Source organism: Pelophylax lessonae (assembly GCF_965119305.1).
Source record: "Pelophylax lessonae genome assembly, chromosome: 12".
Classification (NCBI taxonomy): Eukaryota; Metazoa; Chordata; class Amphibia; order Anura; family Ranidae; genus Pelophylax; species Pelophylax lessonae.
Window position 1 is genome coordinate 3,990,528 of NC_138779.1, and position 72,089 is coordinate 4,062,616.

Sequence of the window (72,089 nt, forward strand, 5' to 3'; positions counted from 1 at the left end):
CCAAGATGACCACTGCCTTACTAAAGAAGCTGAGGGTAAAGGTGATGGACGGGCCAAGCATGTCTCCAGACCTAAACCTTATTGAGCATCTGTGGGGCATCCTCAAACGGAAGGTGGAGGAGCGCAAGGTCTCTAACATCCACCAGCTCTGTGATGTCATCATGGAGGAGGGGAAGAGGACTCCAGTGACAACCTGTGAAGCTCTGGTGAACTCCATGCCCAAGAGGGTTAAGGCAGTGCTGGAAAATAATGGTGGCCACACAAAATATTGACACTTTGGGCCCAATTTGGACATTGTCACTTAGGGGTGTACTCACTTTTGTTGCCAGCGGTTTAGAAATTAATGGCTGTGTGTTGAGTTATTTTGAGGGGACAGTAAATTTACACTGTTATACAAGCTGTACACTCACTACTTTACATTGTAGCAAATTCTCATTTCTTCAGTGTTGTCACATGAAAAGATAGAATAAAATATTTACAAAAATGTGAGGGGTGTACTTACTTTTGTGAGATACTGTATACACCGGATAACTATATACTGTACCATGGTGTATACAGGGACACCCCACCAAGTCTTGTCTTCCACCTTGCCTTCCCTAGCTCCGCCCCCTTCCCTCTGCTTTAAATGTGGACCCCCTTTTACTGCAAGCCCCCCCCCCCCTCATGTTACCGCTTCCTGCGTCAGACCTTCCCATGCAGAGTGTGACGGGGGGGGGGGGCTATGGGGTTACACGGACATTGGAGGGAGGTAAGAAGTAGGGTGCTAGAAGGGAGAACTGTGGCTTCCACTCAGCACCCCTCACATTACACCCCATTATACCCAGCGCCCCTCACATTACACCCCATTACACTCAGCGCCCCTCACATTACACCCCATTATACTCAGCACTCCTCACATTACACCCCATTACACTCAGCACCCCTCACATTACACCCCATTACACTCAGCGCCCCTCACATTACACCCCATTACACTCAGCACTCCTCACATTACACCCCATTACACTCAGCACCCCTCACATTACACCCCATTATACTCAGCACTCCTCACATTACACCCCATTACACTCAGCACCCCTCACATTACATCCCATTATACTCAGCACCCTTCACATTACACCCCATTACACTCAGAACCCCTCACATTACACCCCATTATACACAGCACCCCTCACATTACGCCCCATTACACTCAGCACCCCTCACATTACACCCCATTACACTCAGCACCCCTCACATTACATCCCATTATACTCAGCACCCCTCACATTACACCCCATTATACTCAGCACCCCTCACATTACACCCCATTATACTCAGCACCCCTCACATTACACCCCATTACACTCAGCACCCCTCACATTACATCCCATTATACTCAGCACCCCTCAAATTACACCCCATTATACTCAGCACCCCTCACATTACACCCCATTATACTCAGCACCCCTCACATTACACCCCATTACACTCAGCACCCCTCACATTACACCCCATTATACTCAGCACCCCTCACATTACACCCCATTACACTCAGCACTCCCTTACATTACACCCCATTACACTCAGCGCCCCTCACATTACACCCCATTACACTCAGCGCCCCTCACATTACACCCCATTATACTCAGCACTCCTCACATTACACCCCATTACACTCAGCACCCCTCACATTACACCCCATTACACTCAGCGCCCCTCACATTACACCCCATTACACTCAGCGCCCCTCACATTACACCCCATTATACTCAGCACTCCTCACATTACACCCCATTACACTCAGCACCCCTCACATTACACCCCATTATACTCAGCACTCCTCACATTACACCCCATTACACTCAGCACCCCTCACATTACATCCCATTATACTCAGCACCCCTCACATTACACCCCATTACACTCAGCACCCCTCACATTACATCCCATTATACTCAGCACCCCTCACATTACACCCCATTATACTCAGCACCCCTCACATTACACCCCATTATACTCAGCACCCCTCACATTACACCCCATTACACTCAGCACCCCTCACATTACACTCCATTATACTCAGCACCCCTCACATTACACCCCATTATACTCAGCACCCTTCACATTACATCCCATTATACTCAGCACCCCTCACATTACACCCCATTATACTCAGCGCCCCTCACATTACACCCCATTATACGCAGCACCCCTCACATTACACCCCATTATACGCAGCACCCCTCACATTACACCCTATTATACTCAGCGCTACTCACATTAAACCCCATTATACTCAGCACCCCTCAAATTACACCCCATTATACTCAGCATCCCTCACATTACACCCCAATATACTCAGCACCCCTCACATTACACCCCATTATTCTCAGCACTCCATTACACTCAACACCCCATTACACTCAGCACCCCTCGTATTACACTTCATTACACTAAGCACCCCTCGTATTATACCTCATTGCACTCAGCACCCCTCATATTACACCCCAAAACACTTCACACATCAATATACTCAGCACCCCTCATATTATACCTCAATACGCTTCACACCCCAATATACTCAGCACCCCTCATATTATACCCCAATACACTTCACACCCCAGTATACTCAGCACCTAATTACACTCAGCAACCCAATACACTCAGTACCCCTCACATTACACCCTGATACACTAACTACACCCCAATAAACTCAGCGTCGTATTACACTCAGCACCCCAATATACTCAGCACCCCTCGTTACACCCCAGTACACAAATTACACCCTAATAAACTCAGCACCCATCTAAACTGAGTACCCCTCATACCCAATACACTAATTACACCGCATTATACTCAGCACCCCTCTTAATAGAAATCCAATATACTCAGCCCCCCTCATTACACCCCAGTACACAAATTACACCCCAATAAACCCAGCACCCCATTACACTCAGCACTCCTCATATTACACCCCAATACACCAACTACAACCCAATAAATGCAGCACCTCATTACACTCAGCACCTCAATATACTCAGAACCCCTCATATTACACCCCAATACACTAATTACACCCCAATAAACTCAGCACCCCTTATACCCAATACACTAGTTACACCCTAATAAACGTAGCACCCCTCATAGTACACTACAATATACTCAGCACCCCTCAAATTACACCCCAATATATTTTACACCCCTTATATTACACCCCAATACACCAACTACACCCCAACAAACTCAGCACCCTTTGTATTACACCCCAATATACTCAGCACCCCTCATATTACACCCTAATATATTCTACACCCCTTATATTACACCCCAATACACCAACTACACCCCAACAAACTCAGCACCCCTCATATTACACCTCAATACACTAATTACACCCCAAAATACTCAGCACCCCTTAATACACCCTAATATATTCAGCACCCTTCATATTACACCCTAATGCACCGAGTACACCCCAATAAACTCAGCACCTCATTATACTCAGCACCCCAATATACTCAGCACCCCTCATATTACACCCCAATATGTGAAAGGAGCCTTACACAGTTGTCATGGATACAAGAGTCCCCTAATAGAAGATTTTCCCACTATTCCTGGACTGGTGACAACCCAACTACACCCCATTACACTCAGCACCCCAAACATTACACCCTGATACACCATAATACACGCCGTTACACTCAGCACCCTTCACATTACACCCCGATACACCATAATACACCCCATTACACTCAGCACCCTTCACATTGCACCCCGATACACCATAATACACCCCATTACACCACATGACTCTCAGCACACCTCACATTACACCAAGTACACCCCAATAAATTCAGTAGCTCATTACATTCAGCACCTCTCCTATTACACCCTAATATGTGAAAGGAGCCTTACACAGTTGTCATGGAAACAAGTTTCCCCCAATATAAGATTTCCCCACTATTCCTGGTCTGCTGACAACCCAACTACACCCCATTACACTCAGCACCCTTCACATTACACCCCAATACACCATAATACACCCCAATACACTCAGCACCCTACACATTACACCCCAATACACCATAATACACCCCATTACATTCAGCACCCTTATATACCATAATACATCCCGATGCACCATAAAACACCCCATTACACCATCATAATACACCCCAATACACCATAATACACCCCATTACACCATCATAATACAACCCAATACACCCTGATACACCTTAATACACCCTGATGCTCCATAATACACCCCATAACACTCAGCACCCTTCACATTACACCCCAATACACCATAATACACCCCATTACACTCAGCACCCTTCACATTACACCCCAATACACCCTGATACACCATAATACACCCCAATACACCATAATACACCCCATTACACTCAGCACCCTTCACATTACACCCCAATACACCATAATACACCCCAATACACCATAATACACCCCGATACACTCAGCACCCTTCAAATTACACCCCGATACACCATAAAACACCTGATTACACTCAGCACCCTGATATACCATAATACACCCCGATAAACTCAGCACCTTGATATAACATAATACACCCCATTACACCATAATACACCCCAATGCACTCAGCACCCTGATATACCATAATACACACCGATGCACTATAAAACACCCCATTACACCATAATACACCCCATTACACCATCATAATACACCCCATTACACCATAATACACCCCATTACACCATAATACACCCCGATACACCCCAGTACACTCAGCACCCTAAACATTACACCCCGATACACCATAATACACCCCATTACACCATAATACACCCCCATTACACCATAATACACCCCGATACACCCTCATAATACACCCCAATACACCATAATACACCCGATACACTCAGCCCCCCCCCCCAGAATGGTGAGGGCGGTAAAAGAAAAATATTGGCTTAGTATTGGCTGGTAGCTTGGTGGGGAGGCGGGCAATTGCAATCTTGTAGCCAATCATAACCGCAATCACAGCTCCACGGGTCTCACTTCCTGGTACAGATCCACGCCCCCGAGCACGTTCTGCGCTCGGCTTCTGTGACTGGCTGGTCTCCATGGTAACCTGACCCTTTCTGTGCTCCGCCCTCTGCCTGCACCGCAAGGCCGCGGTTCTGCCCTGCGCTCTCCTCGGCTTTGGGGCCCCGCTGCGGATCCTCCGGGAACAACGCTTGGCTGTTCTTCACAACCCCACAGACCATCCCCGCACTCGGCGGCAAATCCCGCTAATCCGTCACCATGGCAACCAGTGACAAAGCCTGCACGGAGGCCTGTCCCCTGAGGTGGTGAGTGGCCCTCATGTGAGTGGTGATGATTGTGTATCGCCGTGTATATCGCTGTGTATGGTCAGTCAGTGTTACACACAGGCCCCGCTATAGGAGGTCTCAGGGAAGATATATTTCTCCTCATAAGTGCATAAGTGTCCCCTGGAGGAGATTTCCCTTCACTTCCTGCCCTGAAGATACAACAGGATGTGGAAAGCTGTGAGGTAAATTCCTGATTTTTTTCCTTTCACACCGCTGGCGGTAAGAATAGGCCGGTAATCTGTGTTTTTATTCCCTCCCCCCTCCCCCAGACATGGCCCACAATGACGGGACATACTAAAAGGAACGACAGAATGGAACGCCCATAGAGAATAATGGTAAAACATATTCATTATTGTCTATGGGCATTCAATTTTGTTCCATTATTCTCTGTGGGCATTCAATTTTGTTCCATTATTCTCTATGGGCATTCCTTTCTGTCATTCCTTTTAGTATGTCCCCCGAAAATGCTCTTCCTTCTGGAGATTTGTCACCTTTCCCACCAATCATCTTCTCACCTTAGCAGTCTCTTGTAACGAGGGATGAGATTTGGATTCGGGTTCTCCTGAAATTTGCACTTTCACACCCTTCCTCTGAAGATACAAATATCCCCATGCCTCACTACATTAACCATGTGCCTGCCCCTCCTGTAGGCCCAGGATTGGCATGGTGGATGAAGTGGAGGGTGATCAGTTCTCAGATCTCCTCTCTGGTGAATAAATCCAGAAGAGATGAGCATTTCATCACTTCCAGGTTCAGTGCCATCATTCCCAGGTCACTGTGGTCAGGGAAGAAGCTGGTTGATCCCGATCTGTACTTAATCAGCTTCACTGGGGTCCATAGGTGATGTTGTAGGTTTAATAGACCTTTAATATCTCCTTAAAGAGGACCTGTAATTTATATTACGCTGTCACAAAGGGAGGTATTGGCCACACAGTGGAGTGAGAGCAATGACTCTGGAGCCGTTATTCCCGGTTTTCTCTAAACTAATGACCTGTAGGAGCTTTTATAGCGTTGTCTTTGCACCATGTTGGGTAGTGAGTTTAGTTACCATTTCATGGGGACACAGTTTTTTTTTTTTTCAAATATTTTATTTTAGAAAAGGAACAACAGCTGAGAGACAATCTGTAAAACATTATGCACACGTACCCAAAGCAGGATTTACATAATATAGAAACTTAAACCATAACATCACGTTGAACAAAAAAGACGGACCTGGCCTAGGCAAAGAATCCAGCCCCAGAATCGGGTAAAGTGCGAACACCTCTGCCCAAAGTCACGGATAACCAGGCCCCATGTAAACAGGTAGAGGAGCTGGAACGTATAGGAGGGAAAGACTTTTCCCGACCGTTGCTCCCAAATTTTTTCACAGAAAGAGAAAAGGGGAATTGAAAGCAGAGCCCTAGACAGGGCGACAAACAAGAACAACAAGAAGGGATGATGGAAAGGATGGGACAGGAGGGGGGAGGGGGGGGGGGAAGAGCCAGATGGGGCAGATCCCCGCATGGACAGACCCACGGGCACATCCGGTGTAGTAATCAGCCACACATCAGAGACTTGCCCTTATCGGATAATACAAAGACATTCCAGTAACCCCAAATCCTATCGTATCGTTCCTTGCGATGCTGCCTCGTGAGGGTGAGGTTCTCCATTCTGTTAATGTCTTCCATCCTGCGCATACAGTCCCCAATAGACGGTACTCTAGTTGTCTTCCAGAGCACTGGGATGCAAGCCCTCGCAGCGCTCAAAACGTGAGGGACAATTGACTTTTTACATCGTGAGATAGGTACTGAGGAAACCTGGAGCAAGAAGAACTCCGGGGTATTCGGGATTTCCTGGTCCGATAATTCCCCCAAAAGGGCCCGGACGTCACACCAGAAGGGTCGTATCCGAGGACAGGACCAGAAGACATGGAGTATCGTACCCACGTCACCCTGACACCTCCAACAGCGGTTCGTCGTGCCGGGGAAGAACTTGCTAAAAAGAGAAGGAACCCTATACCATCGGGTGAGGATTTTATAGTTCAACTCCTGCAATTTGGCGCAGGTTGGAGTCTTCAAGGCCAGGGTGTATACTTTCATCCGCTGCGCTGGTGTGAGATGCAGCTGAAGGTCTCTTTCCCATTTACCCAACCCGGGCAGGACATAGTCCTCCCCCGGAGTAATCAGTAAACTGTAGGACTTGGACAGCGTGCCCGGCAGGTTCCCAGTTCCCACGCAATAATCCTCAAACGGGGTGAGGTCTCTGGAAAAAGACGAAGGGTCCGGCAAAGAGTGAAGGTAGTGGTGTATCTGAGCAGCGTGCCAGAACCCCAACATATAGGGGCCACTAGCCGACAGTGTTCCCTTTAAGGTGCGCGCGTGCGCGGACGCGCAGTGGAAATTACGTCCCGCGCAAGCACCTAGTTAGACGGCGCAGCCGCAGACGGAGCGGCCAGGGAGCAGAGCGTGCACCCCGAGAGCACGCCCATCGTGTGACAATAGCGAATGAAAATTCGCTATTGTCATACGGGTCCTCCTCCTGGCCAATCAGGGAGCGGGTCCTCCCGCTTCCTGATTGGCCGAAAGGCCAACTTCATGCCATTGGCCGAGGAGGAGGCGCCGGGACTCGGGAGGATGGAGACGCGGGAAGCTGGAAGCCGGGGACTGAAGACAGAGTGCCGTGACCGTCCGTGAGGTAAGTGCACGGGGTCGCGGGGGGGCATTGCTGTGGCACTCTGCAATTTATTGGGGGCATTGCTGTGGCACTCTGCAATGTATTGGGGGCAATGCTGTGGCACTCTGCATTTTATTGGGGGCATTGCTGTGGCACTCTGCAATGTATTGGGGGCATTGCTGTGGCACTCTGCAGTTTATTGGGGGCATTGCTGTGGCACTCTGCAGTTTATTGGGGGCATTGCTGTGGCACTCTGCAATTTATTGGGGGCATTGCTGTGGCACTCTGCAGTTTATTGGGGGCATTGCTGTGGCACTCTGCAATGTATTGGGGGCAATGCTGTGGCACTCTGCAATTTATTGGGGGCATTGCTGTGGCACTCTGCAGTTTATTGGGGGCAATGCTGTGGCACTCTGCAGTTTATTGGGGGCATTGCTGTGGCACTCTGCAATTTATTGGGGGCATTGCTGTGGCACTCTGCAGTTTATTGGGGGCAATGCTGTGGCACTCTGCATTTTATTGGGGGCAATGCTGTGGCACTCTGCATTTTATTGGGGGCATTGCTGTGGCACTCTGCAATTTATTGGGGGCAATGCTGTGGCACTCTGCAATTTATTGGGGGCATTGCTGTGGCACTCTGCAATTTATTGGGGGCATTGCTGTGGCACTCTGCATTTTATTGGGGGCATTGCTGTGGCACTCTGCAATTTATTGGGGGCATTGCTGTGGCACTCTGCAGTTTATTGGGGGCATTGCTGTGGCACTCTGCATTTTATTGGGGGCATTGCTGTGACACTCTGCAATTTATTGGGGGCATTGCTGTGGCACTCTGCAGTTTATTGGGGGCATTGCTGTGGCACTCTGCAGTTTATTGGGGGCATTGCTGTGACACTCTGCAATTTATTGGGGGCATTGCTGTGGCACTCTGCAGTTTATTGGGGGCATTGCTGTGGCACTCTGCAATGTATTGGGGGCATTGCTGTGGCACTCTGCAATGTATTGGGGGCATTGCTGTGGCACTCTGCAGTTTATTGGGGGCATTGCTGTGACACTCTGCAATTTATTGGGGGCATTGCTGTGACACTCTGCAATTTATTGGGGGCATTGCTGTGACACTCTGCAATTTATTGGGGGCATTGCTGTGACACTCTGCAATTTATTGGGGGCATTGCTGTGGCACTCTGCAGTTTATTGGGGGCATTGCTGTGGCACTCTGCAGTTGATTGGGGCAAGCTGGTCACTCTGCATTGACGTCCCCCCCCCCCCCCCCATTGCTCAATCTAAAGGTTTGCGCTCAGAAATTTTTTTATTTGCTCAGCACAGTAAAAAATTAGAGGGAACATTGCTAGCCGACATCAATTCCTCTATCGTCGGCCATCGAGACCCCTTGAGGAAGTGGGTGGCTTGGGAGACGCCCCGGGACATTAGTCCACGGAACGCTGCCTCCTTCAGTCCCGGAGTGAACTCCGGATTACCCAGAACTGGGTATAGCGGGGATGTCTGCGTGGAAATAGAGGGGTGGGACAGGGCGCGACTAGTTATCGCAATCGTTACCCCTATCGTGGGGTGTTCCCGAAGGCCACGTGGCAGGTCCCCCGCAACCCACGGCAGCCCCTCCAAGGAAGCGACGGACTGCCCCCTCTCCAATTGTACCCACAATTTTCCCGCACTGTGCCTCCTCCAGTCAATCAGTCGGCCCAGATGAACCGCTTGATGGTATTTGGCTACATCAGGGAGAGCAAGGCCCCCCGAATGTTTCGGTAGAGTCAGCTGGGCCCGAGACAGCCTGGGCCTCCCATGAGCCCAGATAAATTTAAAAAAAATGCTGTGGGTTTGAGTAAAGAAGGAGGTCGGGATCTTCACAGGCAATGCCTGCAACAGGTACAAGATCCTAGGGAGGATCGACATCTTGACCAAATTGCACCGACCGAACCAGGAGTGTAGGCCGGTATTCCAATTCTGTAGCAGGCCTCGAATACGGGCCAGGAGGGGAGGGAAATTCAATTCGTATATCTTCGACAAGTCCGCGGGGATCTGGGTCCCGAGGTACGTCAGGGCACCCTGAGTCCATTTGAAGGGTAGCGTGGAAGACAAGTGCGCCAAGAGGGGGGCCGGGACGCCCACTCCCAGAGCCTCGGACTTATGAAAGTTCACTTTCATATTAGAGCACAGGCCGTATTGTTCCAGTTCTTTCATCAGGTTGGGTGCCGAGATTGCCGGGTTCGAGATAGTGAAGAGCATATCGTCGGCATATGCCGACACCTTACACTCCAACTCCCCAATCCTAATCCCCGAGATGTCGGGGTTGGCCCGCACCCTGCCCAGAAGCGGTTCCAGAGATAGTGCAAATAGCAGTGGGGAGAGGGGGCAGCCCTGCCGGGTGCCGTTGGAAATGCAAAATGTGTCAGAGAGAACCCCATTACATTTCACTTGGGCCGACGGGCAGGAGTAGATATGCCCTATCCAGGACATTAACGTGTCCCCGAAGCCCATCGCCCGCAACGTGGAAAGCATGAACCGCCAGTTAATGCGGTCAAATGCCTTCTCCGCATCTGTATTGAGTAGCACGCAGGGTGTGCTCGTCGACCGGGCCACATGGATAATGTTCAGGACCTTTAGAGGTATTGTCCCTCGCCTCCCGACAGGGAATGAATCCCACCTGATCCAAGTGGACCAAGTCCGGCATATGGTGGCTGAGGCGATTGGCTAGGATCTTAGTAAACACCTTCAGGTCTATGTTCAGTAGGGATATAGGCCTGTAGCTGCCGCAGCCAGTAGGATCCTTACCTTCCTTGGGGAGGACCGAGATATGAGCCCGAAGCGTGTCCAGGGGGAAAGACGATTCCCCCTTACCCAACGAATTGAGCCAGGTCACCCAATGAGGCCCAAGCACGTCCAGGTAGGTGGAATAATAAGGCAATGTAAAGCCGTCAGGACCCGGTGCCTTCCCCGCCTGCAGAGCTCCCACCGCCGCCTGGAGTTCCAATATGGTAATGGGGGCCTCCAACTCCTCCCTGGCCCCAACCCCCAGGGACGGGAGTTCCACTGAAGCCAGGTAGTCCCCCACAGCAGGCGAAGCTCCCCCGGGGTCCGGGAGATTGTAAAGGGACGCATAGAAGTTCTGGAATTCACCCGCGATCCGTTCGGGCAAGGTAGCCGAGCCCCCCAATGGGGTCGTGATACGGGGAACATAGGTCGCCAATCTTTGCGCCTTGACCGAAGCCGCCAGTAGTCTTCCGCACTTGTTCCCCTCCATGTAAAATGCATGGCGGGCCCTCTGGAGGTCCGCCTTAGCCTTGGAGAACATAAGGTCCTGCACCTGACGACGGAGCGCAAACAGCTCCCGTTCGTCTGATTTGTCCAAATGTTTCTTTCCAATTTGTGGATGTCTTCCAGAAGGCGCTGTAGCTGTTGAGACCTCTGCTTCTTGAGCCGAGCCCCATGCTTCATGAACACTCCACGGATGACCGCTTTATGGGCCTCCCAGATGATCCCCCGATCGCAGTCATCCGCGGTGTTATTGCGGAAGAACTCAGTGAGTTCTTTTAGGACGTCCGCCCGAACCTCCTCGTTGTTGAGGAGGGAGTCACTCAGACGCCAGAACCTCGTCCGTCCCCGCGTCCCCTCCGATAGTCTATAGACCAGCGAAATCGGGGCGTGGTCAGAAAAGGTCATTGAGTCAATCGTGGATTTCAGCACTGCATGAAGCTGCCCGTGCGGGATCAGAAAGTAGTCGATTCTCGAATATAGTCTATGAGGCGGCGAGAAAAAAAGAGTAGTCCCGCTCCCCATTGTGCTGCATCCTCCACACGTCTATGAGTTGTGCTTCGTGCAAAGCACGAAGAATCCGCTTCCGGGCAGCGTGGGTCACCGAAGAGCTGCCGGAAGAAGTATCCAGCACCGGGGACAACGGGACGTTGAAATCGCCGCCCAAAATCAGCTGTCCCCTCTGAAAAGAGGCCAGTCGTTTCAGGACGCGGGCGACGAACACATCCTGTCCATCGTTCGGCGCATAGATGCTTGCTAGCGTCACCACAGTCTCTCCAATAGTACCTCTGAGAAACACGTAGCGGCCATTGGGGTCCAGCATGGAATCCTGGCACTTCCAGGGCACCCTGGCAGCCACAAGAATGGACACCCCCCTAGACTTGGCAGCAGAGTGTGTGGAGTGATAGGAATTGGGGTAGAATCTATTAGTTAGTCTCTGAATGCGATCTGAACGAAAATGCGTCTCCTGGAGAAACGCGACATCAGCCCGCCGGCGATGCAGATCGTTAAGAAGAACCTTGCGTTTCTCCGGGACGTTAAGCCCCTTGGCATTAAGGGAGACCACTGTGAGCTCGTCCATGGCGGGGGGGAGAGGGAAGGAGAGAGCAACAATACAACAACAAAGGGGGAGGGGGTCAGGGGAAAGAAGGAGCCAACAGTAGGAAAGACGGCAGGAGAGAAGGCAGGAGAGAGAGGAAAAAGGAAACAGACAAGGAAAAGAGGCAGGGTAACACCTCCCTGCGTCAACTACAGGCAGCTAAGCCACCAGGCACGTAGAGTCCCGTAAGGGCACTCCAGTGCAGGCCTACGTGGGGAAGTGGGTAGAGCAGGCACAGCTCGAGCCGCCGTCTCCGGCCCCCACCCAGCCCAATATCAGGGGAGGACAACGTAAGGAATGAGACAGAGGCAGCAAGACATCCAGGGGGACAGTATGGAAAACATTGGTAGAACCCCCCAAGGTAGGAGGTCCAAGGGGACCAGGAGGGAGAAAGCAAAGAAGAGCACACATACATCTGGAGATGGCCCCGAGGCAAGGAGCCCCGGTGGGCCACTCCAGGCTGGCAGACATCACGAACCGTAACAAATAAATTTAACTCAACCTTCAAGTGCAACATGTAACAGCATCCCCGGAGGGGGGGATCCGAGCGACCATTACCCTGAGCCCAAAGGTATGCCAATCCAACTCCCCCGCAGGAGAGGGGGGGTGTCCCCGCAAGGGGGGCTACCCCCCTATCTCTGCCCCGTCTGCCACCCCCCACAGCCTATACCGTGAGGTCACTCAGATCCCCCCCCCCAAAACAGTAAGGCACAAATTCCCCATCCAGAGGTCCGTATTAGTCCCTGAAGAGCAACAGTAACCCCCCCCACAATCCACAGAAGGACAGAAAACCCCACTCCTGGTGATGTCCATCAACTCACCCCATCCACCGCCCCTACCACCCGCCCAACCAATCGGGAGCAATAGTCCGCATCCCCCTTCATCGTCCATGTCCACAAGCCCTGAATATGGTGCCGCAAAATGCGGCTGCCAGGCGGATCCCGGTCTCCATCCCCACACGCAGCTCCCCCGCCCGCCTCTCCCCTCATGTCCAGCAAGATCATTATCCACAGCGGATGCAGGGGATCCGGGTCCCCTCGGGGGTCTCTCAACCGGGGCCCCTGGCCGCGGGTCCCGTAGAAGCAGGAGGGTAGGGGCGGGCATAAAAAAAAAAAAAAAAAGCCCCAGTCCAGGCAAAGGGAACCGAGATCCACAGGGTCCCCAGCCTAACCCGCCGTCCACATGTCCCAGGGCATGGAGGGTCCCACTAGTCCAAGGCAATGGACATTGCAAAGGGGGCGGGGGGGGGGGTCGCAGCACGCCGCACGCATAGCAAGAACACCGATCAGTCCACAGTGTCACACATATCGCGGGAAACCCAGGCATACCGGGCAGCGTCAACACGTGGGGAGAACGGGGGGGGCAGAGACAGGGTCGGGGGGGCCAATTGTCCAGAGAACTCACGGTACCTCGGATGATGCAGTTCAGTCCTCTCTGGGAGCCTCCGAAGCACTCGATCGCTGCCGTTGCCGCTGGCGCTGCGGTCTAGGAGCAAGAGGAGCGTCTCCGCCGGCGCCCCGGCGGTCCGTGGGGCGCGGGAGGAGCACTAGCCAGTCCGGGACCTGTACCGGCTGCACCCCCAAGTAGGCAAAAAGGGCAGGCAAGTCCGAAGGGGATCGGAGAGTAAAAGAGGAGTTGTTTTTCCTGACAGTGAGCGCTAGAGGGTATCCCCAGCGATAGGTGGCACCCTCCCTGCGAGTCAAATCCAGGACAGGGCGAAGCAGCGCCCTGCGGTATAATGTGTCCCTGGAGAGGTCCGGCAGAATCCGGATCTGCGCCCCATCAAAGTCCACAGTGCGTGCCTCCCAGGCTTTCCGTATAACCATCTCCCGGTGCGAGTAGCGGTGGAAGCGGCACACCACATCTCGAGGGCGGTCCGGGGACCGAGGACCCAGGGCCCTATGGATCCGATCGAACTCCAAGTTCGGGGGGATAGAGTCACCCAGAAGGGCACCCAGGATCGCAGTTACGGAGGCCGCCAAGTCTTCCAATCCTGTAGCCTCCGGGAGTCCTTTGAGGCGGACATTGTTCCTCCGACTGCGGTCCTCCATATCCTCCATGTGGAGCTGCATGGCCATGGTGGTGTCCCTGTGTTCCGCCTGAGACCGCTCCACAGCCAGCAGTCGGGCATCCATAGCGGACAGCGCTGCCTCACCGGAGGACACCCTGTCCGCAACCTGCTTCACCTCCTTCCGGACCTGCTGCACCTCCCGCCGGTGCGCGGCCTCCAGGCGGCCGACTATAGTTTCAATGTCCCGGGTGCTAGGCAGAGAGCGCAGGATACTCCTCAGTTCCTCATCCATGCCCACCGATGGAGTAACGCCGGTCGGTAATGGGCGGAAGGCTGCCGGAGTAGTCAGTCCCGTGTCTGTAGAGGACGCAGGAGAGGTCGCCCCGTCGTTCCCGCCAGAAGGCCCGGGGCTCTCCACCGCCGCCATATTGCCCGCGGGGGAGGAGGGCCGGGACGCCACAAAGAAACGTTGAATTTCTCCCAAGGGACGCGAGTTAGTCGATGTCCCCACACTTCCAGGGGCTCCTTTAGTCTTCCTCTTCCTGGATGTCCGCATATCTCACGGCCAAGACTGAAATTCGTCGGGCTGGGGATGAAAGGCACGGAGCACAGCAAAAAGACGTCCTCAGCCGGCCATGTCCAGACCACGCCCCCTGGACACAGTTTTAAGGGTTGACATAATTGTGTGTGTGTGTGTGTGGGGGGTGGACGCTTTGTTTTTACAAGCATAAAATACAGATTTCTCTACCGTCCATCGACAGACGCAGCCTCATCTCCATGAGCTGAGTGGATTATGCTGCCACCTGCAGGAGTAGTCTAGGCAGTACGTTAGTACAACACTTTTAACATATACATGCCCATGGGGCTGTCCCTCCAGGCATAACCCCCACTGCCACAGCCCAGCACATCAGTTTGTTTCTGCCTAGAGAAGGAGTAGGACCTAGGTTTCCTGCTGGGACTCTGGTACCAGTTTTTTTATTCTTTTCAGAATATTTTCTTTTTATTGCTCTTTACTCACTTGCTAGCTAGTGTTCAGGGAAGACATTTTCCTGGTGGTTTGCAAGCAATGCCGGCTGGGGCTTTGCACTGGATAATCTAGATCCTTTTGGTTCCCCCAGTCTGGCCTACGAGGGGGAGCAGGTTATAGTCCCGACCTAGGCCTAGCCACGACGGTGCCCCTTTTCAGGATGGGGTCGAGCCTGTGAGCAGATGCCTCGCCGGGACACTACGACCGGGAATGAGTCGCAGCGTACCCCTCGGCTGGCAGCACCCCTATTTCGGGTGGGAGGCAGTCTGCCCGGAGCGGAGCCCACCTGGTCCATGGTACGGTAAATAAATGGGCCCCCCTTTCCCCTGCTGGCCTTGGGGGGGATTTGGGCCTTCTCCTGGGGATAATGGGATTTGTGCCTCCCAAAAGATCTCCCTGGCCTGCCCGGTGCCCAGTCTGTGTGTCTGGAGCACCTGGTGCCCTGGGGAGGGGGGGGGGGGGGGGGGAGTGACATGGTACCTTGAGCTTGCTGATCGCTGTTGTGGTTCCTGAGACCTTCATGTGTCGGTCCCTAGCCGCATGGTTTGCCACGGGCGCCGCCATCTTAAGTGTGGGCAATGCAAATGTTTCTCCATAGACTTGTATGGGGCAGCCATCTTCCTTGTAGCTTCCTATTGATATGTATGGGCATCCATCTTTGTGTAGCCCTTGTGCTATGATGAGCAGTGTGACTTTCCTCAGGCAACATCACTTCCTGTGCATTCATTTCCTGCTTCTGGCCGAGGTCACTTCATGTCTTTCTCTCTATGCTGCTGGAAGAATCAGGAGGACGGTTTGTTTGAGGTGGTACAGTACCTGAGGTCCCTGCAGACATATCCTTGCACTTTCTGCTATCAGTTTGGTTTAAACGGGTTACCTGCAGACCGCTGCGGTCGGTGGTGAATACCGCGGTCGGAACTCTTAAAGCGACAGTACTTCGTTTCTTTGCAAATTGCAATATGAAGTCCCAAATTGTGCAATCACCCTCAGACCCACTCTGTGCGACTCCCGGACAGTCCGGATCACAGTCGCTGGCCGCGATTTCAGCAGCCCTGGAAAGCCTGGCGACTAAAGTTGATTTAGTTATGAAAAAGGTTGATAGCCGAAAATGGCCGCTGCCTTCTCCATCTATGGAGGTGTCCTCTGATTCAGAGGCTGATGGGGTCACCCCGGATGCCCCCCTACCTGAGGGGTCACTGTCCTCACAGTCAGATGGTGAAGAGGACCTGTCTCTTCAGCTGCAACGCAAGAGCGCGCCTTAGTGGAAGCCCTGATTATTTCAGTATGGGATACTTTAAAATAGGCTGATGAGCCTACACTGGCCGTGATGCTGTTGGCTTTTGGCTCTCAGAAGTCTCCAAAAGCTGGAGGTAGTGCGTTACAGCTTTAAACGCCGGTACCCTTTTGCTGAAAAGGTCTCCAGCTGTTGGACGGTGCCACCTAAAGTGGAGCATCCTGTTTCCAGATTAAACAAATCTACCCTTGTGCCTGTGGAGGATTCCCCAGTTTTTATGGATCCAGTGGACAGGTGGGTGAAATCCCTTTCTCGCTATCTTCACGTGCTGGCGGGTTCCATTTTGAAACCGGTTTTTGTGTCTGTGTTAGTCTCACAGACGGTGACGGAATGGATTAGGGGTTTGTGGAAGTCTTTGGGCCCCAAGACTGTTCCTATGGAACTGTTGGACCAGGTGATCCAGGCTCTGGTGTTCCTGAGTGATGTGTTTATGGATGCAGGTCCCCTGGTGGCCAGGGTTTCGGCTGTGGGCATTGTTTTAGGACGCATGGTTTGGTTGAAGAGCTTGTCGGCTGACCAAGCTTCTAAGAAAGCCTTAGCTGATCTCCCCTTTCTGGGAGACCGGTTGTTTGGCGACTCATTGGATGAGTTGATCAAGGGCCTGACTGGCGGGAAGAGTACTCTTCTTTCTTAATCCTCCAAGGGTAAGACACCCCATGCTAAGCGGGGTCCCTCCTTTTCTGCTCATAAACGTTTTTTTCGTGCCTGGGCGCAAGAAAAAGGTAAGCCGTTCAGAACTTCTGGAGGAACTAAGAAGCCTTGGGGGCAAGCTCAAGTCCGGTAAATCCGGTGCTGCAGACAAGTCCTCTTCAGCAAGAAGGGGCACCCTCACCCGTCCCAGGGGTGGGGGGACGTCTGTGCCTCTTTCAGGAACCTTGGACTTCCTTTATTCAGGATGATTGGGTTTGCGAACTGATTTGCTCCGGGTACAATATCGTATTCTGGTCCCGACCAGGGGACGGGTTCTTTCAGTTGAATCTTCACCTGTCTCCGAAGCGTTTGAAGGATTTGCGGGAGGCTGTGCGGTACCTCCTGGCTTAAGAGGTGATTGTGCTGGTTCCTCTGCAGGAACGCTCTCAAGGTTTCTATTCAAACCTGTTCACAGTGAACAAGGAGGAGGGCAAAGTGCGTCCAATCCTGGACCTCAAGGCTCTGAACCGCTTTGTTCGGGTGCAGAAGTTTTGAATGGAGTCCATTCGGTTGGTGGTGGCATTTTTGAATCAGGGGAATTTTATGTCTTCCATCGATCTCAAAGATGCGTATCTCCACGTCCCCATATTCGAAGGGACACCAGCTATTCCTCCGCTTTACGGTGGCAGAAGAGCACTTTCAATTTGTGGTATTACCCTTTGGTCTAGCCTTGGCTCTCAGAGTTTTTACCAAGGCCCTAGCTCCTGTACTGGCCGAGTTACGTTGACGAGGTATCTCCATTGTGGGATATATGGATGATCTCCTTTTGCGAGCAGTCTCCCATTCGGATCTTGTGGACAACGTCTCATCACCATTCAGACCCTTCAGGAATTCGGGTGGACGATCATTTTTCACAAATCTGCCCTGACGCCGTACGTGCGGGTCACTTATCTGGGTGGAGCCTCAACTCTGCTCTGGCGAGGGTCTTCCTTCCCTTGGACAAGCTTCAGGTTGCAAAGGGTGGTCCAGTTGCTGATGGAGACTGATCAGTCCTCATTGCGGGCTTGCATGAGGGCCCTGGGTCTGATGGTCTCGATCTTTGAAGGGGTCCTATTGCTCATTCTCACTCGAGACAGTTGCAGAAAGAGATTCTGACAAAATGGAACAGAGAACCTCGGTCCTTGGACCTGAAGATTTGGTTGAGCCATCTCACGAAGTTGGCTCTCTCTTGGTGGCTCCAGTCACCTGTCCTGTGCCAAGGCAAGTCCTTCCTGCCAGTGTTTTGAACGGTGGTCACCACGGACGCCAGCCTGTCAGGCTGGGGGGGGGGGGGAGTGCTGGGGAAGCTCTGTGCCCAGGAAACTTGGACGACGGGAGAGTCTTCCTTTCCGATCAATATTTTGGAGCTGAGAGCGATCAAGCTCTGCCTGCTTCACTGAATGAATCGGCTACGTAGCTCTCCGGTTCCGGTTCAGTCGGACAATGCCACGGCCGTGGCTTACATCAATCACCAAGGGGGCACCAGGAGTGCCCTGGCGGCCAAGGAGGTGGCCGAGATTCTGGTGTGGGCAGAACACAGTTTTTTCCGGCTCTCTCCACAGTCCACATCCCAGGTGTGGTGAATTGACAGGCGGATTACCCGAGTCGTCAGGTGTTGGATCAAGGAGAATGGTCCCTTCATCCGGAGGTGTTTTGTCTCCTGTGTGCCTGGTGGGGGACTCCGGAGGTGGATCTGTTTGCGTCTCATCTCAACATGAAAGTTCAGAGGTTTGTGGCCAGGTCTCAGGAACCTCTGGCCGATGCCACATATGCTCTGGTTGCTCCTTGGAGTCAGTAATGCCTGATCTATGCCTTCCCTCCGCTTGTTCTCCTGCCGAGGTTTCTTCGCCTGGTGGCGATGGAGGGCAATCCGGTCATTCTGGTGGCACCAGACTTGCCTCGGTGGTCCTGGTACACAGAACTGGTTAAAAATGATTGTGGATCCTCCATGGCGTCTCCCTCTGTGGGAAGATCTACTATCTCAAGGACCGATCTTGCATCCTGCTTTACTGTCGCTGGCTTTAACGGCTTGGCTGTGGAAAGCAAGGTGTTGAGGGATAGAGGTCTCTCCGATTCGGTGTTACCTACCCTTTTGAAGGCTAGGAAGTCGACATCTAGGAAGATTTATCATCGTACATGGAAATCGTACATTCCATGGTGTGAATTGCTGCAGCTGCACCCTCGCTTGTTCTCTATAGCTAGGGTTTTGCCCATTTTGCAAAAAGGGGTTGAGCAGCGCCTTCATTGGGCACTATCAAGGGCCAGGTGTCGGCCTTGGCTATTTACTTCCAACGTTCGTTGGCTGCTAATAGTTTAATTTGCACTTTCATTCAGGGGGTGCGTCATCTGGCTCCTCCGCAAGATCCCCGTTACCGCCGTGGGATCTTAACCTGGTTTTGTCTGTTCTTCAAAAGCCTCCTTTTGAGAATATTAGGGAGATTTCTCTGCTTTCTTTGTCGCAGCAGGTTGCCTTCCTAGTGGCTATCACTTCTGCTTGCAGAGTTTCTGAGTTGGGAGCGCTGTCCTGTCATTCGCCTTATTTGGTGGTCCACAGGGATAAAGTGATCCTCCGACCTAATCTGTCCTTTCTTCCTAAGGTGGTGTCTGATTTTCACCTGAATGAAGACATTGTGTTGCCTTCCTTATGTCCTAAGTCTAAACATCCCAAAGAAGTTGCCTTTAACTCTCTGGGTGTCGTTCGGGCTATAAGAGTTTATCTGACGGTTAGTGAGTCCTTCAGGAAGTCCGACTCTCTCTTTGTCCTTACGGACGGTCCTCGCAAAGGTTTGGCTGCATCTGCTGCGACCATTTTGAGATGGATCAGGCAGATGGTTGTTCAGACTTATTCCCTGTGAAGGCGCCTTCTACTAGAGCGCTGAGTGCCTCTTGGGCTTTTCGCCATCAGGCCTCTGTTGTACAAGTTTGTAAGGCAGTGACTTGATTGTCTGTGCACACCTTTAGCAAATTTTACAAGGTGGATTTGTTGGCATCTTCGGATGCCTCTTTGGGCAGCAAGGTTTTGCAGGCTGCTGTTTCAAAAGAGAATGCTTTTTTGTTATTCTCTTTGGGGTCTTTTACCTGGGTGAGCTCCTGTTGTTTGGTTGAGCTCCATGTTGCCCGGTTGGCTAGGTTTAGCCTCTTGGAGTTGACGTTGCTGTCTGGTTGCGTTTTTCTCACCCCTCATGCCTATACTGCTTTTGGACGCCCCACTCGCGTCTGGACGATAGAGAAAATAAGATTTTTGTAAGATCTCACTGAAAATTCTTTTTCTCTGATGTCCATCAACAGACGCAGCACCCGCCCCTCTGTATGGGGATGGTTCTTTTGTCTTCACTGCTTGCAACCAAACTGATGTGCTGGGCTGTGGCAATGGGGGTTATGCCTTGAGGGACAGCCCCGTGGGCATGTATATGTTAAAAGTTTTGTACTAACGTACTGCCTAGACTACTCCTGCAGGTGGCAGCATAATCCACTCAGTCCATAGAGATGAGGCTGCGTCTGTCAATGGACATCAGAGAAAAAGATTTTACGGTAAGATTTTCCAAAAATCGTATTTTTATCATGCGTGTGTAAATGTAGTTTTGTTTAAAGCCCATCTCTGGGGAAACCAAAACCCAAATGAGCATTTAACCCTCGTATAATGGAGCAGCCCCACTTCAAGGGTTACATGGTCATTTTGGCGTAGGGAAACAGAAAAAAGCTAATTTGCTTATCCGATCTTCTGATCCCTCAAAAACCGGCACTCTCCTCTACTCCCCTACATTCTGGCAGTGGACTGTTTCTTGTCCAATCAAGGGCTATGGGCTCTGCATTGGTCTTGATGGTCTCAGAGAACCTGTGACCACTCTTTATAAAAAGATCCTCCTAACTGACCCAATCTACATGTTCCAATTCCCACTAGGGGCAACCCGTCCATAACCCCTTATATTCCCATCCTAATATTGTCCAACCAATGCAGTCCAGATAATTCTTCATTATCCATCTACAGAGAAACCCGCATAGATCAAATGACCACACCAATGAGGATGGAGGAGGATCAGAGTCACATGACTGAGAGGTTATTAAGTCTCACCCTGGAGATAATCTACCTGCTGACCAAAGAGGTGAGGAAGATTCTTGGAGTTCACATGACATCACTCTTATCTCTAGTAATAAAACACAGACCTGACCAGAGAGGTGAGGAGGATTCTGGGAGGTCACATGACATCACTCTTATCTCTATTATTAAAACACAGATCTGACTGGAGAGGTGGGAAGGGTTCTGGGAGGTCACATGACATCTCTCTTGTCTAGTCTGGTCAATAGACCTTGTTCTTATTGTAGACATGTAGATGATGTCAGATGATTGATATCGGTTTATCTTTCTCCTGATCTGTAGGATTGTGTTGTAGTAAAGAAGTCTAGTGGAGAGCCAATCTCAGGGGGATGGAGCAGGACCCAAATCCCCACCATGGTGCCTCCCCCTTCTTCTCCGATACCTGAGAGGAACAAAGGGCAGAAGATCCTGGAACTGACCACCATGATGGTCCATCTGCTGACAGGGGAGGTGAGCGGTGCTGGGAATTCTGGGACATTATCCAGTAACAGACAAGGGATGTGTCTGGATGGTGACTGTATCATTGTGTGTGTCAGGTTCCTATAAGGTGTCAGGATTTCAATGTCTATTTCTCCATGGAGGAGTGGGAGTATTTAGAAGGACACAAGGATCTCTATAAGGAAGTCATGATGGAGATTCAGCCGCCCCTCACATCACCGGGTAAGAGGAGACTTTATTGTAAAGGAGAGAGCAGTACGGAGGCTCCACCTAGATCCCCCATCATCTGAAAAAAACACATAGAAACAATGTATTCAGTCAGTGTGTGTGTTTCCTACAGATGGATCCAGTAATGGGAACCCACCAGAGAGATGTCCCCGTCCTCTGTATTCCCGGGATTCCACACAGGAAGGTCACACCATCCCCCACCATCATCAGGTAGATGAGGAACAATCACTGATAGTGTCATTAGGATCTGTACATTATCTGCATTGTTACAATTGATGTCATATTTATTATATATTCAGAGTGGAAACCTGAGAGATTCTAAAGTTGAGGTTAAAGAAGAGATAAAAGAGGAGGATGATGAGGATGAGGTGACGGAGGAGTCAGAGTTTCTAAGGGAACACATAGATCTGTGCCAGGACACCATGGAGGAGTCATCCAGCTACAGAAACCCACCAGAGAGATGTCCCCACCATCTGTATTCCTGGGATTCCTCACAGGAAGGTCACACCATCCCTCAATGTTACAAGGTTGGTGGATTGGAGCATCTAGAACATGGACTTCTGGAGAGGATGTGTTTTTTTTTTTTTTTTACATAATATCACAATATCAAAGCTTATAACCTACAGATGATATTCTCTCTCATTTTCTTGGTTTAGATTGGAGATCCAATCGATATAGAATTTGAGGTTAAAGCAGAAGAAGAAGAGACGTTTGTGAGGGATGATCAGCAGTCTACGGAGGAGGATGGAATAACGGGGACATTTATAGAGGAGGACACGCCTACAGAGATCAGCACAGGTGGGTCATTACCACTAAATACATACATGACATAAATACATGTAATCCAGCACTGGTTACTGAATACCAATATTATGAGTCCTGACCCTTACACTGTATAATTTATATTGTACATTACACACTCCTGACCCCGGCACTATATGCTCTATGTTGTACATTACATACTCCTGACCCCGGCACTATATACTCTAGGCTGTACATTACATACTCCTGACCCCGGCACTATATACTCTATGTCAGAGGTATTGTATTAAAATTCAAGGAGGTCCAGTCACTAAAATTTTCTTCTGGCCGAGGTCCGAATCTCTAGTCTGTGCCATGAGATTGTACGCTTCTACTTTCCTTTTTTGGCGCTTTTCTTATTGTTTTCTACACACACTCTGGTAATACTCTGTAAATGTCCCCAATCATGTCCCCCCTTACATCAAGTGCCCCTACCAGAGTGATTCCTTACATTGGATCCCCCCATAAAAACAGTTGCCACTGTGCGGGTACCCCCTTATATCAGGTATTCCCATCAGAGTGCCCACTTACATTAGGTGCCATCATCAGAGAGCCCCCTTACGTCATTTGTCCCCATCAAATCAGGTTTGTCAATTGGAGTGCTCCTTTACATCAGGTATCCCCATCACAATGCCACGTTACATCAGGTGTCCCCATCACAATGCCACGTTACATCAGGTGTCCCGTCAGAATACCCCCTTAACATATGTGCCCATCAGCATGCCCCTTATTTTATGTTAAGGGGCACTCTGATAGGTACATTTTATGTTAACTGGCATGCTGATGGACACATATTGCTGTGCCCATCAGTGTGCCCCTTAACATAAAATAAGGGGCAGCAAACAATGGCTGCATTTAAGATTGAGATAAGATAAAAAAAAGCACTATAGCAAGCTGACAATTAGCATTCTGATCCTTTTCAATGCCTCCTGCAGCCTTCAACCACACACAGCAGACATAGCAGACACCAGATGTAGGCTTTAGACAGCGTTCTCCCATCAATCAGCAGCAGTGATCACTGCTTACTTCCTCCTTCACAGTGGTCACTGCTCCTACAACGCTCCCCACTCGTTTTTCTTATACTGTGAATAGTGACATATTTACACACTCCAGCTTGTTCTGCCACATTCCCTGCTTCCTCCTACTACGACCTCACTACTCAGTGCCTCTTTCCTATGCCACATGACATTTTCCCTACCTTACACAGACAGGAGGCACAGTAGCTCTGAATGGAGGACGGAAGCTGCAAGCTGATTGGTTGCTTGGACCGCCCTTTATCTTAGCAACCAATCGCAGGCTTGTTTACCTCAGTCAGCTTCCGCCCTCCCTCCAGAACTATCCCGCCTCCCACTGTCGGCTCTGCAAAGATGAAAAGAGTGACGGCTGAGAAAAGAACAGGCTCTTAAATGGAACGACCGCTGCTGTCCGGGTGGGAGAGTGATTGGGGCCGGACCTGGACCGCGGGCCGCCATTTAGTGATGCCTGCTCTATGTTGTAAATTACAGACTTTTGCTCTCTCCCCTCTACCCACTGCTACAGTATCTCACAAAAGTGAGTACACCCCTCACATTTCTGTAAATATTTTATTATATCTTTTCATGTGACAACACTGAAGAAATGACACTTTGCTACAATGTAAAGTAGTGAGTGTACAGCTTGTATAACAGTGTAAATTTGATGTCCACTCAAAATAACTCAACACACAGCCAATAATGTCTAAACCGCTGGCAACAAAAGTGAGTACACCCCTAAGTGACAATGTCCAAATTGGGCCCAAAGTGTCAATATTTTGTGTGGCCACCATTATTTTCCAGCACTGCCTTAACCCTCTTGGGTATGGAGTTCACCAGAGCTTTACAGGTTGTCACTGGAGTCCTCTTCCACTCCTCCATGATGACATCACAGAGCCGGTGGATGTTAGAGACCTTGTGCTCCTCCACCTTCCGTTTGAGGATGTCCCACAGATGCTCAATAGGGTTTAGGTCTGGAGACATTCTTGGCCAGTCCATCACCTTTACCCTCAGCTTCTTTAGCAAGGCAGCGGTCGTCTTGGAAGTGTGTTTGGGGTCGTTATCATGTTGGAATACTGCCCTGCAGCCCAGTCTCCGAAGGGAGGGGATCATGCTCTGCTTCAGTATGTCACAGTACATGTTGGCATTCATGGTTGCCTCAATGAACTGTAGATCCCCAGTGCCGGCAGCACTCATGCAGCCCCAGACTATGACACTCCCACCACCATGCTTGACTGTAGGAAGACACACTTGTCTTTATACTCCTCACCTGGTTGCCGCCACACACGCTTCACACCATCTGAACCAAATAAGTTTATCTTGGTCTCATGAGACCACAGGACATGGTTCCAGTAATCCATGTCCTTGGTCTGCTTGTCTTCAGCAAACTGCTTGGCTTTCTTGTGCATCATCTTTAGAAGAGGCTTCCTTCTGGGATGACAGCCATGCAGACCAATTTGATGCAGTGTGCGGCGTATGGTCTGAGCACTGACAGACTGACCCCCCACCCCTTCAACCTCTGCAGCAATGCTGGCAGCAGTCATACGTCTATTTCCCAAAGACAACCTCTGGATATGACGCTGAGCAAGTGCACTCAACTTCTTTGATCAACCATGGCGAGGCCTGTTCTGAGTGGAATCTCTCCTGTTAAACCGCTGTATGTGTAAAAAAGAAAAAATACTGCGCTACCCTATTTAATCTGATTAACCAGCTCAATGTATGTGTTGATCACTGGTATAAATATTAAATAAATATTTTATATTAAATATTCTTATTGGTGTTGTTAAAATTATATAGTGAATAAATATATATATATATATATATATATATATATATATATATATATATAGTGAGTGGAAAAAAAGATGAGTATGGATCACTCCAATAAACTCAAATACATAAAATGCAATGTGAACCCATACAAAATATGTGCAAACAACAATATTATACAATTGTAGCAAAATATCAGATGCAATTTATAATAAATAGTGACAGTCCATAAAGCGGGAAATTGTATCATACTTACCGTAATTTCCCTTTCCTGGTGCCAATCCATGGCAGCATACCAATGATAGAGCTCCGCCTCGACTCCTCCCTCAGGACTAGTGCATAGCATAAAAGACAAGAAGGTCCCTTCCCCCAGCATTCTCCTGTAATTTAGAATACCGAGGGTGGGAGCGTATGCTGCCATGGATTGGCACCAGGAAAGGGAAATTACGGTAAGTATAATACAATTTCCCGCTTTCCTGGTGCCTCCATGGCAGCATACCAATGATAAATAAATAGCTGACACGGGTGGGATAATACACACACAAAAAATAAATTTTATTCAGACAGAGGACATGGCCAAGCTTAGTGCCTTCCTTCCAAAGTTTACAGTTGTAAGGGATCCTGGATCAATTCTGTAATGCCTGATGAAAGTATGGCAAGAAGACCAGGATGCTGCCCTGCATACCGTCTCCAAGGAGACATTGGCCCTAGCTGCCCAAGATGCTGCTACAGCCCTCGGTGGAATGAGCTTTCACCTGTTCTGGAGGCACCAACTTCTTGGAAATGTACGTTTTTTTGATTAGCTTCACTATCCAGGAGGCTAGAGTTCTGCTAGTGGCATCTTTCCCTCTATTTTTCCCGTGAGGGATGATGAATAGTCTTTCCGATATCCTAAAAGATTCGGTGGCAGCCAAGTAGGCTTTCAGCAAGTAGGCTTTCAGTGCCTTCAGCACTCAATGTCTAATTCGTGGCAAGTATCGGAATCCATATCAGTAAAAACTGGCAATGCCCAGGGTTCTCTTAGGAAAGCTGATGACACCACTTTGGGGACAAAGCCATGAATCGGACGGAGTTCCACCCTATCCGGGAAAAAGGAAATGTGTTCCTCACCAATTCCTAGTGAGTGGAGTTCTGAAATTCTCTTTCCAGATGTTATGGCTAAGAGGAAGACCGTTTTTAATGTAAGATTCCAAAGTGAAATTTGCTCTACTGGGGCAAACGGCTGATCTGAGAGGACCTCCAAAACGAATGAAAGATCCCATTTTGGAAAGGAGCGCCTGGCCGGAGGGCGGATTTTTAATACTCCTCTCAGAAAGGTCACTACTAAGGGGTCTTCTGCCCATCTTCTATTGGATGCGGCCGATATTGCTGCTACCTGAACCTTTAGGGAGCTCAGACTAAGACCCATATCTAGACCCGTCTGTAAAAAACTGAGGACGTCAATCGTAGAAGGAGAGATCGGGTTGAACCTTTTTCCAGAAGCAAAGGTTTGAAACTTGTTCCAGATTTTATTGTATACTGTGTTTGTGGAAGGCTTTCTCGCTCCTAGAAGGGTAGCGATGACCTCTGCGGAGCATCCTAGGTTTTTAAACCTCCGCCTTTCAGCTTCCAAACCCGAAGGTCCAGCTCGTGGGGATTCGGGTGAAACATCCTGCCTTGGGATAACAGGTGAGGAAAGGAGGGGATTCTCGTTGGCGGTTCCAGGCTGAGATACATGGCTAGAGGGAACCATGGTCTCTTCGGCCAATAGGGTAGTATTGCCAAGACTTGGACTTCTTCCTTCAGAAGTCTTGAGAGAAAACTCGCAATCAGTGGGCGAGGTGGAAAGGCATAAGCCGTCTTGAAAACCCATGGGCATACCAGAGCGTCCACTGCTTCGGCCGATGGGTGAGGAAAGCGGGAGAAGAAACGGGTCAACTTGTTGTTGCTCGGAGAGGCAAACAAATCTACCTGAGGATAGTCCCAGAGTTTGACTATCTGCTGGAAGATGTGGGGGTGTAGAGACCACTCGTTGCTGTCCGTGAAGTTCCTGGACAGCATATCTGCTTCCATATTCAAAGTGCCTGGAAGATACACAGCTTTCAGGCCGAGGAGATTCTTCTCTGCCCATAAGAGTATTGGTTCCACTTCCCTGAGAAGGGATCTGCTGTGTGTGCCCCCTTTTGTCTCTGAAGATAAGACACTGCTGCTCTGTTGTCCAGACGCAGTAACACTCTCTGACCCTTGATGATGGAAGTCAAGGTTAACAATGCTTGAAAAGCCGCTCTGATTTCTAGGATATTCGACACAATCCCGTTGGTAGGGAAAGGCCACCTTCCCTGTACCCTTGTCTCCACGCAATGGGCTCCCCAGCCCTGTCCGCTGGCATCGGACGTAATTGTGATCCATGAGGAAGAGCCGAGGTGATGCGATTTGGAAAGATTTGTTGCATCTGTCCACCAGTGTAGGCTTCTAATTGTTGACGCTGACAGACTGATCTTTTGGGAAAGATGTAGTCTCTTCCACTGTGCCAGAAAGGCTACTTGGAAATGCTTCAGATGTCAATGAGACCAGGGGACTAAAGGGAATGCAGGCCGACATAGTGCCTATTAGACTCATGCATTGAGATGCTGTCAGGAAAGAACACCGCCGAACTCGGATCATTTTCTGAATAATGGCTTCCCTCTTCTGAGGAGGCAACAAAACTGAACTTTGTTTCGTGTTGAATAAGGCACCCAGATAAATCATCTCTTGAGTAGGCATTAACTGGCTCTTCTGTAGGTTTATCAACCATCCCATTTCCGTTAATTCCTGCATTAACATTTCCTTGTGAACTATGAGCTGGTTTGGGTTGGAGGCCAGAAGCAAGATATCGTCTAAATAGTGGTAGACTCTTAGACCTCTTTCTCGAAGTGGAGCCAAGGATGAGATCAGTATCTTTGTGAAAACTCACGGAAAGGTGGACAAGCCGAAGGGAAGGGCTTGGAATTGGAGGTGCAATTGTCCCACTGCAACTCTCAGGTATTTTTGGAAAGAGGGGAGAATTGGGACATGCAAATACGCATCCTGCAGATCTATAGAGATCATCCAGTCCCCTGACTGGATGGCATGGATAATCGTTTGCAGGGACTTAATTTTGAACTTTGAAAAGAATGTGTCGATTTAGCTTCTTTAGGTCTATAACAGGTCTCCAACCTCCTGTTTTCTTTGGGACCAGAAAAAGGGTAGAATAGAATCCCTTGAAGCGCTCTTCCGAGGGAACAGGAACTGCTGCTTTCTGAAGCTGGAGAGATGACAGGAAATGAGATAGTGCTTGTGCCTTTTGATGGGAGGTCGGCCACGTTGTCTGTTGGAACGAATCTTGAGGAGGATGACCCCAAAAACTCCAAAAATGGCCCCAACGAATAGTCGATAGAACCCAAGGATCCTGGCAGCGGCTTGCCCAGATTGGAAAAAATTGTTTTAGCCTGGCCCCCACTGGGAGGGACAAGGCTAAGTTGGCGTCAAAAAGGTTTTGGCGCCTCTTGGGGAGCGGTAAGGACTTTATTTTTTCTGGAATTTAGGAAGGAAGCTTGAGTGCCTCTCCAGGGTTTCCTGCCCTCTCTGGCCTGTTTTGGCTGTCTGTAATCCCGCACATTAGATGGACAGAATCTTGCTGTAAATGGCCTTGACTTGCGAGCCCTTCTGTCTTGTGGAAGCATGCCCGATTTTCCGCCCGATACTCTCGAGATGGCTGTATTTAGTTGTTCTCCAAACAAATTTTTCCCATCAAATGGAATCTTCCTGTCCAAGACCTAAAAGCGGTGAAAACCGAGGTGAGGGCAATTTCTGGTCTGCAAGCTGCAGCTGCTGCCAGATAAGATTTTCGTAGGTCCGAGTCAATCCTTCTGTCTAAAGGATCCTTGAAGGAAGTAGAGTCCTCCATAGGTAATGTAACGTTCCTATGCCAGGCGGACCACTGCTGCATCTACAACTGGCATAGAGGCTAAGGAATGCATATCCTGTTCAGCCAAAGGGTATAGCTTGTTCATACATCCCACCGAAAACTTCTTATCTGTTTTCCGCCATTCATTATCAATGACCTCCTTAATTTCTCCCATTAAAGGGAAATAGATCTGTTTCCTTTTAAGGAATGGAAAATAGGATTTGGATTTGTGAGGAGTGGGATCTTCTACCTCTCCCAGGAAATAGCTTCTTTGACCGCCTGAATGAAGGGCTGAACCAAGGTATACTGGAACCCAGATGGATCCCCTTCATCTGAAGATCCCTCTGAGTCTGACTCCCTGGCTGGATGCTCTACCGGATGTAAAGGAGTAATAGTTGCAGAGGGACCGGGCCTTTCGGTATCTGGAACATGAGCAGAAAATTCGGAAACAGATTGGGTCGGAGCCAATGCTAGCTCTGAAATTGAATCCTTAACCGTCTGTTTGATCAAGTCTACTACTTGTTTGCTTTCCTGCTCCCGATTGGCCGCATAATTTCTCAAGCAGTCCTTGCAGACTAATTTATCCGGGAGGGGATTTGCGCCACAAGCCCAGCATTTCTTCCTGGAAGTATGAGGAGGGGGAAATGGGGAATAGTCCCGCCTCCTTGATCTTGATCTTCCAGATCTATGTTGTGAGGATCGGGATCTATATGGACTCTCGTCATCTCGATATCTTGAAGATTTCTCCGATCTCTTGGAATGGGCAGGGCTGGTGAGAGAGGGAAAATTCCCATCACTCAAAGGCACATGCTCTCTTTTTTTTTTTTTTTTTTTATAATACTCACGTAAAGTTGGTCCCATACCTATCAGAAGTGTGAGGATCTTTTGCATGAGATGAGTGACTCATGATGGCTTACAAGCAGCAGGGTCAGGAGAGAGAGACAGAGACAGACAGAGAGAGAGAGAGAGACAGAGAGAGAAAAAAATCCCCATTTTTTTTTTTTTTTTTAAAGACAATAGGGATGAAGAAAAAGAAAAGAGAGAGGGAATAAAACTGTCAGACCTATACAAGACAGATACCCATACATACACGCACATACATACATATACATATATACACAAACACATACATATATACACATATATATATATATATATATATATATATATATATATATATATATATATATATATATATATATATATATATATATATATATATACACACATACACATACATACACATACACACATAGCTGCACAACTATACCCACAGATATACTTGTACATATTTTAAATAAAAATCTACTTTACCTAAGGGCAGGGAAAGGAGCACTTGAAGGTCTTCTCATAAGAGGCAGATCCCAGCAAGATGCCTCCTTATATCTTTAATTAGGGAAAGGGAGAGCCTAATGGACAAAACTGCTGCTCATAGTTTACTTTGATTGCTTTAGGGAAAGCGAGCACTGCTTTCACCCAACAAACATGGCCGGCGACTAACACACTATACAATTTTCTTTAGATTTTTTTTTTTTTTTTTCCAGACCTACCAAAACCATATAACATGAGGCCAAACCTAAACACCCCCAACCTGCATGCAATCAGGCAGGCCCCTGCACCACACAGAAAAGGCAAATCTAAAGGAAATCTGACAACAAAAGTTGCACAGTGTGTATACAGCTTAAGAGGTAACTTTTTGGGAAAAAGGACAAACCCCTAAAAAAAAAAAGGCATTACTACCAGAATATAAGGAAGAAAAAAAAATAACAAAATATGCCTAACTAATAACATCATTTAGCGACAGTAACCTGAAAAAAGAGGAGAAATGGAAAATAAGACATTGATAACACATACAGTAGCCTTAAAGAAACCAGTGAAACATATAAATGAAACAGATAAAATAAAGGGAAAAACCTGACCCGGCTGTTTTGCAGAAACGACTCATCCATAATTTTCCAGAAACTGCAGACTGCGTTCCTATGAGGAAACTCTGCTTTGACCCCAAAAGATCCACAGAAGGGGTTCCCTGCCTTATTAGTGCTATGAGCGACCCAAGAGCAGGGACTGCGTCTGGGAGAGGCTGAACCCAGCGGAAGCTGCCAAACTAAGTAAGGCAGAGGTAGGGACATACTGCTAACTCTTCACCAGTTCCAGAGGTATGAGGAAAAAAAGGAGAATGCTGGGGGAAGGGACCTTCTTGTCTTTTATGCTATGCACTAGTCCTGAGGGAGGAGTCGAGGCGGAGCTCTATCATTGGTATGCTGCCATGGAGGCACCAGGAAAATAACGTGACTAAAGTGCAGTAGTGCTTGATAAAAGTCTTTTTCGTGCAATATGCAATCAGTGGTGACTCCTGTGACCCTCTGTTTCACCCTACAGTGCTCAAAGGTAAGGTAGCCCACTTACCAGATGTAGTGGATTCTTATGGCATACGCCAAAAAGAATCTATATTCGCTTGTGTGTTTCTCCTTATATCAGGTGATCCGGTTCCGTGTTGAGCCCATATACACTCGGGATAGACAAAAAGAAGAAAATGCTCCTCATAGTGTAAAAAGGTAACGACCTTTATTTTCACTCGAACACATTATAAAACACACTCTTCATGTTTAAAACATCCATAAAAAACCATAAAAAACACTGGTAAAAAGTCCATAAAAAACACTCTGGTAAAACTCCAAATACTATATAAACACTGTGCAAACTCGCAAGAAAAAACGGTGAAGGGTCACAGCAAAAAAGAGGTACCCGTTTAGGGGTCAGCTAGTAAGGTAGTATACCGCTACTGAGCTCCTGTATAGCCTCGCGGCACAATATGACAGGGCGCTGGTGGTTCTCCGCTGTTTGCGCCGTACCCGGAAGTGGTGAAAACGGCGTGCGGTCCAGCTATTGTTGTTTGCACATATTTTGTATGGGTTCACATTGCATTTTATGTATTTGAGTTTATTGGAGTGATCCATACTCATCCTTTTTTCCACTCACTATATATATATATATATATATATATATATATATTTATTCACTATATAATTTTAACAACACCAATAAGAATATTTAATATAAAATATTTATTTAACATTTATACCGGTGATCAACACATACATTGAGCTGGTTAATCAGATTAAATAGGGTAGCGCAGTATTTTTTCTTTTTTACACATTCTTAGATCACTATTATTTAGTGCACCTGATTACTTTGCAGCTTCCCACAGATAACATTTTTATTGGCACCTAGGCGCGAGTAATACAAACCCTTCTTCACAAACCGCTGTATGGTCTTGGCCACCGTGCTGCAGCTCAGTTTCTGGGTCTTGGCAATCTTCTTATAGCCTAGGCCATCTTTATGTAGAGCAACAATTCTTTTTTTCAGATCCTCAGAGAGTTCTTTGTTATGAGGTGCCATGTTGAACTTCCAGTGATCAGTATGAGAGAGCGAGAGCAATAACACCAAATTTAACACACCTGCTCCCCATTCACACCTGAGACCTTGTAACACTAACGAGTCACATGACACCGGGGAGGGAAAATGGCTAATTGGGCCCAAATTTGGACATTGTCACTTAGGGGTGTACTCACTTTTGCTGCCAGCGGTTTAGACATTAATGGCTGTGTGTTGAGTTATTTTGAGGGGACAGCAAATTTACACTGTTATACAAGCTGTACACTCACTACTTTACATTGTAGCAAAGTGTCATTTCTTCAGTGTTGTCACATGAAAAGATAGAATAAAATATTTACAAAAATGTGAGGGGTGTACTTACTTTTGTGAGATACTGTATATACACATAATATGGATTCTCTTTGTTACGCCCATTACCTACCAGCTGGACATTTTATATCTGATGAAAAAATCAAATGAAATGAAAAAAGATTTCTTCCCCCAAATCTGTAGACAATAAGTGGGAAATAATAATCCAATCTGTGCGATATCACCGCGCCGTGTAACAATCAGACTTACAATTCAAAAATATGAAATCTATTAAACAGTGTCAGGAAATGAATAAATAGTAATGTGATCGTCCAATAAGAGGATAGAAATGTGTGTCATGTGACACTTGTCATCAGTCAGGTTGCACCATGCAGTGCCAATATAAATGATAAAGTGCGAGTGCAGAAATTGCAGATGAGAAAGGTGCTGGTGGTCACTTCCATTCACCTTACCATCTGACTCCTGTGTTACCAGCGAGTCCCACAGATCCCTTCCCCCTCTAGGGATATCGCTCACACCTCTCCTCCTTCCTCTTCCTCCACGGTATATATGGGGGGGTGGGGGGGTAGAAAATAACACCCCCTCTAGTGCTCTCCGTCTATCATCTTTATTCAACATTAAAATCCAAGATGATAGAATTACAAAGCCGGGACCTGAGCAGTGCAGACTAAACAAGCTTCACAATGTGATCCTTCACTCAGATACCCCTTCCCTGGGATGGCCGAGCGGCTCCGCCCATATTTTATATCCCCCCCCATATATACCGTGGAGGAAGAGGAAGGAGGAGAGGAGGTAAATTATTTCCTACTTATTGTCTACAGATTTGGGGGAAGAAATTTATTTTCATTTTTTTGCTGCTGCATTTTATTAGATTTTTTATTTGTTTTTGTGTTTAGTGAAAGAAACTTTCTGAATGTAAGCTGCCATTGGGTGAATCTTTCTGTGAATATTTATACACCATTCTTTACACTACATGATTGCACCGATTTATTATTTATTTTATATCAAACTTTATATCTGATGATCTGATTGGAGGACAGACTTTTACATGTTGATAATAATGTGATAACATCCTCCAACTTTACAATCTTAAACAGAAAGTGATAATGAGGGAGGAGTCAGTAACCCAATGATGGTGGTCTTCAGGATCAGTCCAGTCTTCATTTTGGTTGTTCTCCCCCCATCCTCACTTTCTGACCTCTTGGGGGGCTCAGCCCCGCTGTTATTCATGACTAAATCATGGAGTAAATAAGGAAGTGCGGGACTTCTTGTGTTGGGAAGATGGCAATGAGTGATAGAGGGGGAGGGGAAACTCGTCCTATAATCCCCTCATCACTGTCACTCCTATAAAAGACAGTTCTCGTTGTTTCCTCACTCTCTGACTAAGGTCCATGAATAAAGAAATGAACTGGTAGGCGATCAGAGGACCCATTTACTAGTTACCTTGAGGGGGGAATTGTAGGATCCTCATAGACAAAGCTGCCTGATGTGGTGAGGAGTCCTGGTTTAGGGGAACCAACCTGCTGATGTCTAGTAATAATCTTTGTATTTCTATTTTAGTACATGGACGGGAGATGAGGAAAACCTCAGAGGATTGTCTCACTTTGTCTCCAGACTGTAAAGTGGAAGATGAGGACATCACACAGTATAGTCCAGGAGAAAACCTGGCTACCTCAAATGTCCGTCCGGCACCACACAGTGTAGATGGACCATCGTATTCCTCTTATCCTGAGGAACCTCAGACTGTGAGGGACAGTGCCGGACCATCGTATTCCTCTTATCCTGAGGAACCTCAGACTGTGAGGGACAGTGCTGGACCATCGTATTCCTCTTATCCTGAGGAACCTCAGACTGTGAGGGACAGTGCCGGACCATCGTATTCCTCTTATCCTGAGGAACCTCAGACTGTGAGGGACAGTGCCGGACCATCGTATTCCTCTTATCCTGAGGAACCTCAGACTGTGAGGGACAGTGCCGGACCATCGTATTCGTCTTATCCTGAGGAACCTCAGACTGTGAGGGACAGTGCTGGACCATCGTATTCCTCTTATCCTGAGGAACCTCAGACTGTGAGGGACAGTGCTGGACCATCGTATTCTTCTTATCCTAAGGAACCTCAGACTGTGAGGGACAGTGCTGGACCATCATATTCTTCTTATCCTGAGGAACTTCCGACTGTGAGGGACGGTGCTGTCCTTACAACAGATAAGAGGTTCTCCTGTACTGAGTGTGGGAAGTGTTTCCATTTTAAACACAAGCTTAATGTGCATAAAAGGTCTCACACTGGTGAGAAGCCGTATTCCTGTTCTGAGTGCGGGAATTGTTTTTCAGATAAGTCCAATCTTTCCAGACATCAGAGATCGCACACAGGTGAGAAGCCGTATTCCTGTCCTGAGTGCGGGAAATGTTTTTCACAGAAGTCCAAACTTTCCATACATCAGAGATTGCACACAGATGAGAAGCCGTATTCCTGTCCTGAGTGCGGGAAATGTTTTTCAGATAAGTCCAATCTTTCCACACATCAGAGATTTCACACGGGTGAGAAGCCGTATTCCTGTCCTGAGTGCGGAAAATGTTTTCCACAGAAGTCCGATCTTTCCACACATCAGAGATCGCACACAGGTGAGAAGCCGTATTCCTGTCCTGAGTGCGGGAAATGTTTTTCACAGAAGGGCCATCTTTCAACACATCAGAGATCTCACACGGGTGAGAAGCCGTATTCCTGTCCTGAGTGCGAGAAATGTTTTTCACAGAAGGGCCATCTTTCCACACATCAGAGATCTCACACAGGGGAGAAGCCACTTTAATGTCCCAAGTGAGGGAATTGTTCCTCACTGAAGTCCTGTCTTCCTGTACATCAGGGGTCCCACACAACCCTGGAGGTGTATTAGTGCCTTGAGTGTGGGAAATGTCTTCTATATGAATGTTGGTGGACATGTGGGGAAGAAGCACACCCTGATATACACTTTAGATATACTCCATGGCTGATCTTCATCATGTAAGAAACACTTCATAAGGAGATCAGAGATCACCAAAGACATGGATGAAGTGTTGTCCCGTGTTGGCCATTAATAGCAGGAGAAAAATAAAAATGGAGTCCTTACCTTTCATTGGCTGAGTACATTTTGTGTGGGAAGATTTCACAAACACTTACAGATCTGGTTGTTATAAATGTGTTGATGAAATGTGACCTGCATTCCCCCAGTCATGGTGAATTGGGATTTCCTATAATGGTCAGTTCCATCTAGTGGCCATAATGTGCTTTCCTGACAGATGTCCATGGCAGCATACTTTTGGGTAGCCCCGCCCTCGTTCCTCACCCATAAGACCCCACCCCCATAAATGTTCAGGATAAGCCAATGGTTGCGTTCCTTTTTTGTCCTCCTCACTTATAGGACCATTTTTGTATGAAGTTTTCCTACCTATTGGAAGTATTGGTGGGCAGGTCTGGTGCTGGGCAGCTGTGCGGGATGTCAGGAGCTTCCTTTGGTATCCAGAAGTCTTCCATGAAGTCCCGAGTTGTCATTGAGTCCCCAGCTATCAGCGAGGTGGTGTTATGGCACACATATGTAGAGGATCCATGCCTGGAGAGTGGGCCCTGCCATCGGCGGCCATTTGCATTGGCTGGGAGCCCAGCTGTTAGCGGGTAGCCATTAAGTGTTAGACACGTGAAATTCGTTTCGGTGCGAATACAAATTCCGACAAATTTTTGGTTATTCCTAGATTTGGATGTATCCAAATCTCCAAATGGAATTGTAATTAATTTTGTTGAAATCTGTTAAAATTTGTTTTGTTTATTCATTTTCTAGCAAATTCCAACTTTTCAGAACGATTCGAATTCGGATCAGTCAAGGACACTTCATATGCAGTGTCCTACCATCCATTTCTTCTGTTTTTCTTTTTACCTTGTCCCTTCCTTCCTCTTTTCTCCCCCCCCCTTCTTTTTTCTTTCTGTCTATGTCTTCCCCCCCCCCCTCTCTTTTCCCCCTAAGTTATCTGCCACTTTTCTTCCCCCTCTTTTTTTGTTTGGTACTCTAGGTGGGTTCTGGTTGACATACCGAGGTATGTGTTATACAGTTCTGTGCGCATAGTTCTACTACTCCTGGGTGATGATAATGGTATGCTCCTTTTTATAGCTCCCCTATGCACCTGTTCAGGCTTGTTTTCTATGATGTACTCTACACCTGAGTACGATGTTTTATACATGACGTTCTCCTTTTCTTACTGCTGTTCTATGTTTCATATTTTTGCACTATTCTTACCACTGGTTGTGTAACTGGTTATGTCTACTGTTCATGTTATTTACACAGTGTACCGTTTATACTTAATAAATAATATATTTTCTTGAAAAAAAAAAAAAAAGCTGTCAAATATAAAAGCAGTCAGTTAAAAAAACATAGTAAAGAGGCAGAAATGTGAGCAGCACCTAGAAGAAAGAAACATATAAAGAATGAAAAGTGAAATGTGAAAATTGCTTTTAAGGAGAAGCAAAATCAATCCCAATTAAAAAAAAAAAAACTGACAAAAGATTACATTTCTAGTTAACTAAATACTGTGACTTAGAAAACCTTAAGGAAATCAACCCAAATAACACACAAATGCAGACTTCCAAGTTGTTCTCTATTTACTATGTGTGGCTGATGTGCCTGCCCAAGATGATTTCAGTGGCGTTGATTTACTAAAGGCAAATGGACTGCAATTTTGCAAGTGCAGTTGTCCAGAGATTAGTAAAATGAATGGGCACTCTGCTGACTTCCTTCATCCAACCATATGCAATCAAAATGCTGTATTTTCTTTTTCTTTGCATGTGATTAGGTAAAGCATCACTTTACAAATAACAAACAATTTACCAAGCTCTGGAGCAACTGCACTTGCAGAGTGCAAAGTCTTTTTGCCTTTAGTAAATCAACCCCACTGAAACCATCTTGGGCAGGCACATCAGCCACACATAGTAAATAGAGAACAACTCAGAAGTCTGCATTTGTCCTACACAGCACCAAATTAAGCAAGACAAACCTCAAATTTCAGTTGATTCCAGCTGAAACTACCAGTATTCAAGCTGTAGATGGCCATGTTTGCACCCTCGGCACAACAAAAGTCAATCTAAAATTGAGTGAGGTGGAACAATGACCGAGTCCAATCAGATGCACATGAATTGTGAATAGACAGCCTTACCCGATATGGAAAAGCACAGAAATACCCCTTTAAAAAGGGTATCTAAACCCCCCAAAAAAACAAACAGACTGCAGCTTACCAACCCTTCACTGTGGTGTCTGCATTCATTTTCTTTTTTTAGGCTTTTCCTGACCCTTCTTGTCGATAGGCATTTCTCTATTGTATCTATGGGGGCAGACTTCGCTGTCATACAGACTGGGTTTTAAACATGTCTGCCTTTGTTTATCTCCATAAAGTAATTGAAGGTACTAGTAATTTACACAATAAAAAAAGTAAGGTTCCTTTGTTTTGCACTGCATTTCTGGCAAGATCCTTTTTACTTGCAGAAAACATTCTTAAGCCTAATGCACAGGATCAGAAAATCATATGAAAAAAAGGTATTTTCAGCTTTGCTATTATATCAGGATTTATTTTACCTTAATGGTAACATTAATGTCCCAATTTTAAAGTTGGTCTAAACCAAAAAACAAAAATATATTGTAGCTTACCAGTCAGTTGATGCGGTGGCTACACTAGGTTTTACTTTTTTCAGACTAAAGCCTCGGACACCTGATGAAATTATCGGACAAATGATCCGTTTGTTTTTTTTTTGCATGCTAGTTTCCATATTGAAAATAAAAAAGGTTACTAAAGTTATGAAAATTCTTGTGCGACAGAATGAAAATTCAGAAGTGATGTATTGTATCTGTAATAGATTTTTTCCGGACAAAAACTGTACTGGTTAAATGAAAATCGGCCGAGAAATTTCCGTGCTTGTCCCATCGGATATTTTCGCACAACCTGTCCTGATTTGGCTCTCACAAGCTGTGTGCCAATGATCACATTATCGTACATTTGCTTCAAAAGTGGCATTTCTCTTTTGTTCATTGACGGACACAGCTCTTTATTTTCTTGACCATTGGTTTATATTGCCCCCTACAAGAGTAGGAAACGAAGCAGAAAAAGAACTTGACTAAGTCTATGGGCAGTCCCAGAAGATATACTCCCCCTCTCTGCGATAGGTTTTTTTTTTTTTTTTTCTGCCTAGTCAGAAGTAAGGACCTCGTTCCTTGCTGGGATCTCTGGTCCTGGTAATTTTTTTTCTTTTTTAATTTTTTTTTTACTTTTGAGATCTACAATCAACTGCCGGACTGGGCGACGGGCTTGATCACCCCAGTCTGGCCAGCAAGCGCGCACTGACCTCAGCTCTGCGCTAGGCCACGACATAGTCCAACCGGACGGGGCTGGCCTGCAAGTTAAACGCCTCGTGAGGTTGCATACAATCGGGTCTCCGGCCTGCGTCGCAGTTTTCCCCCTGGCCAACAGCCCACCCATTTTGATGGCGAGGAGGTTCTGTCTGGAGCGGTGCCCGCCTGGTTCCTGGTATGGTGAGAATGAGTAGCTATCCCCCTCTTATCCTGGAGGGTTTTGAGGTGGATGGGGGCCCCTCCCTGGTATGTTCGGACCCCTGGTTCCCCTCCTTCCCATTAGGCCCCCCTTAAGTCTGATGGTCCTGTGGGTCATCTACCTCTTCTCCCCTCCACCTATACTGGGGTTGTATTGTGGTTTGGCTACCTCCTGGGGCTGAGGCAGGGTGCTGTCCTGGCGATGGGGTACGCAGCCAGCGACTGGGCAATGGGCTGTGGGGGGGGGAGGCCCCCCTTCTTGCTCTTTGTCTTGCCTGGGCCCACGGATCCCTCCTGGGTCCCTCATGCACATGCAATTTTGTTGTAGCCTATTGCTTAGGGATGGGCCTTGAAAAGGACTATCCACTTCATCTGCGACCATTTCTAGCTGGATCAGATAGACAGTGACTCAGGCCTATTTGATTAAGGTTGAGGTTCCTCCTTACCCTGTGAAAGCGCACTCTATGTGGGCGCTCAGTGCTTTTTTGGCGTTTTGTCGCAAGGCAGCTACTTGGTCGTCGGTGCACACTTCCACACAATTGTATAAAGTGGATGTGTTGGCATCTGCGGATGCCTCTTTTGGCCGCAAGGTTTTGCAGGCTGCTGTTTAGGGGGCTTGTTCCCTCTTTTGGGGTCTAATGTTTTCCAGGTGTTCTCCAGTTGTTTTGGTTGAGCTCCTGTTACCTGGTTGGCTACAGTTTAGGCTTGGAAATTTTTTCTTGCTGTTCCCACCAATCATCATTGACACTGCTTTGGGACGTCCCAATGGTGAAGAAGATCAGGAGCTGTGTTGGTCAATGAATGAAAGAGAAAATGGGATTTTTGACTTGCTGTAAAATCCATTTCTCTCATGTTCATTGACGGACAGCACCCACCCCTCTATGGAGTTGTATTACTTCTGACACTGCTTATAACAAAATGAGTACCTGTAGCAGAGAGAGGGAGTATACCTCCTGGGAATACCCATAGGTGTAGTCAAATTATTTTTCTATCTAGTGTCTTCCTCCTGTACGGGGCAGTATACCCCGATGGTCCAATAGATCAGGAGCTGTGTCCATCAATGAACATCAGGGAAATGGATTTTACGTTCGGTAAAAAATCCAATTTTCTGGAAAAAAATGTATAGCGCCATTCGACTTTTTTCTTTTAATTTAAAACTAATTTTTAATTAGCGGCTTCAGTGCTGATCATTGTATTCTGACCGTGGAGGAGTCCCCACCAGCAGAATACAACAGCACAGCTAGGAGGATTCCACCATCCACCTTGCTTGTGTGAATGGGGGGAATTCATTCACTTTTTTCCTCAATCAGCCCTCTGGCTGAACCAGAAAAAAAAAAAAATATATATATATATGTCTATGGCCAGCTTCAGACTGCAGGTGTTTTTTCCTAAAGCTTCTGTGTGACAGTGCAATACAATCCATATTAAAGTGTAGAAAAAAAAAAAAAAGTACTGTATCCATTAACTGATATTGTTAATTCTTTCAAATCCTTAGGTTCCGTTCACATTTTGGCGTTCTGGATCGGGGCAAAATCGTGATTTCCATCTCTACCAATGGCACCCCAAACACAAGGTGATTTTGCTGCGATTGTCACGCGATGAAACGCGGTAAAATCGCATAAACAAAATTCGATTTTTACCAAGATACGTCGGGTGACAATATCGCGCAGTGTTTGGGGTGCCATTGGAAGGGACTGGTATTGCACGGGCATCCCACGAATTGCCTTGATTCAGGATCGTGGGCAGAATCGCGGCGAGGAGTGTATTCTGCCTGTAGAAGCAGCCCAATGTTATCCTATGTGTCCATGCACATTAGGAAAACTACAGGCATATTTTGAGCTCAACGTTTAGAGGCAGGAAAAACACCGTTCTGGTTTGCATTCCTAAACAAAGCTTACTGGCCGGAAAAAAAAAAAAAAAACGCAAAACTCTCCTAAACTCGTCCAAACTATATAGCTATACAAGCATTTGTTTCTGCCAAGGCAACTGGAGTTTTTTTAAAGCCCAGTGTGCATGAAGCCTAAGGGGCAAAACAAACAAAAAAAAAAAGCTGCTTTTACAGGCATTTGAGATTTTATTTCAGCTTAAAGAAGATTGTGCTTCTTTGTGTTCTTTTGCACTTTTTTATTGAGCATAAGTGTTTTTTTCCCCACAAACGCTCCACTCGGTTTATTCCTTTATTTGTGTGGGGTTGTTTTTTTTTTTTTTTTTTTGGATTGTAAGAGTATATACCTGTAAACGCCTGAAAAAGCCATAGTGTGCATGGACACATTGGCTAACAGAGGGGAGCTTCCAGGCAGAAAAAATTAGCGCTCCAAAAAGCTTAAAAGCCCGTAGAAGTATCTTCTTCGGGCTGCAGTGTGCACAAGCCCTAACAGAAGAATAAAAGGAATATTTGACTTATTTTTGCTTCAGACACGTTCATAAGAAGCCCTACTGTTTCTGTGCATTGCAAGATATAAAACACTGCAACTTATTTTAATCAAATCAAATCGACTTTATTTGTCAATTCTTCCATATGTACAATACATACATACAGAGAATCGAAATTACGTTACTCTTAGACCCCCGGTGCATACAGATAACACTAACAATATAGCCTAAAAATCTAAAAACGCAAAAAAATAAATAAAAATAAGGTTAAAATAAAAACAATCCTATTGCATGTCCATAAAAAGTGAACAAAGGGGTCATCTAAATAGCACTAACACACCTAACAGAATGAGAATTAAGATTGAAGAATACAAAATAGTAGGCATCAAATGCCCTGCTGTACCAATATGCTTAAAGTAGGCACTACGCCAACAGATCATAAAATTTCCCAATTCCTCCCAGCAACAAAAATCTGGCAGAAGAGAAAAAGGAGCAACATTGTAGATATCTGTGGTGGGGTACTAGCATGTTAATCAAATTAAGTTTCCATGAAAATCAAATTTGCTCATTCACAGAGATTATCCAACATGTTGGAACCTCCTGTCAAAGATTTCAAAGCTTGAGGGGTTTACATTTCATAGAAGGCTTAGTAGAGAAAAACAGAATGGAAAAGTTAATGAAGACAGACAAGCCCACCTATGGCCAAAGGTAAACGGAAGATAAAAGTAAACCCGCAGGCATCTACAGTGCACAGGTATTAAAGCACAGTAGTTCAACTGTAGCATCACAAACTTATCACACCTCTGCATGACAAAATGGTAGATGGAAAGAGCTAAAAGCGTCTTCCTTGTGACAAATATGATGCAAGAATAAAGGCATTTTGTAAAAACAAAATTCACTATAAAATGAATAAAACTTGATTCTTCTCATTAGCTTGAACAGAAAGCAAGTAGATACATATTGCTTAAAAATAATGTAGTATAACAGAAGACAAATGGTACTGGTGATATCTTTTATCAACTTAAGCCCCGTACACACGTACTGATCGTCGGCCGAACGATCGGCCGTCTTTTGTCCAGGGCTGTCGTGTCTGTTGAAAACTGCAAAAGACTGCACACAAATTTTGTCGGCCAACAACAGCCGACTGCAGAAGTGATGTCATGTGATGGTTAACTTTCCTTGTCTTTTTTCTTTTCTGAGCATGCCCAGTCTTGCTAATCTGCTGTTTGTCAGCCGAATTCTGTACTGACTGACGAACAATCGGCTGTTCTGGTGTTGGCCAACAAAAATTTTAATGCCTGCACGACAGATTCTGTTCGGCCGAAAATGCGCTGTCGGCTGTCGAAAGCATCATACTAACAAGCATACAATCGGTCGTCGGCCGAATATTTACGGCCGACGATCGGTACGTGTGTACGGGCCTTAATGAGTCTGTAAAGTACCATGCGTTACTAGCTTCACCTTGCCATCAGTGACATGACTGATCCAAGTATATTTTTATGTAGGTTTATTGTTTCCAATCCCATTGGAGGTTCTTTTACCTCTAAAGAAGAAACCAGTTAAACCCCTCTGGCTTTTTTTTTTTCTCCAGACTGTAGCACTGGAAGATGAATGACTAACAAAAAAATCTTTCTAAGCTTACCATAGCAATAGCCATGGCCAACAGTAGAACATTTTTAGCAAACTTTACCAAGTAATAACCGTAAAACTGAATTTGTGAAGCTTTGGTATATTATCAGACTTGTATAAAGTACTCGAAATCCATACTTGAGTAAAAGTACAAGTGCTCGATCAAAAAGTTACTTAAGTAGAAGTGGAAGTGCTCGCAGAAAAAGTTACTTAAGTGGAAGTACTAAAGTATTCAACATTTTTTTTACTTAAGTATTTCAAGTAGTTTTTTTCAAAAAAATTGCTACTTAAGTACTAAAAGTAAAAAGTACCAGTAGTTTTGAAAAAAAAATTCTACTCAAGTACTGAAAGTAGAAGTAGAAGTACTTTGTTATGTAGTTATTAAAGAAAGAAGTCAAAAGTTTGAACATCATATTGTTTTTTATTATTTCAAATGATTTATTCAAATGATTAACCTAAAGGACAATCACAATTCCTTAGGCTGTAACTTTTTGTAAACAAAAAACAGATAAAGTATGTCCCTCCCTTCCCCTTTTAAAGCATCCCTCCTTCTCTTCCCTGCCTGTTTTTTTTTTCTCCACAGCTTATTGGTGCGCAAAATCATATATAAACCAATGTGATATACAACAATATATTCCAATAATGAAATAAAGGAAGAGTGTATGAAATCTAAGTCAATAAAAAGTTCAAAATATTGTGAATCTTCAAATATATATATGTGACAAAACAAGATGAATATAATTTCATATCTGCTGTTAATGGGAAAGAACCTCCCAACCAGGGCCGGCCTTAGGTGTTCAAGCGTCCTGTGCGAGCTGATCCTGTGGCGCCCCCACCAGCGCCCTGCACATTTTTTCTTGCACTTTTTTTGCACTTCATTTGACTTTTCTTTTTTATGATCACTACAAACTTAGCCCCCCTTACATTAGAGACCCCCTTACATCAGAGACCCCCCAACGGAGCCCCCCTTACAACAGAAACCCCACAACGGAGCCCCCTTACAACAGAAACCCCCCACAGAGGCCCCACTTACATCAGAGACCCCCCACACAGAGCACCCTTACAGCAGAGACCCCCCAGCCCCCACAAAGAGCCCCCTTTACATCAGAGACCCCCACACAGAGCCCCCCTTACATCAAAGACCCCCCCACACAGAGCCCCCTTACATCAGAGACCCCCATACAGTGCCCCCTTTACATCAGAGACCCCCCCACACAGAGCTCCCCTTACATCAGAGACCCCCACAGAGCCCCCTTACTTTAGAGCCCCCCACACAAAGCCCCCCTTACATCAGAGACCCCAACACAGAGCCCCCTTACATCAGAGACCATCCCCACACAAAGCCCCCTTACTTTAGAGACCCCTCACACAAAGCCCCCCTTACATCAGAGACCCCAACACAGAGCCCCCTTACATCAGAGCCCCTCCACACAGAGCTCCCCTTACATCAGAGCCCCCCACATCAGAGCCCTCCCACACAGAGTCCCCCTTACATCAGAGACCCCCCACACAAAGCCCCCTTACATCAGAGACCCCCACACATCAGAGACCCCTTACATCAGAGACCCCCACACAGAGCCCACTTACATCAGAGACCCCCACACAGAGCCCCCTTACACCAGAGACCCCCCACACAGAGCCCCCTTACATCGAAAACCCCCCACACAGCGCCCCCTTACATCAGAGACCCCCCACACAGAGCCCCCTTACATCAGAGACCGCCCACACAAAGCCCCCCCTTAAGTTACATCAGAGACCCCTCCATGTTTCCCTTAACCAAGATGGCAGCCAGTGCCTCGATCGCACAGCGCATGCGCACGTGCCTCTACTGCGCGGCCGCCGGAATCGCCGCCTCCCAACGCTGAGACGTCAGCGAATGGAGACAAGGAGGGGAGGAGCGGAGTGGCCGAAGGCCGCCACACATGTCAGAGCGCCGAGAGGCGCATGTGGGAGCACTCCACGCTGACCCAGCCTGAAGCGGAACAACGCTACCCAAATGGCCAGAGACCAGGTACCCATGAAAAAGGGGGGTATCTTTACCTTTGCCTTCCTATAGGGGAGGGGAGGGGGGAAGGCAGAATAGGGAGGATAATTGATAGAGTAGGAGAGAGCAGTAAGGAGGGAAACCAAACAAAAAAGAAAAAGGGAAAGGCAGAGAAAAGTAACGAGTAACGATGCAGCACAAAAAAAAAATATCGGAGTAGAAGTATCGAAATCATCGGAAAAATGTAGTGAAGTAAAAGTAGGAAAAAAAAATTCTACTTTAGGAAAGTACAGATACCGCATTTCGGTACTTAAGTACAGTACTTAAGTAGTTCTACTTCGTTACTATACATCTCTGTATATTATCAGCCGAATAAGGAACGCTACGGCCGGCAGATTCTTGGATCTACACGGAGGTATGGACATTCATGATATCCGGCCCTAAACATATTAGTCTGATAATCACTACAGCACTCGGGAGGATTTCTGTTGCACTTTGTGAATGACTGCATCATTTACCCATGACCCATCGGTCAATATTATGGAACCCAAGACTGTCATTCTGATTCCCTTATTGGCGGTGAGTCTCTGATTTCCACGGCATTTACTTGAGTTGCTCCATCAGAGGCCCTCCTTTGGACTGTGGTCCCATTACTACCCCTTGCCCTGTGTCCTGGAGTTTATTTTTTCACTTTTTCACAACGGCATGCGGGTATCATGATATCTCATCTTGACTTTCATTAGGAACCATCTCCAAAGTCTCCTCATAGTGGAACCACTATTGCCCTATTTGACTACATCATTTTTGATTGGCTTCTTTTTGGAATTCAGATTTATCCAGCCACCTTAGGTAGCATCATTGAACAGTGATCACCCAGGTGTTTCAGCTATTAGAGTTAGATCAGGCCCACATGTATTGTTATACACTTGTCTACTACAGCTTATCAAGTCCATGGCGATTCGGTGAATGTGGTTGTTGTTTTTATACTGTTTTTATGTTTTTGCTGTGCCACACATTGTCATATGTATCACGGTGATTTTTTCAGGCATACGTGCCTAATAAATTCATTTTGTTATATTATTCATACTCATTGCCTCCTGGGTGACCTTAGTTGTTCTCCGTTGGGTTGACAGACACCTTGTCTTTCACCCTACCTTCTTTTTTCCATTATAATTTTTGTTCAACGGTCTCCGGGGGTGGTACATTACACCATTTAGGATTATCTCATTATTATTTTGGTATTACGGCAGGGCCATTTTGGGAACATTACCAAACCTTTTTTCAGATTTTAATATCACATGAAGACACCTGACAGGTTGCCGTGAGCAACAGTTTGACCTTTCCACCAGCTTCCATCAACCAAACCTCTTCCCCTGCTGAAAGATAAGGGCTCGAGTGAAGTTGTTTCCCCCAGCAACCAGATTTTACCTATAACCTCCAAGTGGATGTTAGATTGGTTGCCATAGGCAACACCTACATCCTTCTACGACCTTCCATAAGCACGCTGCCTTTGCTTCCATTGCTGAAATGGATGGACCAGAATGAGGAACATGGCGGAGTTGTTGCCCCTAGCAACCTGATATTAATAAAAATTCCCAAGAAGATGCTCAACTGGTTGCCACGGGTAACAAGTTTACCTTTTCACCGGCTTCCATTAACATGCTCTCTTTCACTGTTGACATGGGGAGGGGGAATTTACCCAACTGCGGACCAAAGTACGGTTGTTGCCCCTAGCAACCGGATAAAGATTCTCGATTGGTTGCTATGGGCAGCAGCTTCATTATTAGATCAGCTTCTATAAAGTAGACTAAACTTATGTTGCCTACACAGGGGGGGGGGGGAGTGGGTGTGTCAGAAGTGCAGCGGTCGTCTCTAGCAACCAGATTTGAACTCGTAACACAGGAACCTGCACAAGTCTTCGTGTGAGTTATATTTAAATTATGGTTACTGGGGGCAACAACTCCACAGAGAGACGAATGTATCAAATTGAGGATCAAAGTGGAGTTGTTACCCCTAGCAACCAGACTTTAACTCCTAACACAAGAACCTGCACGAGTCTTCTTGTGAGCTATATTCATATTCTGGTTGCTAGGGGCAACAACTCCAAAGAGAGAGCAATGTACCAAAATGAGGACCAAAGTGTGGTTGTTGCCCCTAGCAACCAGATTTTAACTACTAACACAAGAATCTGCACAAGTCTTCATGTGAGTTATATTTAAAATCTGGTTACTGGGGGCAACAACTCCACAGAGAGACGAATGTATCAAATTGAGGATCAAAGTGGAGTTGTTACCCCTAGCAACCAGACTTTAACTCCTAACACAAGAACCTGCACGAGTCTTCTTGTGAGCTATATTCATATTCTGGTTGCTAGGGGCAAAAACTCCACAGAGAGACAAATGTACCAAAATGAGGACCAAAGTGTAGTTGTTGCCCCTAGCAACCAGAATTTAACTCCTAACACAAAAACCTGCACAAGTCTTAATGTGAGTTATATTTCAAATCTGGTTGCTAGGGGCAACAACTTCACTTTGGTCCTCATTTTGGTACATTTGTCTCTCTGGAGTTGTTACCCCTAGCAACCCGATTTAACTCCTAACACAAGAACCTGCAAGAGTCTTCCTGTGAGTTATATTTAAAACCTAGTTGCTAGGGGCAACAGCATCCCTTTGGTCCTCATTTTGATACATCTGCCTCTCTGTGGAGTTGTTGCCCCTAGCAACCAGATTTGAATTACTCACTAGAAGATGCTTAACTGGTTGCTATGGTCAATTACTTCCCTTATGCACTGGCTTCATTGCTGACACGGGTAAGGAGGGGGGGGGGGGAGGGTATGTTCCAAAGTTAGAATAAAAATGTAGCTGTTGCCTCTAGCAACCAGATTTTAACTCTTAACACAAGAACCTGGAAGAGTCTTATTGTGAGTTATATTTAAAATCTAGTTGCTAGGGGCAACAACTTCACTTTGGCCCTTATTTTGGAACATCCGTCTCTCTGAGTTGTTGCCCCTAGCAACCAGATTTTAACTCCTAACACAAGAACCTGGAAGAGTCTTATTGTGAGTTATATTTAAAATCTAGTTGCTAGGGGCAACAACTTCACTTTTGTCCTCGGTTTGGTAAATCCGTCTCTCTGTTGAGTTGTTGCCCCTAGCAACCCGATTTTAACTCCTAAACCAAGAACGTGCAAGAATCTTCTTGTGAGTTATATTTAAAACCAGGTTGCTAGGGGCAACCGCTTCACTTTGGTCCTCATTTTGGTACATCCATCTCTCTGTGGAGTTGTTGCCCCTAGCAACCAGATTTGAATTACTCATTAGAAGACACCTTACTGGTTGCTACAGTTGACCATTTCCCTTGTACATTGGTTTCCATAAGCTCTCATCTTTGACACGGGGGAAAGGATGTACCATAGTTAGAAAAAAAAGTTTGTTGCCCCTAGCAACCAGATTTTAAATACAATTCACAAGAGAATGTTTGACTGGCTGCCATGGCCAACTGCTACATCTGTACATTTGCTCCCACAAGCTCACTGTCTGTGCCGGCACAGGGGGGATGGAAGTACCAAAATGAGGACAGGAAGAGAGCTGTTGCCCCTAGCAACCAGATTTTAAATTTAACTCATAAAAAGGTTTACTGGTTGCTAAGGGTAACATCTTCATCTGTACACCACCAGCCTTGCACAAACTAGCCCTTTTATGTAGCTTGCACATGGGTTGGAAGCACCAAAATGAGGACCAAAGTGAAGATGTTGCCCCTAGCGACCCGATTTTAACTCCTAACACAAGAATTTGCAAGAGAGTTCTTGTGAGTTAGATTTAAAATCTAGTTGCTAGGGGCAACCATTCCACTTTGGTCTTCATTTTGGTACATCTGTCTCTCTGTGGAGTTGTTGCCCCTAGCAACCAGATTTGAATTACTCACTAGAAGATGCTTGACTGGTTGCTATGGTCAATCACTTCCCTTATGCACTGGCTTCATTGCTGACACCAAAGTTAGAATAAAAGTGTAAATAAAAGTGAGTTATATTTAAAATCTGGTTGCTAGGGGCAACAACTTCACTTTGGTCCTCATTTTGGTACATCTGTCTCTCTGTGGCGTTGTTGCCCCTAGCAACCAGATTTTAATTAATCGCTAGAAGATGATTGACTGGTTGCTATGGTCAATCACTTCCCTATAAGCTCTCATTGCTGACACCGGTGGGGGGGGGGGGAGGTGAATGCACCAAAGTTAGAATAAAAATGGAGTTTGTTGCCCCTAGCAACCAGATTTTAAATACAATTCACAAGAGAATGTTTGACTGGTTGCCATGGCCAACTACTACATCTGTACACCGGCTTCCACAAGCTCACTCTCTTTGCCGGCACAGGGGGGGGGGGGGGATGGAGGTAACAAAATGAGGGCAGGAAGAGAGTTGTTGCCCCTAGCAACCAGATTTCAAATATAACTCATAAAAAGATGCTTTACTGGTTGCTAAGGGTAACATCTTCATCTTTACACCAGCTTTTCACAAACTAGCCCTCTTATGTTGCATGCACACGGGGTGGATGTACCAAAATCAGTACAAAACGTGGAGCGGTTGCCCCTAGCAACCCGATTTTAACTCCTAACACAAGAACATGCAAGAGTCTTTTTTTTGTGTTATATTTAAAACCAGGTTGCTAGGGGCAACCACTCCACTTTGGTCCTCATTTCGGGACATACATCTCCCTGGGTCAGTAATGGATGTGCCAAGGTAGAGTGGTTGTCCCTGGCAACCGGATTTTAAATCTAACTCATAAAAAGATGCTTCACTGGTTGTTATCGGTAACATCTTCATCTTTACATCAGCCATTCACAAACTAGTCCTCCTATGTTGCTTACACAAAGGGGTGGATGTACAAAAATGAGGACCAAAGTGGAGTGGTTGCCCCTAGCAACCAGTTTGAAATATAACTCACCAGAGGATTCTTGCACGTTCTTGTGTTAGAGTTAAAATGTGGTTGCTAGGGGCAACCACTCCACTTTGGTCCTCATTTTTGGCGCATTCGCCTCTTTTTGGAATTGTTGCCCCCAGTAACCACATTTTCAGATGCCTGACAGGTTGCTATGGGCAACTGTTGCCCTTGTACATCAGCTTTCATAAGCTGTTACCTCTGATGGAGTGGGGTGGATGTACCAAACTTAGAATAAAAGTGGAGTTGTTGCCCCTAGCAACCAGATTTTAAATATGATGCGCAGTAAGTCTGACAGACCTGGGCTCTGTATGTAATAAAAACGTGGGTGGAACGCACAGCACGCAGTGGAACGCATGGCGCATGCCCAGTAAGTCTGACAGATCTGGGCTCTGTATGTAATGAAGACGTGGGTGGAACGTATGGCGCATGCGCAGTAAGTCTTACAGACCTTAGCTCTGTATGTAATGAAGACGCGGGTGAAACGCACAGCGCATGCGCAGTAAGTCTTACAGACCTGGGCTCTGTATGTAATGAAGACGTGAGTGGAACGCATAGCGCATGCGCAGTAAGTCTTACAGATCTGGGCTCTGTATGTAATGAAGACGTGGGTGGAACGTATGGCGCATGCGCAGTAAGTCTGACAGACCTGGGCTCTGTATGTAATGAAGACGTAGGTGGAACGCACAGCACGCAGTGGAACGCACGGCGCATGCGCAGTAAGCATTTTGTGCTCTGTACGTCACTTCCGTCCACCTCACTACAGATTGGTCAACAACAGCAGTAGCGGACATCTTACTACACCCAGCGGTAATCGGCTTCACGTCTCTATGACAACCGACGCTGGGCGATGGAAGAAACCAAGTGACAACGTTCTGGAGGGGGGGTAGGCTTTTGGATTTTGGGTGAAGATTGGTCCTTTGTGAAGTTAGGACGTTTTATATACCAGAATACAAAGATAGTAGAAGGAATAGTAACAGTGAGAGGGAATGTGAGTGTAACAGGTAGGGGTGTCAGAGGGAGATAGGAGGAGGGTGTCTCTTCCCCCCCTGAGAGGTTCATATGGTATATCCAAGAGCTGAGAGGGAATGAATGGGGATCTGAGGGGGATGGGAGAGACAATTGGGGGTATCCCCTGATCAGGGGTCAGATTTTGGGTGTGATGGGGGATGATGGGAGTTGTAGTCCTAGAGACAGATGGGGGGGGGGCTCCAATCTTTTATCACATTTCCCAGGAGGCTTTGCTGCTGCCCCCTTGTTTTCATGGCCACGCAGAGTTGGACTCACCCCAGGTTCGGTGCGGGAACGTGTACAAATTTGCGCCGTTTTCCGCACTGCGTAAAAAAAAAAAAATTCACAGATTTTTGCAAACGCACACAAGTCCTGTTAATTCCTAATGGAACCCCCATGCATCTGGTCAACATACGTGCGCCCGCACCCACCAAAACGCATGGTACCGCACATTTTGGTATGGCGTGATTAACCACTTAAGCCCCGGAAGATTTTACCCCCTTCCTGACCAGGGGGTATCTTGCGATTCGGCACTGCGGGACTTTACCGGATAATTGCGTGGTTGTGCGACACTGTACACAAATAAAATTGGCGTCCTTTTTTCTCCCCACAAATAGAGCTTTCTTTTGGTGGTATTTGATCACCTGTGCGATTTTTATTTTTTGCGCTATAAAATTCTGAAAAAAAAAACAATATTTTTCACATTCTGCTATATAACATTCCCAATAAAAAAAAAAATAAAAAAAAAATTAATTTTTTAATCATTTTAGGCCAATTTGTTTTCTGCTACATATTTTTGGTAAAAAAAATTGCAATAAGCGTATTTTGATTGGTTTGCACAAAAGTTATCGCGTTTACTAACTAAGGGAAAGATTTATGTCATTTTTATTGTTCTTTTTTACTAGTAATGGCGGCGATCTGCGATTTTTTGCGGGACTGCGACATTGCGGCGAACAGATCGGACCCCTAACTGACACTTTTGGGGGGACCAGTGACATTACTACAGTAATCAGTGCGAAAAATATGCACTGTCACTGTAATAATGACACTGGCAGGGAAGGGGTTAACACCAGTGGGCGTTCAAAGGTTTAAATGTGTGCCTAGGGGAGTGATTCTAACTGTATGGGGGCGTGGCTTGTGAAATGACCATAGAGACATGTGTTCCTATATAGAAGGATCACAGGCACTCTGTGATCATTCCAGAGAGAAGGACGATCAGCTGTGTTTAACACCAGGGGCGATCAAAGGTTTTAGCGCCGGTTCACACTAGCGCAACGCTACTTTCAGGGGCGACCTCCGAGATCGCGGTGCGAGCAGCGCGCCGCGACCTCGGAGCGGCCGCCACAGACTTTATAACATTGAAGTCTATGGCGGTCGCCTCCTGGTCGCCCCAAAGAAGCTCCGGACCCTTTTTCTAGGTCGGAGCGACTTGTGTCGCTCCTATTAGAACGGGTCCGTAGCTTTCCTATGGGAGGCGACCTGTGAGGTCGCCCTAGTGTGAACCGGGGCTAAATGTGAGCCTAGGGGGGTGTTTTCTAATTGCGTAAGGGGGGGGGGGGTGGTCTTGTGAAATCAATACAGAGACCTGTGTTTCTAAATAGGAGGAGCTCTGTATTGATTCCTGAGAGAAGAACAGTCTGCTGTATTTACAACAGCAGACCGCTGTTCTCTCTTCACGGGGAGCGATCGCAGCTGCGCGGTGGTAATCGTGGCCGCCGCCCCCCCGTGGATCGGCTTTCCTGCTGGCGAGTGCATACCAATAAAGTTAATTAAAAAAAAAATTAAAGGGACAGTGTAAAAAAAAGTTTTAAATAAAAATATAATAATAGAAAAAAAGAAATTAAAGTGACCCCTCCCAATGCTCACACACAAATGCGAATGAATACGTAAGTCCCGCTAGGGTTGTCACCTCATCCCTTTAAACCAGGACACACATTAATTACACAGGTTCTGGGGCTGATTAAGGTGGTCATTAAACTCACTTGGTGCCTGATGTGCATTATATCAGCCTCAGATCCTGTGTAATTATTATGTGTCCTGGATTAAAGGGATGAGGTGACAACCCTAAGGCCCCTTTCACACAGGCGGACCGTTCAGATCCGCCTGTCCGTTTTTTTGGTGGATCTGAATGGTCCCCCCATGCATCCCTGTGGGGCAGCGGAGACATGTCTCCGCTGCCATTTGTATTCACACCCCCCCCCAAGTCTTTTTGGGGATGTCTCTACCAGCTTTGCACATCTAGAGAGGACATGTCTGCCCATTCTTCTTTGCAGAATATCTCAAACTCTGTCAGATTGGATGGAGAGCGTCTGTGAGCAGCAATTTTCAAGTCTTGCCACAGATTCTCAATGTGATTTAGGTCTGGGCTGTGACTGGGCCATTCTAACACATGAATATGCTTTGATGTAAACCATTGCATTGTAGCTCTGGCTGGATGTTTCGGGTCGTTGTCCTGCTGGAAGGTGAATCTCCGCCCCCTTCTCAAGTCTTTAGCAGACTCTAAGGCCCCTTTCACACAGGCGGACCATTCAGATCTGCCTGTCCGTTTTTTTGGCGGATCTGAACGGTCCCCCCATGCATTCCTATGGGGCATTGGATGTCAGCGGAGACATGTCCGCTGACATCCGACCCGATCCGATCCGTCAAATCTGGACAGGTGGAAACCCTATTTTCCATCCGTCCAGCGGATCGGATGGGATCGGATGAGAACGGACCGACTGACAGCTGTCCTCCTGCTGCTCAGCGAGGGATCGGTGGCTCGATCCCCCGCTGAGAAAAACGGAATCCGTCCGACGGACGGATAGTGTGAAAGGGGCCTAAGGCCCCTTTCACACATACAAAATGTATCAGTTTTCCATCCATTTTCCATCCATTTTCCATCCGTTTTTCATCCGTTTTTTGTCAGTTGTTATCTGTTTTTCATCCGTCGTCATCCGTTTTTCGTCTGACCTGTTTTTTTGACGGATGAAAAATAGGGCATTCATACGTTCAAAAAAACAGACTGTGACGAGAGTCACTTTGGGCATGGGGGTTGTGGACCCCAAATTCCTTTAGAGAGGTTGGGGGGCACCATGCCCAGCCTTATGAGGCTCTCTTATGTTTAAATCACCCTGCATCTGTTATGGATGCAGGGTGACCAGGAGGGTGGTGAACACTGAAAATATGGTTTGGACTACTACAAATGGGTTGAATTGCTTCATTTTTGTCAGCAAGGTCAATTGTTCCCTTTGCCATGAGGTTTCTGAGCAGGAAGCCCACTCCTAATATGGTCATCCCAGGAAGTTCTGAGGAGCCGGACTGTCTAGGGTGGCTCCCCATTCAACTATTGTCAGGTGTGCTAATGCTAATGACCACACCTGTGGTCTGCTAAGGGAGGTATTGACACAGAGTAATGTGTATTGAGGGCTCGTTAGGGAACCATTGTTCTGTGTCTGACTATTATGTACATTGATTGCCCCCTGGGGCTTCTGTCTCCTTGCATTGGTCAAAGCTATCTGACCAATCCCTGTTGACTCATTTTCAAGTCCTCATTTGCATGTCTGGAGAGGACCAGAAAGGGAACTGCAGGTACTTTAAAATTGACCAATAGGAAAGCGGTTGTTGGGGGCAGGATGTTCCAAATTCTGTATAAAAGTGTGCCGTGTTCTTCCAATAAATTGTCTTCCTGTTTGAACTTACATACAGCCTGCTTGGTGTTTGTTCTAATGGATCCTGAACGGCACATAGCTGTAGTTCGGATCCCGGATCCTTGGTTAACCGAACCATCAGACGATGTGATCTGCAAGCTGACTGACTAGAAACAGAGGAGTGTCGGGAGAGAGCGGACAGAGCGAGCAAGGGTCTCGTCACATTGGTTGGCAGCGGTGGGATTTGCTCTCCAGTTACCGGGACACTCCAAACCACCACAGTAAATGACCAGCTATGCAGCATGCAGGAAAGCCACGCTGAAAGACTTACTTGAGAGCCACAGAGGGACCGGTGGGACAAAGAACAAGGCCCCCTGATCAGTGGGCTAGCCGAGATGGATCAGAGGGGTGGTGATGCAGGACCCCGGTCAGTTGAAGACTTGTTTCAGCAACGAGTTCGACAGCGGTTGGCATTATATGGTGCTAACCCATCAGAGACCGCCATACAGAATGCCATTAGAGACATCCAGCTGCAGGATGAGCGACAAGAGAAAGAACTAGAGCGACAAGAAAGGGAACGAGAGCGACAAGAGAGAGAACGAGAGCGGCAAAAGAGAGAACGAGAGCGGCAGCATGAGCAGAGAATGGCAGAAATACGGCAATCAGAGAAAACGCCTAAAGATGCAGCGTCCTCATATGAGGAGGAGTTTCGCTGGAGGTTGCAGCAACACTTGGTCCAACAGGATGGGCCTGGATCAGAGGAAACCATACTGGACTGGAGAGATTTCACTCTAAAGGAAATGGGGTATGAGGCTTTAGAGGATGTGCAGTGGAGGCGGAGAGAGAACCTTCCCAGCGAAGAACAGCGGTTCCAGGTATACGTTGCCCTGCGGTTACCTTTTCTAGGAGAACAACCCAGGGATGAGTGGGTGACGGAGCTAAGGAACCTGATTTGGAAGGAGATGTGGCTGGATGAAGCTTACCGGGCACTAAAGTGGTACGCCACCAGCTACAACCACTGGATGGCTGATGACAATATGCCGGAAGGTGAGGACTATAGTGGCCCGGGCTTGCTGTGGAAGGCCTTTGAGGAGAGGGACTTTGGATGTCCAGCAAAGTTTCGGCGCTGGGAAATCCAGGACACCAGGGAAGCCCTACTGGGTCTCCCCAAAGCGAATGACCTGGGGTCAGACCTGATTAATCTGGTCAGAATGGAGTGGGAACTGGAGCAGGACTACCAACGCCTGCTCTGCTCTGTTCCACCCCAATCTACCCTGCAAGCAGAGCCGGAGTCCTGGGTGGCAGATCCAGACCCACAACCCTTCAGTTTGAGAGACAGTACAGACTGGGGGTACTGTGAAGACCCACCGATGGCAGGTGGAGATGGGACCGAGGTCTCTCTACCGGCCCTACAGGGAGGCTGGGCAGCCGGCCCAGGTCCCCAGCTACAGCAGGAGTTACCGGGAGCTGAAGGTGTCATCTTTCCTTCAGAGCAGCAGTGTACCTTCCAGGGAGAGGAGACAACTAATCCTTCTCCCCAACCACAGGGAGACAACAGCCCTGATCCCAATGGTGCAGATGGGACCGCAGTCTCTGCACCAGACCTACAGGGATGCTGGACGGCCGGTCCAGATCCCCAACCTGCCCCGCAGGAATACCAGGAGGAGGAGGTAGGCGATCCCTCCTCTCTACAGCAGACCCCCAACCAGGTCCTGGGGGTAGTATTCGCCAACCCCAACCCAGCGGAAGGGCTGGCAACAAAGCAGAGCGCTGCTGGCCTCTACCCTCAACTTACAAAGGATGGATTTCCTGAGAAGGTGGATGATACTACAATCTCCACTTGTTTACCCCAGGGATGCTGGGCAGTCGGCCCAGATCCCCAACAGCATGAGGAAGTGAGCCCAGCCACCCTGTCCTCCCTCCAGCAGCAGAAAGGAATCCTGGGAGAAGGGCCAGTTCATGCTTCTCCCCCACAGAGGAGATGTTCTACAAGAGAGGCAGAGGTTGACTGGGTGAGTGACGTTCTGTCCCGGACAATTTGTTTGGGGTACTTTGTGGGTGCAACAATTGGAGGACTGGAACTATGGACTAACTTCAAAGTAAACCCGGTTAGGGTCTCCTTCTGTGTTAGTCTCCTGCCGAAAGGGGAGAAATGTGACGAGAGTCACTTTGGGCATGGGGGTTGTGGACCCCAAATTCCTTTAGAGAGGTTGGGGGGCACCATGCCCAGCCTTATGGGGCTCTCTTATGTTTAAATCACCCTGCATCTGTTATGGATGCAGGGTGACCAGGAGGGTGGTGAACACTGAAAATATGGTTTGGACTACTACAAATGGGTTGAATTGCTTCATTTTTGTCAGCAAGGTCAATTGTTCCCTTTGCCATGAGGTTTCTGAGCAGGAAGCCCACTCCTAATATGGTCATCCCAGGAAGTTCTGAGGAGCCGGACTGTCTAGGGTGGCTCCCCATTCAACTATTGTCAGGTGTGCTAATGCTAATGACCACACCTGTGGTCTGCTAAGGGAGGTATTGACACAGAGTAATGTGTATTGAGGGCTCGTTAGGGAACCATTGTTCTGTGTCTGACTATTATGTACATTGATTGCCCCCTGGGGCTTCTGTCTCCTTGCATTGGTCAAAGCTATCTGACCAATCCCTGTTGACTCATTTTCAAGTCCTCATTTGCATGTCTGGAGAGGACCAGAAAGGGAACTGCAGGTACTTTAAAATTGACCAATAGGAAAGCGGTTGTTGGGGGCAGGATGTTCCAAATTCTGTATAAAAGTGTGCCGTGTTCTTCCAATAAATTGTCTTCCTGTTTGAACTTACATACAGCCTGCTTGGTGTTTGTTCTAATGGATTCCGAACGGCACATAGCTGTAGTTCGGATCCCGGATCCTTGGTTAACCGAACCATCAGACGATGCGATCTGCAAGCTGACTGACTAGAAACAGAGGAGTCACGGGAGAGCGGACAGGGCGAGCAAGGGTCTCGTCACACGGACATTGACAGAAGCGGATGAAAATGGATGTTAACTGATGATCATCCGTTGTCATCCGTTTTTACATAGAGATACATTGATGTCCATTTTTCATCCGTCAACGGATGGATGAAAAACGGACAAACAGACAGCATGTGTGAAAGGGGCCTAAGGCCCCTCTCACACTTGGAGTCCGTCGGTGGCATAGGCGTGACACAGGGTGTGCTAGGTGTGCCTGGGCATACCCTAATCCAACTGTGTGTGGCAGATTCCCCCTTTTTAAACCCCTGATATTTAAGCAAAGCCCCCTAATGGCTCCTACAATTGTTATAAAAAATAATAAAATTGTAAAATATAAAAAAAATTAAAACTACTGACACCATCCACTGCCCTGACACCAATCTCTGACCTATTACCACCCACCACTGCTCTACTGACACATTAGTATATGTTGTTTGAGCTTTGAGGTGCACACCCTAATGCAATAGGCTGTGCACACCTATGGTCGGCGGACTCCATTTATCTCATTGGGGGATCGATCCGCCGATCCCCCAGTGAGCAGGCAGATGGCAGCTCTGTCTCTGCGCTGTGTGTGGAGATGGAGCTGTCAGGTCCCTGCTGTTCTCTATGGGGGAATCGGATGAAGACGTACCGTCTGTCCATTCTCATCCGATCCCATCCGCTGGACGGATGGAAAATAGGGTTTCCATCCGTCCAGATTTGACGGATCGGATGTCAGAGGACATGTCTCCGCTGACATCCAATGCCCCATAGGGATGCATGGGGGGACCGTTCAGATCCGCCAAAAAAACGGACAGGCGGATCTGATCGGTCCGCCTGTGTGAAAGGGGCCTAAGTCCCGTACGTGTATGTAAATGGTGATTACAGCACACGTGAGGTATCGCTGCAAACGTCAAAGCAAGAGCAACAATACTACCTCCAGCCCTCCTGTGTAACTCTAAACTGGTAACCTGTAAAGCCTTTTAAAATGTCGCGGGGGCGTGTCCAAGATGGCCACTGCAGCAGATGTGTTTTGCTGAAGCTCCGGACCTGGCTGCCACAATTACCCTGTTTCTCTGCAGACTCGGGTGCCCATCCGGACCTTTTTGACTGCCCAGCTCCCTATGCCGTCCAAGACGAAGGGTAGAGACTCGTCCGCCCTCCGCGTCCCTGCTATATTCGGGCTTGTCTGCCGCGGCTGCTGGCGGGGCGGGAAGCTCTCCCGCCACTTCACTCAACATGGCCACCCAGACAGAGGATGCTGAGCCGGCCCTGGTGGAACAAGCTAACTTTACAGTTCTGATGCAGGCCATTACCAACTGCCAGTCGGCCCTCACAGGCAAGATTGAATCGGTGAGTAAAATGATGGTGCGCTTTATCAAGTGGTGGTGATATGCAATAACTGCACCATTGAATCGGTACAGATGGACATCGGCCTTATCCGGCGGGACATTGATACGTTCCGGACCCGATTATCGGAGGCCGAGAGCCGTGTGGGGGATGCAGAAGACGTCCTTCATGGGCATGACAACGCTCTCCACACACTACCAAGGTGAAGGCGCTGGAATCTAGGGCTGAAGATGCGGAGAACAGGAATCGACAGAACAATCTCCGCAGCGTGGGCCTCCCGGAGGGGTCGGAGGGTGCGGACTCAGTACTCTTCACTGAGCGTCTCCTGCGCACACTCTTACCTCAAGCTCAGTTTTCCCCCTTCTTTGTAGTGGAACGGGAGCACAGGATGCCCGTGGCTCGTGGCCCGCCGGGGACCCCTCCGCGCACCCTCATACTGCGCCTTCTTAATTTCCGGGACCGGGACCTGGTGCTCAGGGAGGCCCGGAAGATTGACTCACTCCGCTTCGAGGCTGCGCGGCTGATGATTTTCCAAGACTACTCCATTGAAACTCAGCGCCAGCGGCGGTCCTTCAATCAAGCCAAGCTGCAACTCCGGAACCGTAACATCAATTTCAGTCTCCTCCTCTGCTTTTGGGGTGCAACCTATCCAAAATTGTGAACTGGATATGGGGACAATGTCCACCATGTTTGTCACGGACATGTCTCCCAAGAGGGAGGTCCGGATTACAGTTCCGCATACTAGTGATATGTCTTTGGGCTCGCTTTGTGAATTCTAGTTTGGTTTTTCCAACGTAATAGCACCCATAAGAGCAGAGGAGGAGATATACCACCGCCGCTGTCCTGCAATTCGCAAAATGGGAAAAAAGGAGAGGTTGGAAATGGCACTACCTGGTATTATAGATGTGCCAAGATGCTACGAAGTGATCTTATTATAAAACATATAAAAGGTGAGACAATATATAATAATAAGGTGCAGAGTGCAAAAACGCAGAAACAAAATCGCAGAGACAAAAAATAGGCTAAATGTGATACGCCCCAGAAATGCTTGAAGTGCTGTGAGAAAATAAAGCTAATATCACTAAGTGCAAAAAATATCAATTTTTTTGAGAAGTGTAACAGAATGTATCAGAACAAGGATGTGCACCAGAATCTTGAGTGATAAAAAATGAAAAAAAGTGCCAATAAATGGTATAGTGAAGAAAAAAGGGGGAGAGAGTGGCCCCTATACAAAAAATAATTGTGCTGGACTTGTATGGTGTGAAAAATCGGCGCTAATTCAAATCATAAATAAATGTGATACACTTTGTGACAATAACGATGTCCACCACTGTGGATAGTGCTCTATATGATAAAACCTGATGCAAAAATGTCGAAGTAAAATCAATCCTCAATGTAAAACTGTAAAAGCGAGCCTATACACAAAAGATCTTCAGTGGATGACTCTGAAAAGACTGTGCATAAATAAAGTCCTCAAAAAAATTTATAATGCAATCACAAAATCAATGCAATAGATGAAAAAGGGTGATGATCAATGTAATCGTTGATGACCAATATGTGATGAAAAAATTCCTGAAAATATTTCATAAAACAATTCATAAAAAAAGTTGTGTATAAAAATATAAGTGTCTGAGAAAATCCCACAGTGTCCAATATACAATCAAAGATGAATGAAATAAATCTTCAAAGGATCAACCAATCGTAAAATATAACATCAATAATCTGGATATCGATCCAATCTCCAAACAGGTGTGTAGTGGCCGCTTACCTCCCATACACACTATCTGCACATGTGTGTAATCCAAACAAGCCGATTGCTTTCCTTTGAACTGGGCTTCCGACCTCTCTCCTCTCTTGCAGGCATGTAATCACTGATGTTCACAGTACATCGATCTCCCAATCCAGTAACGATCTTCAGCTGCACAATATGCTCACTCCAAGCCGTTCCGCCTCATAGGATATAAAATGAGATGCTCATGGTGCAGTAACTTCAAAACCAGTTTAATTACAATAAAAGATACACTTACAATCAAATAGCAACAAACGAGCAAAAGCAATACACTGTAGAACCTCCGGCTACGGCCGTAAACACAGAGGTGACGTCACCCGGCTCTTCCCATTGTGACATTATGATTTGAATTAGCGCCGATTTTTCACACCATACACGTACCAATTCACGGTGGGGACACCGATTTAGATTGGCAGCTTTTTCTACATTTTTTTTTTTTTTCTTTATTTATTTGATATTTTGGAATTGATTTACTCCTATCAAACCCCTCTGGGTAGCGCATTGATCCTCTTATTTATTTAATTGTGCTGGACTAATGTCCGTGATAAAGTGCAATGAGGAGGTGAGTATCAAGGAACATAGGTGCCTGATCCTAAAGTGTCCACTAGATGTAGCACTCTTAATTTCCACCCTAAATGGCAGTAAATGATACGAGAGTGGATGTAATTCCACACAGGGATGGATGGGGTTCAAACTGTGATTACTGAGCCGGGGTTCCTGGAATCCTCGCGGATCGAGTAGTCCCATCTAGGTGCTCAAACACAGAGAGAAGATCTCCATAGTGTAGTAAGTACAATCAAACAAGTAGGCAAGTAGTAAAAACTCACGGTTCATTCTGATTGACTCAGCAGTATGTTGCAGAGCCTTCCGCACTCCAATGGACTGGCAGACTGCAGACCGGAAGTGACACGTAGAGTACCGCCCTACGTACGTTTCGTCATTGGACTTCTACTGGAGCAGTTTTTTTTTTTCCCAAACATTGTTGGCTCCTAATTTTTTAGGGACTGGTTGGTGGCAGCTTCTACACCTATATACATTTGTCTCCATCACTCCATAGCGCTGGTCACCCCCCATTCATACCAATTCGCAAAATGTGTGGGCTTTTAGGGTTTCCCGTTAGGGAAAATTAGGTTGTTGTTCGTATTCATGTATGGACATAGATTGCACCCCCCACATCTGTATGTGCCAGGTCTTTTGCAGGGGTCGCATCTAAACTCGCCTACGTACTCACTACTCACCAAATAATCTTTTAAAGATCGTGCCTTACAGTAAGTGATTTGTGGTTTTTCTGCAACAAAAGGATTTAAGTTTGGATCAACTACAAGAAGATGCCAGTATTTATTAATTATTGTGTGTATTTGCTTGTGTTGTGTGGTAAGTTTAATGATAATGCGTGATTAATTCTGTGGAGGTTCATTTTGCATTTGATCTTCTTTGGTTTTAAACAGCAGTTCTATGTCTCGTGGGTTTGATTGCCCTTTGGTATGCTTTTTTCAAACAGGAATGAGAGTATCCATGTTTTCATAGTCTCTTTTTAAGGTTATCAGCCTCTGCTTTGAAGGAGAATTCCTCCGAGCAATTTCTTCGGAGGCAATGACATTGGCCATATGGTATCGACCGTATCAGTGGCTGTGGATGGGAGCCTGTTGCGTGTAATATTGTGTTGGCTGCAGTGGGTTTATGGAATAATGTGGTTTCAATATGACCTTCATGATCTTTTTTAATAGTAAAGTCCAAAAAGTCGATGGTTTGAGAGTTATTCCCCATACTTCATTTTTTTCTCTTGTTTTCCTAACTTCTCCCCACTTTGGACCTCCCTGATAAATAGATATAAGATTTTTCCTCATATTTATTCCTTTTGTATCTAGAAGGGTCTCCGTAGAGACCACTACCTGCCGCCTGATACTGATTCACTCTTCCCTATACAAAGCATCATAAATCACCTGGGATTATAACATTGTACGTATTTCACAGGTATTGATTTATGAATTATTTACCATCTTAGGCCCATACTTGACATTTTACAATTATCTATTTATCCCTACTTCTGTAGACACCCCTTGTGGGCCTCCCGGGATCCTTGCGGAATTGACCGTGAGGCAATATTGACCCAACCATTTGGGCACCACATATATAATACTACATCCAGATGCATTCGTATTTTGAAGATCTGTTCCTTGCCCCGGCCTTAACTGGTGTCCTTCTTTTGTGCTAAACCACAATCAAGTGTGGCAACAGTCACATGCGGCCCTATACACCACTTGAATAACTAGAGCGGTGCGTATCACTTATATTTTTTACTTTTAGTCTCCATTCACACTAGCACGACTTGTCAGGCGACTTGGTCAGCCTGACAAGTCACGCACCGTCACGGTCCATTGACTGCTACAGGAGCCGTTCCAATAGGAGCGACACAAGTCGCTCCGACTTAGAAAAAGGGTCCTGTACTACTTCGGGGCGACCTGGAGCGACTTGCATTGACATTCATTTTATGAAGTCCGTGCAAGTCGTGCCGAAGTCGCGGTGCACGCAACTTCACAGGTCGCCCCCTAAGACGGATCACCGTAGTGTGAACCGAGACTTAGACTAAAAGGTACAACAGATACTATAAAGTGTCCGTGTCCGCTCTACCTCCGTTGCGGCCGCTCTAGGCTGCCTATTGTGGCCTACGCAAGAGCGGCACTGCGCGCGCACCCCCATATGCGCGCGCAGTTGAGGACCTGACCCGCCCATTCTGTGCATGACGTCATGTGCATTTGGTGTCGGGTTGAGGGCCATATCAGGCGGGGCTTCACCGTATTGCTTCTCAGGAGACGGCGTTTGTCGCCATTGCAGCATGCTGTGGGTAAGATATGGACCGTATTATTTATGGACTTGGTCCAATATCGGACCTATCTCCCTAACAACCTTTTTCATCTTGCTATGTCCTATAGATCAGTGGTCCTCAACTCCGGTCCTCAGGGCCCACTAACAGGCCAGATTTTAAGTATTACCTTGGGGAGATGCAGACTAGAGTACTGCAATCACTGAGCAGCAAATTATATCACCTGGGATGCATTTCAGTTATCTTGCAAACCTGGCCTGTTAGTGGGTCCTGAGGACCAGGGTTGGGGACCAGGGCTGGGGACCAGGGCTATAGATCACCTAAAGGCTTAGGCAGATTACCTTGCATCCGGTGCATTAATAGACTTTCCAGCTCTGTATGTTTTGTTCATCTGATTACCATCATGCAGTTCAAACATGCCCCTGTTCTTTTGGCATGGCTCTGAGCAGGTAAATTTTCCCCTAATTCAGGCCTCTCTAGCTGAGGGTATCTGAGTGATATATACCAATAGGACATTCATGCATTCTATCCTTGCCCGTACAGGACATCTTTTTCCTTTGGACCCCAGCTATAGCTGCATTTTAGAATTCCTCCTGGTCTCCTTATCTACACTAGAGGTGTGAGTTTCTTTACGGAAATATCCAATAAGGTACAGAAGACTCACATTTAAGCGTTTGAAAAAAACTTTCCCTTCCCCTATGGTGATGGTGGATACCCCTTTTCACGTTTACTATTCCTACTCTATCACTGGAATATCCACTTTTGTAGCCTCCCGCCTTGACTATCCCTCCACATCCGCTGGGGCGGCGTTCCTCTGGGGGGCACTTCCCTTTATCCTTCATCCCCCCTGTGTCTCTCCTCCCTTTCGTCCTTTTTTTTCTTCTTTTTTTCTTTTGTTTATTTCCCCTCTGCCCCCCCCCCCTCTTCTTCCTCTCCTTCTCTTTCTTGACATTCCTTCTTTACATCCAGGCCTACGCCCTTGCACCTTGGGCTTTTGCCGTGGGTGTATTCTGGGAACACTTCCCACACTTTATAGTATACATTTTAGGGATGTGGTACCCCTTCTCTAAATTTATTACAAACATAACATTTTTTGTTCAAGGTACAACAGATGTATTTGGATATACTGTATTTGTCATAAAAGTTATTTATAAATATCTTTTTCACTAATATTTAGAAATGATTTCCAGCTGACCTCTGAAGAAGGCCATGTCCGAAACGCGTCAGGTCTCTTTCTGGAACTCTTACGCTCAATTTTTGGTTGTTCACATGTGATGTATTTTGCAAGCCGCATAAGTGTTTGTTTTTTATAGTATCTATATTTAGATGTACCGCTTTGTGTGATTTTACTATGTTTAAATAAACTATATCATTTTTAAAATTTTGTAGTACATTTTTGCTGGATGGGTGATTGCCTTTAAAGTCCCGCCTCCAAGGGAATTCTTTTCTTTTGAAATTCTATTAGGGATGTCAGCAACACCCATCCAGACACCCATAGCTGAACAAACATACTATTTCCGGCATTGTCATGTTGGAAAATGCAAGGTCTTCCCTGAAAGAGACGATGTCTGGATGGGAGCATATGTTGTTCTAGAACTGAATATACCTTTCAGCATTGATGGTGCCTTTACAGATGTGTAAGCTGCCCATGCCACACGCACTCATGCAACCCCCATACCATCAGAGATGCAGGCTTCTGAACTGAGTGCTGATAACAACTTGGGTTGTCCTTGTCCTCTTTAGTCCGGATGACATGGCGTCCCAGTTTTCCAAAAAGAACTTCAAATTTTGATTCGTCTGACCACAGAACAGTTTTCCACTTTGCCACAGACCATTATAAATGAGCCTTGGCCCAGAGAAAACGCCAGCTCTTCTGGATCATGTTTAGATATGGCTTCTTTTTGGCCAATAGAGTTTTAGCCGGCAACAGCGAATGGCACGGTGGATTGTGTTCACCGACAATGTTTTCTCGAAGTATTCCTGAGCCCATGTTGTGATTTCCATTACAGTAGCATTCCTGTATGTGATGCAGTGCCGTCTAAGGGCCCGAAGATCACCGCCATCCAGTATGGTTTTCCGGCCTTGACACTTACACACAGAGATTGTTCCAGATTCTCTGAATCTTTGGATGATATTATGCACTGTAGATGATGAGAACTTCAAACTCTTTGCAATTTTTTTCTGAGAAACTCCTTTCTGATATTGCTCCACTATTTTTCTCTGCAGCATTGGAGGAATTGGTGATCCTCTGCCCATCCTGACTTCTGAGAGACACTGCCACTCTGAGAGGCTCTTTTTATACCCAATCATGTTGCCAATTGACCTAATAAGTTGCAAATTGGTCCTCCAGCTGTTCCTTATATGTACATTTAACTTTTCTGACCTCTTATTGCTACCTGTCCCAACTTTTTCGGAATGTTTAGCTCTCATGAAATCCAAAATGAGCCAATATTTGGCAATGACATTTCAAAACGTCTCACTTTCATCATTTGATATGCTATCTATATTATAATCAGAATAAAATATAAGTTTATGAGATTTGTAAATTAGTCCATTTCTTTTTTACTCGCAATTTGTACAGTGTCCCAACTTTTTTGGAATTGGGTTGTTTTTTAAATAGGGATGGGAGAAGGGAATAGTGGGATACTCCAAATTAACTATTCACAAGTTTCGAGGAGAATGCAGCCAGGCTACTGATCCACTTTGCCACTTAGGTAGATTTGTGTTTAAGTCTCTTGCCAGAAGACTTGGTGAACTAAATTTATCTTCAGGACACTCTCCTCAGTATCCCCTTTCTGGACTGCTGACACCCATCCACTGACTATCCTACTTTGGTGTGGCCCCCCTCAGGTCAGTCCCCTTGACACGATCCCCTGTACTCACAATACTGTTTTTCTAGGGTTTCCAGTGTCTCCCCACTCAGTCAGCTCCTTGACCTCTGAGTTTAGCTCCGTTCCTCAGGTCCCCAGGCTGACCGCCTGTGACCACGTGTCAATGCTACAGAGGAGAAGGCAGCCACCACCCTCCCTCCGGGACTCTGCTCTCCAGCCAAAGACCCCGCAGCACATGTGCTCCTGGCTTTTATAAAGTATCCCATAATGCACCGAGACAGCCGATCTCTGCCCATAACTGGGGACTGTTTCAAAGCCTGTGTACCCATTGGTCAGGTTTCCTCCCACTGTCCAACATGCCTCCCTATTGGACTAGTGTGAAACACTATCTAGACCCAATGAATCACACACTGAGCACACAGAGAAGACCTCACTCACAGATTCTGCTCTCTGATAGGCAGACAGAGCCAACAACTATACTCTCTCACTAGCACCTACCTAGGTGCTACACAAAGAAATGGTGGGTCTATAATTTTTTATCACAGGTGTATTTTAAATCATAGAGACAGAATATCAACCAAAAATCCAGAAAGAAAACATGATACAAAATTACAAATGTTATAACCTGAGTTGCAGTTCAGTGAGTAAAATAATTATTTGATCCCCAAAGCAAAACATGACTTCATACTTGGTGGAGAAACCCTTGTTGGCAAGGCAGAGGTAAGACGTTTCTTGTAGTTGGTGACCAGGTTTGCACACATCTCAGGAGGGATTTTGGTCCACTCTTCTTTACAGATATTCTCTAAGTCCTTAAGATTTCTTGGCTGTCTCTTGGAAACTCGAAGTTTCAGCTCCCTCCATAAATTTTATATAGGATTAATGCCTGGAGACTAGCTAGGCCACTCCATGACCTTAATGTGCTTCTTGAGACACTTTTTTGTTGCTTTGGCGGTATGTTTTGGGTCATCGTCATGCTGGAAGACCCATCCATGACCCATCTACAGTGTTCTGGCTGAGGGAAGAAGGTTCTCATCCAAGATTTTACAATACATGGCCCCGTCCATTGGCCCCTCAATGCGGCAAAGTTGGCCTGTTGGGGGGCATGGTGCCCCCCAACCTCTCTAAAGGAATTTGGGGTCCACAACCCCCATGCCCAAAGTGACTCCCGTCACAAGGTGTATCACTGACATGTGTATCTGACCTTCAGGCGTCCTCCTTCTGATCTGCTTTGCTCCATTGACTTGCATTTTAGCAAGGAAAATCCCCGTTGGCACAGACCATTATTCTCCATGACAGGTGCTCATTACCAGATATAAAGGAAGGATGTCATGCAATAATTGGCCTCTTTACATTCAGGATGAAGACTGACGAGCCGGGACTGACCCTGGAAATTGGGGACAATTGGTAATTTTGCATGTGGATGAGTTTCAGTCCTTAGAGAGCACTTAGTAGCCTGTCACTGGCTTTCATCACACCCTATGAACCTCTATGGTGGACCCTCGCTGACCCTTCCTGTGTCCTACAGGGAACTCCAGGGACCCACTGACAATGGAAGATGAAGTTGGCGCTGGATAGCAGACGCTGAGATGATGGATCTTCATCCCCTTCTAAGGGCCCCTAATACTGCGTCCAATCATTACAGCTCTCCAAATCCCCAGGAATCCGGGAAACATGACCTTCTAATGCTCTCTGAAGACTGGAGGTGGGAAATGCTGAGACATGGAGACGTTTATCTGGTTTGATTTTCTGATTCCTCTCATGCTGTAGGAAATCAATAGAGATGTTAAAGAAAATGCAAACCCAAACCAAAAGGACGTTCTGTTTGCTCAGTGCATTGTGTATCATAAAAATAGATTTTTTAAACATAATCGTTGTTTTCACCATTTTTTTCATCCTTTGTTGCATCTCGGGGCTGGTGATCTTCTGTACCCTTTTTGCAGCTCACTTTCTGTCTACATTTCTCAGGGAGGGTTTCTGGATGGTGGCTACAGTGGTCCATGTCTGTGTCTCCTGTACAGGGGAGGACTGGGCCAGGGGGCAGAGGGGCAATTGCCCTCTGGGCCGCTCTAATTCTCCATAAAACAAACTTTGTTGCAGATTCCTACCTTTTGTTATTCTGAAGAAATAGCTGTTTGTTTTTCTATGTTCATGGGCAGAGTGAATGGGAGTGACTTTATAATTATCAATCAGCTGCTGCACCTGCAGGGCTCGAATGAGGGAAGTGACAGGGTTTGCATCCCTTTAGACGTGATTTCCCTTTGGGCGTATCTCAGCAAAAATAAGGGGATGCCCAAAATCTTACTGGAAAAATCAGTGAGTCAATCACAAGCAGGAAATTACATTTCTGGGGGGCGCTCTGTATACCAACTGTTCTGCCCATATTGGTCAGTGCTGTTACAGATTATACTGTAATGTTGTTAATGTTGCTGCCATCTAGTGGTCAGAGTTAGTTATTATAGTTATTAATTTGCCAGAACACAGAGGAAGAGCTTGTAACCTTTAACCTGGAAGTGTATTTGCTAGAGCTTGACAGGAAAAGGTATTCCCCTCAGAGGGAAGGGTAGTAACCTTTAACCTGGAACTGTATTTCCTCCATTTCACAACTGACTCCCTGATAGTGCAGACTGCAGCAGAAAAGGTCTTATCTGTTCAGGACTAATGGTGGAATCGTCTGTAAGTAAATTCACTGATGGAGTGAGGCTGCTGTATAATGTTTAATGTACTGACACATATGTTTTGTTTATGCTTATGTTGTAGTTTTACAAAGTTATTCAGAAAAAAGAATACATACAGATTTGATGTCTCACGTTTCTTGACTTCTGAATTATTGTTAAGCTGTCTGACTAGTGTTATACAACAGTTCAATAACACGAAGCAGAACAGTAAAAAGACGATTACGTCCAGTCTGGAATAAACTGAGACGCCATTACTGCAGCATGAGTCTAAGATCAGGAACAAAGTACAAGGCTGATGTCACGACACCGCCGACACAGCAAGGCAGGGAGAACATTCCCGGCGCCCAGCAAGACGATGCACAATCGCATGCATCCAGATATTCATGGGCTAGCAAGATGTCCTCAGCAAGTTCCTCAGCGGCTAGAGCTCGTGCCAAGGCAGAAGCTGCCCGTGTCCAGCTACAGTACACAGAAAAAGAAGCAAAGATGATGCAGGAGTTAGCAGCAAAGAAAGCTGTCACAGCACAAGAAGAAGCAAAGATGATGCAGGAGATAGCAGCAAAGAAAGTTGTCATGGCACAAGAAGATGCGGAATTAGAATCAAAATTGCTCATCCTGCAGCGACAAGCTGCAGTTGCAGTTGCTCAAGCAGAGGCCGATGCCTACATAGGAACAAGTCGATCAGGAAGTGAAAAATCATATAAAGGCGCAGAGATTCCAGAAAAACCTCTATTCTCTGCAGATCGTACAAGTGAGTACATCCAGAACCTTACTGATGCGCATACAAAGGAACAGTCTCTTAAACCTGAAGCAAAGGAAGTCAGGCCGAGATCAACAGACCCCCTGAGCAGGCCCAATCAACCACATGAGGTCAGCGGCTGCCAGCAAATCAAGAATGAAGGACCAGAAACCCCTAAGAACAAAAAACAAGTGTTCCCATCACCTCAACCTATAGATTACATGCGCGAACAACAATGTGCAGTGGACGTCACCAAATATCTCATCCGCAAAGAAATGGTTAGCTCAGGCTTTCTCCAATTCGATGACTGTCCTGAAAACTATTGGGCATGGAAATCTTCCTTTCTGAATGCCACTGAAGGCCTGAACTTATCACCAGCAGAAATGCTTAATTTAATGATAAAATGGCTTGGTACCGAGTCAGTAGAGCATGCGAAGAGGATGAGAAGAGCAAACCTGTTCAATCCTGAAGCAGGACTCAACATGACCTGGAAAAGACTAGAAGAAATGTATGGATCCCCAGAGGTAATAGAAGGAGCACTGTTGAGAAAACTTGAAGTCTTTCCCAAAGTGGGCTACAGAGACAACGTGCGGCTACAAGAACTAAGTGATCTTCTACTAGAGATAGAATATGCCAAAGAGGATGGCTACTTGCCAGGACTTTCATATCTAGATACAGCTAGAGGCACTAATCCCATAGTAGAGAAACTGCCCTCAAATCTGCAAGACAAGTGGATGTCTGTGGGAGGTAAATTCAAAGAGGATTATGGAGTTGCCTTTCCCCCTTTCTCTGTGTTTTCTAGGTTTGTCCGACAGCAAGCGAAAATCCGAAGTGATCCCAGTTTCGCCTTCACCACCAGTGGCAATCAATCACACAGACCTGAGAGACCTCACAGACCTCACGGTAGGACCTCTGTATCCACACACAAAACAGCTGTACCTTCAGAAGTTACAGACTACCAAAGCACCCACAAGGTACACACCATAGAAAACCCTGATAGACATTGCCCAATACACAAAAAACCACATCCACTAAAGAAATGCAAAGGCTTTAGAAGCAAACCCATTGCAGAGTGGATGTCCTTCCTTAAACAAAACGGCATCTGTTTCAAGTGCTGCGGATCTACCTGTCACATTGCCAAAGACTGCAAAATACCAGTAGAATGTGGCAGTGAGAGACATATTGCAGCTTTACACCCTGGCCCTGCTCCTGCTCCACTAGAGACTGTAGAACCCAGGAAAGATCAGGGCAGGGAGCAACAAGAGACCCCACTCTCCTCAGTAATGTCTAATTGCACTGAAGTATGTGGACAAGGCAAGAGTGCACGATCATGCTCAAAAATCTGTTTAATGACTGTGTATCCCACTGGCAAGAGAGAAAGAGCAGTGAAAATGTATGCAGTGCTAGATGAACAGAGCAACAGATCCCTTGCAAAGTCAGATTTCTTTGATATCTTTAACCTTAAGGCAAGT

General features: G+C 46.8%; 1 protein-coding gene across 1 annotated transcript; it reads left to right on the plus strand.

Annotated features, from left to right (window-relative positions):
* Positions 1-21,925: 21,925 nt before the first annotated feature.
* On the plus strand, positions 21,926-46,728 carry LOC309568267 (uncharacterized protein; the record flags this gene model as incomplete). The annotated part of the gene is made up of 5 exons (XM_082273936.1): positions 21,926-22,117; positions 22,236-22,333; positions 22,423-22,650; positions 22,780-22,836; positions 46,603-46,728. Exons 1-5 carry the CDS (start codon positions 22,033-22,035, stop codon positions 46,726-46,728), a joined length of 594 nt encoding a protein of 197 aa, XP_082130062.1. The 5' UTR covers positions 21,926-22,032.
* Between the last annotated feature and the right edge of the window lie 25,361 nt (positions 46,729-72,089).